This window comes from Schistocerca piceifrons, chromosome 2 (assembly GCF_021461385.2).
Source record: "Schistocerca piceifrons isolate TAMUIC-IGC-003096 chromosome 2, iqSchPice1.1, whole genome shotgun sequence".
Taxonomy (NCBI): Eukaryota; Metazoa; Arthropoda; class Insecta; order Orthoptera; family Acrididae; genus Schistocerca; species Schistocerca piceifrons.
This window is the reverse complement of record NC_060139.1, coordinates 276987105-277059193: the sequence shown is the minus strand read 5'-3', so window position 1 is coordinate 277059193 and position 72089 is coordinate 276987105. Positions and strand designations below refer to the sequence as shown.

At 41.4% G+C, this 72089-nt stretch overlaps 1 protein-coding gene and 1 long non-coding RNA gene across 3 annotated transcripts; one reads left to right on the top strand and one right to left on the bottom strand.

Annotated features, from left to right (window-relative positions):
- Positions 1 to 16653: 16653 nt before the first annotated feature.
- LOC124774934 lies at positions 16654 to 56907 on the bottom strand. Its single transcript, XR_007015576.1, has 3 exons — positions 56732 to 56907; positions 35080 to 35180; positions 16654 to 17007 (listed from the first exon to the last, which is right to left on the bottom strand). It is a non-coding gene; the product is annotated as an uncharacterized LOC124774934 (long non-coding RNA).
- A 70-nt stretch (positions 56908 to 56977) lies between these two features.
- Positions 56978 to 60338, top strand: LOC124774932 (actin, cytoplasmic A3a). Of its 2 annotated transcripts, none has more exons than XM_047249621.1 (5): positions 56978 to 57296; positions 58166 to 58306; positions 58391 to 58630; positions 58860 to 58998; positions 59204 to 60338. In XM_047249621.1, exons 2-5 carry the CDS (start codon positions 58181 to 58183, stop codon positions 59827 to 59829), a joined length of 1131 nt encoding a protein of 376 aa, XP_047105577.1. In that variant the 5' UTR covers positions 56978 to 57296; positions 58166 to 58180; the 3' UTR covers positions 59830 to 60338. The 2 variants fall into 2 exon arrangements, with proteins under 2 accessions (XP_047105577.1, XP_047105576.1); XM_047249620.1 differs by lacking the exon at positions 56978 to 57296 and adding an exon at positions 57865 to 58003.
- Positions 60339 to 72089: the final 11751 nt, after the last annotated feature.

Below are 72089 nucleotides of genomic sequence, written 5' to 3'. Positions count from 1 at the left end.
AGACACATTATTGAACGTAACTGAGATGCCTTGCAACGTGCTGTTCAGAAGAGATCTCCACCCCCTCGTACTCTCACGGATTTATGGACAGCCGTGCATGATTCATGATGTCAGTTCCCTCCATCACTACTTCAGAAATTAGTCGAGTCCATGCCACATCGTGTTGTGGCACTTCTGCGTGCTCGCGGGGGCCCTACACGATATTAGGCAAGTGATCAGTTTCTTTGGCATTTCAATGAATATTCCGTCCACTGCACATGTTTGGTGCCTTTCGTGGCCTAGCTTCAGTGTTTCGCGCCTTCCTGCATAGGGCGCTTTTCTGACTGGTCAGTTTATGCAGCCACTGATTGTCATTCTAATACGAAATTCTAATTAACATGTGATCTTGATTTTGGAGCTACAGAAATCGTGGTCAGGAAGCTGTCAGTGTGGGTAATGTCGATAGTATAAATGGAAACGTATATAAACATTGAAACATATTAATAAAGTTATACGTTCGCCGCTAAACCACGCAGTGTGAATGAACACACACTGTGAAAGTCGTTACTCTCTAGCAGTTCAAAAGTGTTAAGTCTTTCGTGGCCACTTGTTGACAAACTGCCTATTGGCTTCTGTCTCGGGTTCTTCGGCCGACGTTCATCTAAAGATTTTTCTGACGTTTCGCCAGCACGAGTGGCTGGCATTGTCAAAGCTTCACCCTCCATTGCCGGTGGTGAACTGGAGCCGAGCTTTTTTTTTTTTTTTTTTTTTTTTTTAAACTATTCATTTCCGCTCCTAAAGGGAGGCGGATGGGCCGCTGGAGCTCGCGGGCGCAGACTATATGTACCTGGCGCGCCAACGTCCGAGGGCTTCTCCGCGGTCATTTCCGGGGCAGTTCTCCTCTTGCTACCTGCGACGGTCGTTCGCTGCAGTACGGGAAGCCAGGATCCGTTGACCTTAAGGCTTTCCTCTTTCTTGTTCAAACTGTTCGCGTGTTTTTGTATTTCTACAGCTTCTCTGAACAAGCGCGTGTGATAGTGCTTCTCTACAGCCAGAACTTCCGTTGGAAGGACGCTAGTGTCCGTAATGACGAGAAAGCCAGCCGAAGATTAATGTTAGTTTTTTAGTATTTTTCTGCTCAGTTAAGGAAATAGTTCGAGTTTTGCGTTCCAAGTATTCGTAAATTATCAAGAGACATGAATGGACGTGAAATAAAAAGTCTAATCTCACTGATTCAGTGACATGAGTTACAGTTTACTCATGAAGAAGTACTTTCAAATGTGTGCGTAACTGCAGCTTACTGGGGTGAAAGCAAGAAAATGTGCGCACACATTTTATGCACGAGAAGCATACACTGGCGAGCCAAAACATTGTGACCACCACCCACCGCGAGGTAGTGTGCTGCCTGGTGACGCTGCATGATGCGCTAAGAGAATATGAGCGGAGCAGAGAGGAATGCGGAATCATTCTAGCTACGGTAAGTGGAGTAAATGCGGAAATCCGACAACTTGGGGATACAGGGTACTTCTAAACGGTGAAAAATCGAAATTTTTAGAAGATTTTATTAAAAGTCTATAGTCTTTCCTGATTACATTGATATATACATTATATAGGTTCAAATTAAAAAGACCTATACAGGGTGGTCCATTGATAGTGACCGGGCCAAATATCTCACGAAATAAGCATCAAACGAAAAAACTACAAAGAACGAAACTCGTCTAGCTTGAAGGGGGAAACCAGATGGCGTCATGGTTGGCCCGCTAGATGGCACTGCCATAGGTCAAACGGACATCAACTGCGTTTTTTAAAATAGGAACCCCCATTTTTTATTACATATTCGTGTAGTACGTAAATAAATATGAATGTTTTAGTTGGACCACTTTTTTCGCTTTGTGTTAGATGGCGCTGTAATAGTCACAAACGTATAAGTACGTGGTACCACGTAACATTCCGTCAGTGCGGACGGTATTTGCTTCGCGATATATAACCCGTGTTAAAATGGACCGTTTACCAATTGCGGAAAAGGTCGATATCGTATTGATGTATGGCTATTGTGATCAAAATGCCCAACAGGCGTCTGCTATGTATGCTGCTCGGTATCCTGGACGACATCACCCAAGTATCCGGACCGTTCGCCGGATAGTTACATTATTTAAGGAAACGGGAAGTGTTCAGCCACATGTGAAACGTCAACCACGACGTGCAACAAATGATGATGGCCAGTCGTGTGTTTTAGCTGCTGTCGCGGCTAATCCGCACATCAGTAGCAGCCAAACTGCGCGAGAATCGGGAATCTCAAAAACGTCGGTGTTGAGAATGCTACATCAACATCGATTGCACCCGTACCATATTTCTATGCACCAGGAATTGCATGGCGACGACTTTGAACGTCGTGTACACTTCTGCCACTGAGCACAAGAGAAATTACGGGACCATGACAGATTTTCTGCATGCGTTCTATTTAGCGACGAAGTGTCATTCACCAACAGCGGTAGCGTAAACCGGCATAATATGCACTATTGGGCAACGGAAAATCCACGATGGCTGCGACAAGTGGAACATCAGCGACCTTGGCGGCATTATGAGAAGAAGGATAATTGGCCCCCATTTTATCGATGGTAATCTAAATGCTGCAATGTATGCTGATTTCCTACGTAATGTTCTACCGATGTTACTACAAGATGTTTCACTGCATGACAGAATGGCGATGTACTTCCAACATGACGGATGTCCGGCACATAGCTCGCGTGCGGTTGAAGCGGTACTGAATAGCGTATTTCATGACAGGTGGATTGGTCGTCGAAGCACCATGGCCCGCATGTACACAGGATCCGACGTCCCCGGATTTCTTTCTGTGGGGAAAGTTGAAGGATATTTACCATCGTGATCCACCGATAGCGCCTGACAACATGCGTCAATGCATTGTCAATGCATGTGCGAACATAACGGAAGGCGAACTATTCGCTGTTGAGAGGAATGTCGTTACACGTATTGCCAAATGCATTGAGGTTGACGAACATCATTTTGAGCATTTATGGCATTAATGTGGTATTTACAGGTAATGCGTTCTCAGAAATGATAAGTTCACAAAGGCACATGTTCAAATGTACCTACGTTCTGTATTTTAAATTAGAAAACCTACCTGTTACCAACTGTTCGTCTAAAATTGTGAGCCATATGTTTGTGACTATTACAGTGTCATCTATCACAAAGCGAAAAAAATTGGTCCAACTAAAACATTCATATTTATTTACGTAATACACGAACATGTAATTAAAAGTGGGGGTTACTATTTTAAAAAACGCAGTTGATATCCGTTTGACCTATGGCAGCGCCATCTGGCGGGCCAACTATAGCGCCATCTGGTTTCCCCCTCAAGCTACACAAGTTTCGTTCTTTGTAATTTTTTCGTTTGACGTTTATTTCGTGAGATATTTGGCCCGGTCACGATCAATGGACCACCCTGTATATACCAAATTTTAAAGTTACGGTCATGTATGCTCTAAAGGAGCAGATTCTTTGTGTGGTTACCAAAAAGCAAAAGAAAGTGGTCAAATATAACATCATAAGCATTCTCTTCCTGACCCTGTTATGAATGAAAGAAAACCAACTTTAAGAGACCTGAGTGACCCTGATTTGCTTAGTAAATGTCTTCATGGGGGCACTCAGAATGCAAATGAAAGTTTCAGCCATTGCATATGGGAAAGATTACCCAAGAATGTTTCTGTAGGACAAAGTGCATTAAAAGTTGCTTTACTAGATGCAGTGATATGTTTCAATGATGGCGTAATAGGAAGGTTGGAAGTCCTGAGAAATTTAGGCATAAAATGTGGCTGTAATATGGAAGATCAATTGCTTGCGTGAGACAGACAACGGGTGCATGAAGCTGAAAGATTCGCTCTTCAAGTTACCAAAGAAGCAAGAAGTGCTGAAAGGAATGCCAAGAGGAAGCTTGAAGATGAAGAAATGCTGCAGGATGAAGACTATGCTTCAGAAAGTTCTGAGGCACAGTTTAATTGGACTCATATCTTCATTCGCAATTTCCCACGAGTTGTATTTTTCAGAATTCAGGTATAAATATTTCTTAAAGTTTATAAAGCATTGCTCTAATTTTTTCTTTAACTTGCAATAGTCCATACTTATGTAGTAGACCTAAGCTCTATTGCAGAATCAACAAAATTATAAAAATTAAAATGTAAGATATGATTTTTTTATCCTTGTAATATACATAATAGGTGGAATTAAATAGGTCTAGTACCTCAGCCATCATGTTATGCGTATCTGGTAAAAATTTGGTCTTCTTCAAATGTATAACATTGGATTAAATGGTACCTCAATTTGAGGAAGCATTTTGGAAAGAAATTGCATCAATTTCTTTGTAATTTTTTTAATAGCCCTAAGCAGGTTCAAAAATATTTGCAATACTTCTAATTTGTTAAGAAAGTGTGCTGCATTACCTGATATCAACAAAAAAATCAGTAAAACATAGACATTATAAACAGTGCCTGAAAGAAAAAGGTGTTGATTTTTACATAATATTGAGCCGGAAAAGTACCCTGTATCCTTAAGCGACTTTGACAAAAGCCATATTGTTGTTGGCCAGTGCCTGGGAGCGAGCATCTCGCAAACGGCGAAGCTGGTCGGTTGTTCGCGTGCTACTGTCGCGAGCGTTCACGGAAAGTGGTTGAAGAATGCTGAAACCACGAGCAGGCGACAAGGAGGTGGACGTCAGTACCTCGTCACAGAACACAGTGATAGGAGGCTTGCCCGCTCTCTCTGAAGCAGGACAGGCGTCGATCTATGGCAGATCTGACTATGAAGTACAGTGCTGGTGCAGACACTGATGTTTTGGAGCTCACCGTTCAGCGTACATTGTTGAACGTGATGTTCTGCTGGGGAGGTCGCCTGCATGTTCCCATGTTGACCCCAACATCGTCAGTTACGATTGTAGTGGGCACGGGACTATCGAGATTGGACAGCGGATCAATGGAATCGTATAACCTAGTCGGATGAATCCCGTTTATTGTTAAACGAGATCTGTGGCCGAGTTGAAATATGCTGCCATCCAGGCAAACGACTTCTCGAAACATGCAGCACACCACGGAAGCAGGCCGATGGGAGCAGTATTACCTTATGGGGGACCTCCACGTGAGCTTCTGTGGGACCTCTGGTAACAATCGAAGGTACCATGATAGCTGTGGCCGAAGTCAACATTATTTTGGACCACCTGTAACTCCTTATGCTTCATGCATTCCCTGACAGGGATGGCATCTTCCAATAGGATAATTATCCGTATCACAAAGCCAGAATTGTGCTGCAGTTGTTTGAGGAGCACGACAGTGAATTCACGTTGATGTCTTGGCCATCAAATTCAGCTTACATGAATCTGATGAAACCCACCTACTGGGTGCCACCTCCCCACCCACAAACAAATTGCCCGTAAATTACGGGAAGTGTGTGACCTTTGCAGAGGCGAATCAATTATATGAATGCATGGTGTCTCTTTTTCGGATTTGTCTGAAAGAACAGATACCACGCATTCATATAATTGATTCGCTTGGTTGGGCAATGAATCCACCTTCTTGGGTGCGGATGCACAGGTACGTCCGACTTGCGGATAGATGGTGCTCGGTGAGAGTGTGGGTCGGCTGTGAGGCGCGCCAAGGTAGTCTGCGCATATGCGACGACCACTGCATCCCGGCTGTTGCAGTGGCTACTGCAGCTGCCTAGTATACAGGACCAATTATTCATAAAACAGTCTTAATCGCATTTATTATTATTATTATTATTATTATTATTATTATTGTACCGCCAACCGGTTTCAACCTGCGGGGCGTTTACACCATTGGTCGACTGCTGGTGGTGTCACTCGTGTCTACATAACGGCAGAAAACTATGACCAGCAGTCGACCAATGGTGTAAACGCCCAAAAGATGACCCTTACGTCGGGTTGAAACCGGTTGGCGGTATAATAATAATAAATGCGATTAAGACTGTTTTATGAATAATTGATTAATCATACTAATCGCTACTTCATCTCCACAACCATGTTGTCCAAAAATCTAGTATACAGGAGATCCTGGGTTCGATTCCCGGTACGGCACACATTTTCGCACTTCACCGCTGATTCCGCGTTGTGTACCGATGCGGCTGACATCAGTAATTCCTTACCTTTCCTCCTCCCCCCCCCCCCCCCACACACCACACTTCGATGTACATATACTGTACGTAGGCATCTGCTGCCTCAAACCTCTGGAAACCTATAAAGTACTTGTCGAATCCTTGGCAGGCACAATCACTACTGAACTGTGTTCCAGAGGTGAATCAACAGAAGTGGTCATAATGTTTTGACTCATCGGTGTATATTTCTGTTGTCTTTTTATTATGACTGGCACTTTCTTTGACACTTAACAACCGTGATTAGAGTCTAACGATTCACATATTCTTACACTTGACTGGACTTTAGTAAATGTTTTTGCTACAAAAGCGAATCTGTGCAAGATTGTTGCCGTTTGTGCCTCATATGTAGCAACAACTGTGCAACTGGTTTCTTCGGTGTTGGGAAACAGTTTTATTGCTTTTCACATTTCATCACGCCAGTGTAGTTTACCCTTCAGCTACAGTTGTGGTGGCTTATTTGGTGCTTTAAATAGCGTAGGTTTTGCATGCCATACACATTTCCTACGTTCCACATTTACTGATTGATGAAGCGTAGAGAACAGAACTACACGTTGTCTAGTAGATAGCCGACATATTTCTGCAAAAGGACAGGTCTTCTGTTGTTTAATAGCCAGTTTTGGTCTTGAAAGAAAGCGACATTCAGAAATTTTGTGCAGGCTACAAGACTATTGTAAATAAACTGCCCTGTAATCAACAGTTTCGTACTTCCCTGTGTCCTTAGTAAAGTAAAAGAAATGTCTCAGTTATTGCCGATATTTATGGCTCTTCGTATGCTCCCTGTTTTAAAAGCTCCTTTACAGATCACGCAGTTTATAACAATGAGTGTTAGACTGCTGTGGTCATGTAATAGACGCTACCACATCAACAATATGGTATCATGTTGTGTAAAGTCTATACAGGGTGTTCCAAAAAGGTACGGCCAAACTTTCAGGAAACATTCCTCACACACAAATAAAGAAAAGATGTTACATGGGCATGTGTCCGGAAACGCTTAATTTCCATGTTAGAGCTCAATTTAGTTTCGTCAGTATGTACTGTACTTCCTCGATTCACCGCCAGTTGGCCCAATTGAAGGAAGGTAATGTTGACTTCGGTGCTTGTGTTGACATGCGACTCATTGCTCTAGATTTCAGTCGAAGTGTTCGTACGCTTCTCAACAACAGATTTGGTGACCGATGGATTGGTAGAGGCGGACCAATTCCATGGCCTCCACGCTCTTCTGACCTCAACCCTCTTGACTTTCATTTATGGGAGCATTTGAAAGCTCTTGTCTACGCAACCCCGGTACCAAATGTGGAGACTCTTCGTGCTCGTATTGTGGACGGCTGTGATGCAATACGCCATTCTCCAGGGCTGCATAAGCGCATCAGGGATTCCATGCGACGGAGGGTGGACGCATGTATCCCCGCTAACGGAGGACATTTTGAACATTTCCTGTAACAAAGTGTTTGAAGTCACGCTGGTACGTTCTGTTGCTATGTGTTTCCATTCCATGATTAATGTGATTTGAAGAGAAGTAATAAAATAAGCTCTAACATGGAAGGTAAGCGTTTCCGGACACATGTCCACATAACATATTTTCTTTCTTTGTGTGTGAGGAATGTTTCCCGAAAGTTTGGCAGTACCTTTTTGTAACACCCTGTAGATTACGATCCAGCAGGCCGTTTTTGTTATATTACTGGAATTGGAATTTTAGCAGTGGGTTGCTCACGACTTTCGGTATGGTTAGGGTTGCCAACCGTCCCCGTACATCGGGACCGTCACCTTTATGGACCTTCTTGTCCGGACATGACCCAATTTTGTCCCGATTTTGCAAAATGCTGTTACGAGCTTGGCTCAGGTACTGAAGTAATGCCATTGTCAGCGCAGCATGTAAATGCCGTCTCAGTTGTATTTATGTCGTTTGTGTTGACTAGGTTGTCTCACAGATGGCATTGCCATGGACGCACCTTCTAGATCTAGCGCCATCATTCGAGAAAATGCCAGGCTTCTCCAGTAGTACCGGGGTAGTACTACTTGACTAGCGCCACGCCGAAGAACCGAGCAGTTCCCATTTCAATAGCTATCTGATAAGGCGATTCTTTCTAAACTTAATACGAACAACGAGCAGATGTCGATACTGTTTGATATGTTCACTGCGCGTATACAGAGCTTGAAGTGTATAGTAACTAAAGGATGGAAAGAGAAAGTGTCACTTTTTGGATGATTACACAAAAGAGTGATATTTTGTCAAGAAATAACGTACGGATCAGGAAGCGTTGTGTGAGATTTTCTTAGTAACTCGCGGAGGTAAGGCAGATGTGAGGCGTCACATTTCTACAAAGAGTCATACCCTCAGATTAGCGGTGAAATCGACATCATTCATGATTAAAGAAGATACACTGGAAGAATTGCTAGTTGCTGCTGCAGAGCTTATAAAGTTGTCAAGCATCAGCAATACTTCAGTTCTCTTGACTACCGTAAACTGAATGCCGCGATATATCGCGACTCCACAGTCGCTGTAAAGCAGTCTACAGCCATGACCAAAGCTACAGCGATTGTTATAAATATTGTCTCAACACACTGTGTCAGAATGCATTAAACAATTGCAAGAAATTTCATCTTACGGCATAGGTATTGACGCATCGAACCACTAGGCTGAAAAGGTATTTACTTTAGTTGTTCACTACTTTACCAAAACTGACGGGATCCCACATAAGCGGTTGCAGTTTGATTCGCTGAATAACGAAACGTTTGAGACAATTGCGAAGTTTTGGCTATACATTTTAAGACAACAGCAAATTCCATTTGATAAATTAATCGCTTTTTGTGGATACAATACCATTACATACTTCGGAAGGCTTCATCGACGCTGCCAGCGGAATGTTTTTCACTAGATTAAAGAAGAACTAAGAAAAAATGTAGAAGTGATTGGAAGCACCGGCTTTATTCTCCACAAAGCTGTATCAAACGCTGCTGGAGTCGTAACTGTCGACTTTAAAACAACCGCCATGAAAATAATTATTTTTCAATATACACGGTAAGGACAGACACACTGAAAGCTCTGTTTATACGTTGATGTCGATTATCAGACCTTTCTATCTCACTAAAAAAAGAAAAAAAGGTGGCTGTCAATGGCCGCAGTTGAGAGAATTCTTAAACTCTGCTTTCCATTGAAACAATTATTTGGTGACTAAGACAGGCTACCTAAAATGATTTGATTGTTTCCCGTAGACGGATGAGCGAAATTTACTTCATGTTTCTGCAGTCAGATTTGGTTTTATATGAAAAGTATAAAAAACGTTAAGAATAAAGTCTCTATAACTGAAACAAATATATTAATCGACACTCAAAGATGGGTGAATGAAAGGAAGACTGTCCGCTTCATTGGAATGCAAACCAAGATGTATTTGAACGAGTTAAAGAATGAGAACCCTAGCCAAGAAATAATTCGACGTCGAAATTTGAGGAAGAGAAAACGGCTTTCTAAAACCATAGCATTTGATTACCTAGAGTAATGGGCTATTTCTTTAAATACATATCAAGTATTTGACTGGATGACGCTGTATGAAACTACAGATTGGGTGATGATTGAAAACACTATTATATACCTGACTAAAACTGATGTGAAGATTTCAGGCGACAATTGTTTTCAGGAATGTATGTATCTGAAGAGTTTTTCAGAAACTACGTGTGACCAGCAGGAATGGAAGTCTGAACATGCCGTAGAAGAGAGGTGTATTTAGTTTCTTAAGGAAACCGAAAAATCCTGAACGCAAATGTCAACTGCTAAAATTACGCGAGAACTGGTTTTCTATTCCCGCACACAACGCCACTGTGGAGGGAGTATTTTCGCTAATGGCGGCTCAGTAGACTGATGAAAGAACTCCGACTGCTGCCAGGGAGTATGGAATCAGTTTTACAGTGCCAATTTAACTACAAGCTGACTTGATTGAGTTTTATAAATACATAAAAAAAGACTTTCTGAAAAGATGAAATTTTCCGAAAAATATGAACTACTACAGCCGCAAAAAGTTCCACGTAATTTTGTTCTAAATAAAAGTAATAAATTTAATTACTTCTTTTCTTCATCCCCATTTGAGTGTGTCCCGAACAGGTCCCAGTTAGATATGTCGGTACTAACTATGGCCCTTTGTACGTTAACATCTTGAGTGCTTCTCTCTGCCTCAGCTGAAGAGTTAGTAAGTGACGTATTGAAGTACGTATTCCCGTGTGTAGAAGTTAATTTTATTTGTAATTTAGTTTCCTAGCACTTCCGTTATTATCCCACTCTTTCTTTGTAAACGGATGACTCGGTAATATATCATGAAACATTATTTGGCCTCAGTCTGGAATACGTAATATACAAGGTGATGCCGTGATGTAACAAATTTTCACGGGTTCTGGGTGAGGGTACGACCAAGTTGGAAGCGAAAATCGGTCTAATACCTATGATAAGAATACATGTACGTACATACTGTTGTTGCTGACGTTGTAAGGTAGGCAACTATCAGAATTGGTAGCATGAACCGAGAGAAGAATAAAATGTCTTGTGAAACTGTGTTATAAAATGTATACCTTAACAGCTATGAGCATCATCGATACCGTGACACATTTCTACTGGATAAGTTCACGTAATTCTTAAGATACCCGTTTTAGAGCCCATATTTACTGGACATTTTAGTTGTTTTGCTCCTGCAAGCGGCCTTAGCAACCAGTCTTCGGAACAACAGTAACGGTACATGCAGTGGTTTTTCTGGGGGAAAGGTGGGGGATGCGTACACCTAAACTTTTTCGTCGACAAAGTAATATTTTTAAGATGTTGAGAACTTGGAAGAGTGTCAAAGATTTATTTCACGGACGTAAATTTTCTATTTCATTTTTTAGTGTTGGTAATTGCAATACGAACGATACCAGTGCAGTTTTTGATGGAAAAGCGATGTCATTGTTTCAAGCATTTCGAAGCTGCTGAAACCGTTTTCGACAACTGAATCGCTGGCAGGCAGTTCGACAAACATGTAGTACCCTCGCCCGCTATTAGTGGGCGATGGTTGTGTGAAATGAAATGTCGTGTGGCTAAGGCCCCCCGTCGGGTAGACCGTTCGCCTGGTGCAGGTCTTTCGATTTGACGCCACTTCGGCGACCTGCACGTCGATGGGGATGAAATAATGATGATTAGGACAACACAACACCTAGTCTCTGAGCGGAGAAAATCTCCAACCCAGCCGGGAATCGAACCCGGGACCTTTGGATTGACATTCCGTCACGCTGACCACTCAGCTACCGGGGCCGGACGATGGTTGTGTTAAACGGATATGTGTACGATAAACCGCCGAGCTACCGATAGACGTCTCTACGGTCCCGCTACCATGATCCTCCGCGATTGTCATCGTCATCTTTGTTTTGTTGTTCTTTATTCGTTTGAGTTTGCTGTCTTAGCACCCTCAAACATTTTTTTAGAAAAAGCACTGGGTACACGTATCCCGTTGCCAGAGGTATCAGAACTATTTTCGCTTGTAACTTTCGACTGTGTCGTTTCCAGACCAGGGTCCTTAACCTCAAATTGACACATTTACCCATCATCATCCCTGAAACTTTTGAAACATCTTCGCGAAATCATTACATATATAAAACAGGAAAAAGCTGAGCTTCGCATATACCTTCAAGTGCTGAACAGCTGTCGCAGCAAAATATGCATCAAATTATTTCTTCACTTAAGAGTAAATGTTTGCGGGTGGGGATGGGCGAGCCTGTGGAAGTTTGCCAAGTGTCGACACACACACAATTCGCGACCGCCCAACGGCTGCGCACCTGCTGACGTCATCGGGCATAGCCAGTTGCCGCGCTCGCGCGCTACACTGCAATACACAAACCACACGACCACAGGCCGCCGCCACTACAGCAGCGCCGGGCCAGCACCAGTCCCACTGTGGCGTGAGATCAGCTGCGGCGGCGAGCGCGCCGCGCCCGGTGAAGTAAGACGGCGCGAAAAGCACATGACGTCAGCAGGTCGCCAGGCGGGACTAGCCAACGGCCGCGGAGGCGCGACGTGCGCGCGAAATCTGCACAGCTGCCGACGAGGCCCGGCACAGCCGTTAAGGCCAACGGATGCCTGCCGCGGGAACACGACAGGATGCGACTGTGGTCACTGTGTCAAGTCAAATCAGCTCACTAATGAGTAGTAGTTGCCGTACATGCTCCAACTTTTAGTCCGTTACGGACTGTGTAATTAACGCCAGGTGTTTTCGTGAGTAGGTAGTAGATAATTAATCCAAACTTCGAGGTTTAGACTTGCCAACAATAGCTAGTTTTTTTTCTGACACCTAACCTTAGACCACGGAAGGGGGAATGTTCTGTCGTTTCCCAAGCCATCATAACTTTTACTACTCCATGTTTTATTCAAAGGTCGCCATAATTTATAGTTCGTGCACTACTTAATTACAATAAGATATCCAATGATACGCACACAAGTACAGAATGTCCGTTTTTACACGCTGTACAGACGATACCAGATTGGCGGGAATAGATAATTCGTACCAACCACAATCTTAAGTTGTACAAGGAGTTGGTAACCTGGGGTTAACAAAACAGTGTACGGAACAAAGACACAAACTGCATCCTATTATTCCACACAACTCTCCCTTCTCTCTCATAAGTGTTCATGTGAAGCTGCCCATCGTTAGTCAACTACACAACAGACTCGCAGCGTATAAACTGCAAAAACGAGCTAACCGTTTCTATTTTTAACAAAAAAAAAGGAAGGTTGGTTATTGATTTTAACCGACAGAAACTGTACAGTCATTAACTAACTGCAATCTCTCAATGTGGCACCACTAAAATGACACGTTACGAAGATTCCTAGTCTCCTCATTCTAGATTTCCTTCGTCTTGTATGTTTTGTTTCTACGCCTCTGTCACAATACGAATCGATACAATGTGCATTTCCGTATGTTGTTCCTTCAAGTATGTACAATGTGCGTTTACAATATGTAATGTATGGTGCCTCACTCGTTAGTCCTTTTGTGTTTCAGGTAAGTAAATGATTGAGGTTTTAGGAATAGATTTTGTACCACTTTCACCACTTCGTTGCTTAGAGAAGCACTGAAGATGTGTGCCATCCTTTGAGAACTACTCCTGTACTTACCATAATGTTATTTTTAAAACCAACATTCTAGGATGGAGTTATGGTAAAGCCTAAAAAAGATGTCTTTTTATGCTTTGCTTTTTACGACGTACGAACTCTTGTATTCGAGTATAGATTTAAGTGTCAGGAAGTCGTTTCTGAAAGTATTTGTATGGAGTGTAGCCATGTATGGAAGTGAAACATGGACGATAACCAGTTTGGACAAGAAGAGAATAGAAGCTTTCGAAATGTGGTGCTACAGAAGAATGCTGAAGATAAGGTGGGTAGATCACGTAACTAATGAGGAGGTATTGAATAGGATTGGGGAGAAGAGAAGTTTGTGGCACAACTTGACTAGAAGAAGGGATCGGTTGGTAGGACATGTTTTGAGGCATCAAGGGATCACAAATTTAGCATTGGAGGGCAGCGTGGAGGGTAAAAATCGTAGAGGGAGACCAAGAGATGAATACACTAAACAGATTCAGAAGGATGTAGGTTGCAGTAGGTACTGGGAGATGAAGCTTGCACAGGATAGAGTAGCATGGAGAGCTGCATCAAACCAGTCTCAGGACTGAAGACCACAAGAACAACAACGAACTCTTGTATAGCTGATCTTACGCAATGTCGATTTTTCAGAGCGCATAGACTCGTACGGTCACAAGGAACAACGAATCTTGTTATACCAGCAGCCGATACGCGAGAAATTAAGTCTCGACGCTCGACAGACAGGGTCCCGGAGTATAACAAAGCGAAACAAAACGCGGGCATCAGCGACACACGGCATTACGGTTTTCCTGGGTTAAGCATATGGCGAGGATGTACTCAGAGTGGGCTAGAGGAGAGCACTGTCCATTCGTCTGAGTCTCAAACTGTATCTCCAACAGACCAGTGCTAATATTTTTAGTTTCCTGCAGTTCCTTGATAGAATTCCGCAGTGTATCGCGTCTCCCCTCCTATTTGTGCATTTCGTAAACAGGGCGACAAATCAGTCTAACTCAGGTAATTCACAAAGACAGTGAGAAGTACCCCTTGCCGTAGTGAAGAGAGAAAAAAAAAATTATCGTAGGTTAGCTTGCGCCTTTCCGTATCGAAAATCTTACTGCAAATGCCCATCCCCTTCCACGGATTCAGAATCGGTTACTGCCATAAGCAGCTTTTGCTTTCTATCCGACGAGTCCACGCACTGCGGTCTGAGCTCACAGCGACATAAGCAACCACCACCTGGCATCAGCTTCCACGATGTTTGCGAATCACAGATACGCGCCGCAGTGAATGCGGGAGTAATTTCCGCGCTGCGTCACTATCTCAACTCCTCCAGCCGTTACTCGCTGAGGCCAATGACGTCATGCTGCAAAGATGTCGCGTCTGCGCCGACTTCGTGGTTATTCAAACCGCTCTTCTCAGAACCAGTTTCTCTCTCCTCCGTGGAAACCTTTCCACTGCCTGGAACGGCTCGCAACAAGCAGACTTATTACGTCAATCGTAAAATGTTTCGATCCGCATTCCTTGTGAGTAATGGATCTCATCGAATCTTTTGACGTGTTGACCTGAACAAACATCTTGTGTTCGTGACAACTCGTCTGAATGCATCGCAGGGGAACACTTCGTAGCCAGCTGCTATCGTCACGCCAAAGGTCTTTGAAATTTGAAGAACAGAAGTATGTTGTCAACATCATTGTTTATTGCTTGAAGAGAGTGGTTACAGATTTCCACTGTAACAGGTTTTAATTCAACTCTAAGGGATTACCAGCATTGTGTAATGACATTAACACTAGAGACAAAATATTCAGTTTGTGCTACGAGTAACTGTCATTTCATGCATATTCAGACTTAAGCATAAGAACTTTAACCTGGTCTTTTATCCCGTCATAGACTTAACAACGTAACATCTACTTTAGGTGAAATGGTCTTATGTTGTATATGCAAAGATGTAACTTTTAGAAAATTTTTCCTACCTGCACAGATGCAGCTGAAGATGGAATTCTCGAAATCGATCATGCAATAAAAGCTACGAAACTATACTGCCGCCAGAGGCTATTTTATTTATAGCTAGTTGACAAACTTATCATTGGCAAGGTATTCGTTTTTGCCAACTTTGTTAGGAACAGCTACAAAAAAATGAATTGTGTAGTGTAACATTGAAAGAAAATGATTTCAGTGTATTCGGGAGAACGTATCTAAAATTTGAAACAGCCATAAAAAAATTACCATAATATACAAATACTGCTTACAAATTAAGATACAGTACGCAAAATACAAATTCTCTATTATGTTTATTCAACTCAGAACTTCATAATACACAATATTTCTAGTTACATGTCCAGAAGCTACGATTTAAATTAAATTAAAGTTAAAGTTCGTATGCTTAAGTCTGAATATGCATGAAATGACAGTTACTCGTAGCACAAATATTTTGTCTCTAGTGTTAATGTCATTACATAATGCTGGTAATCCCTTAGAGTTGAATTAAATTAAGTTAGTAGCAAAGAAGTAAGAAATTTAAACATCATACACAATGCGGCAGTTTTTCACGCATCCCATTATGGCGTCGTATCTCCTGAACTATGATAGGTGGTTCTTCCCCCAAAGGCGATTGTTGCCCGACGGTAGGTGACTTAGCACAATGAAACCAAAGCAAAAACTAGTTGCATCCAGCTGGTACACGTGTAAAAAGAGATCGCTGAAGATTGGAGTATAAACTCTCAAAACACGTCGTGGGAGAAAATAAAAAGCCTGACAGAACAATATTTCTATTTCTAACTTTTAAGGGATGTGTGTATTAAGTTTGGTTGAAATTGTTCCAGTGGTTTAAGAGGAAATGAACATGAAAACGCACATTTTTGTAGTATGTAAGGATTAATAAATGACTGTCTTTACATTAGTCTGTATTTATGGAAGCCAAATATTACTACACCACTGTCGGGTTCCAGTTATTCTATGACGTAGTGATACGCTATTTCATGCGACTTTAGGCACTTCTAACACTACAAAAGACTGGACACTTCGTCAGGAAATCTAGCAGATCTTAACGCGGAAAGTACCTCGTGACATATCAACAGTAGTTAGATCTGTAGTCTTAACTTCTTGTTGGAAAATTAGAAAACTGAGTGCATATTAAATTCTACACAAAGCACCGAATGAAATATTAAATTTCTAATGTATTAACTGTTTAATAAATTTCTGTACAGCTAATATTTTTTTTGAATTTGTTAGATTTGTACCAGAAGGTAGGGGTGTGTGTGTGATATTAGGCATTTGATATATTTTAATGGAGTAATATCAGTATTACATATGGTGATATGCAAAGTTGTCAGAGTGACGTACTGCATATTTCAATATCAAAGTACATTAACTAGTCGACGGAACGGTTTAGAGGTTAAATGAACCCATAATTGACTGTTTCGTTCTATTTATTCATCACAGAAAATTTACATGCACACAATGATTACGTCCATAAACATGGTATGAAAAGACGCTCCAACAAGTAACCACCGCAGATGCAGCGTTACAGCTGTCTGGACAGCAAATGCTGTTTGAATTTACACTTCCGATCTCTCTCCAGTAGTCACCATTCAGCACCACGAAATGTAAGCGGCTGAATCGCCGCGTGGCGTCCACGCATTCTCCACTGCCCGTGCCGCGACCGCTGACTGCGCGCTGCGACCCCAGAAAACGAGATGTTCCTGACGTCACGAGACGGCGAGGGAGGTCCGTCAGCGCTCAGCGCCTTCCGGCGGTTCTGATACCTGGAAAAAGAAAGGGGACAACGTGTTAACACACAACTGCTGATGACTAGGCGGTTGAACAGGTAGAAGTGTGCGGAGCAGGCAGTCACGCCGAATGGCTGGATGCTGAACTTTAGACCACGGAATTTTCACGAGGTGGACGAATTTTGCCGTCTGGGAAGTAGACCAGATGTCGGGAAATGCAAGAAGTGGTAAAAAGGATCGCACGAAGAAGTGGTGCTTTCTAACAAAAGCAGCTGCAGACAAAGTACACTGAAGCGCCAAAGAAACTGGTATAGACGTACATATTCAAATACAAGAGATATGTAAACAGGCAGAATAATGCGCTGCGGTCGGCAGCGCCTATATACGGTAAGTGTCTGGCGCAGTAGTTAGATCGGTCACTGCTGCTACAATGACAGATTGTCGAGATTTAAGCGAGTTTGAACGTGGTGTTATAGTCTGCGCACGAGCGATGGGACACACAGCATCTCCGAAGTAGCGATGAAGTGGAGATTTTCCCGTACAACCATTTCACGAGTGTAACGTGAATATGAGCAATCCGGTAAAACATCAAATCTCCGACGTCGCTGCGGCCGGAAAAAGATCCTGCCAGAACGGGGCCAGCGACGACTAAAGAGAATCGTTCGTATTTTCAACGAAAATAGTCACTAATTCACTAAGTCGCAGAAAATGAAAGTGGTGAAGATGTTTATGTTTTAATCGCCTACAATGTCAATGGCCGTGGATCTGTTGCGGATGGTGATCGTTACAACTGAATCTAATGGCGTTATGCTCATAAATTTTAAAAATCCACTGACCACAGCTGGTACGATCTGGTAAAAACTGTTGGATTTTAAGAATGCATTTCCATTATGGTAGACCGTTTAAGTAACCCAAATAAAGGAGGGAAAATCTAACGTCAGAATAATTGCGAAATTTCTGCATGATTTAAAATTAAAGTTTCCAGTCCGATGATCTTTCATCCTCTTAAGTACCGCGTAAGCCTTAGAGGATTGCGTCGAACTCTTATATCTGCAAAAACACGAATCGACCGAGGAGGCATAGCAATATGTGCCTACGAAGTAGTGTGGAATGTCTTGTGAAGGAATATCTATGCTTGGCAGTTGCACAGCGCGAGACTTCACGTTATACTCTCAACACGATTAGCAACACAGATGAAACACACGCTACGTTTACATGTGTCATCTTCCGGAAGGCGAAAACAGAATTTTGGAAACCGCTTTTCGCCGTCGTGTTTACATGTTAAGGTCTGAAGCGGATTTGCTAGCCCAGTTAAATATGGCTCCTGGAAAACAACTGATAGGCCTACAGTTTATGATTTAGTGAGCACAATCGCTGTTTCTCTTCAGTTAGATGAGGTGTAAAGAGCTTCAGTCTAATATTTCTACTGATCCTTCACAGTACAAAGAGTCACTCTGTCCATATAATTGGAAATGTTTTACAAACAAACAAAACCTGACAGCCAAAGGGCGTTTCAAAACCGGTTGCGTTTACATGGGGGTGAAAATCGATTCCTGAATTGGAAAACCGGCAACCACAAGCGGGTTTCAAGAACCGATTTTTAAGTGTTTACAAGACCACGCAGAAGCTTAATTGGGAAATCAGTCTACGAAATCCCGCTTTGGGAGCCACACGTAAACGGAGTGATGGGAACTTCTGGTAATACGACCTTGGCTCGCTACCAGGCCACTGGGTGTGCTGCAGGTTTAAGAGTCCAACTCGCTTTCTTATTGGCTGATTTTTAGTCGTCCGTGTTTGTTTTCATTTTGTAGTTAAAAGCTGGCTTCACCGCATTGTGCTTCTAATTACGACTTCTCGTGTGTATTGCACCCTGAATTGCATGGTAAATATGTTGCTCGTATTCAGAGAGCCGCTCGCATCCGTAATACCGTGTAGGGTAAAGGATTCCATATTTGGTTTTGTTTTGTACAAAACTGAAGTTGGTTTGCCATTTGATGTTCTGTGGACTTGTGTATTTGTTACTGTTTAGACTCTATGTGTGAACTGTTAGATTTAAAAATTCATGTTAAATATACTGCTGTTTTCTACTTTTGTTTGCATCTGTTTCCTGCAGTTTCTCTCATTTAATGAAGGACTCCATGTTACCAGGTTCTGACGGTACTGGTATTCAACTTTATTACACGTTGTCACGGAGTGAATTCGTAATTCTACTTTGAATGGTATTGCTTCTTGCCACTGACTGGTGAGTGCCATGCATTTCACAATGGCTTTCAGAGTAGGGATGTACGTGAGTATACAATGTAATCTCTGTGACCGCATTCTTCATTGCAAATGCTAAAACTGTGACAGCAGTTACGCGAATTTTCACACGTTATTAACAAGTACTACAAACAGTACATTTTAGCAGAATTCTATGAAAATTTCAGTGGGCCCCATTAAATGCTGGAGTACGGAAAACGGACGGCGACAAACATAACGTAGAAAACGAGCAATATACTTACAATGCATTGAAATCGAGCAGTTCGCACACGGATTCTGAAGCGGCAACAGACACGAGTTCACATAATACTCTCCGATGAAACCAGCTTCTGTTCCGGGTGCAACAAAAATAAATATGGATTTTCACCCCACACTAAGAATGAGAGCAAAAATTAGAGTACGAGCAACACATTTACAGTGGAATTCAAAGAGTGCAATACACACCAGAAGACCGTAATTAGAACATAATATCCACTTGATAACAGCCATACAGTCGAAATTGCAGTAGTGGGTTTTACAAATAAATACACTTTACCAACAGACCCACGCACAATAGGGATGGAAGGGGTAAGTGTAAATGCAGTGCGCCGTTTTCGGTATTGTGGTGTTATGTGACTTGCAGTTCCCGCGACTTGCAGACAGTGGAGAGACGTATATCGGGAGCTGCCAAGCTGACAAACGTGACAAATTAGCGCACTATCGACATGGGCACAGCCTTGTCGCGCCTATAAACACAGCCTTCTCATGCAAAGGGCTAATAATTATGACATATGCCGTTCTCGACACATACCGACGTCTGTCGTTAAACCGTTATAATTGTGAAAATAAGAACTACGTGTTCCAGTTCTTTAGTACAACACGTATTTAAATGCTGTGTTTTTACAGTACTATATGGAGCACAAACATTTACAAGGCCATAAAAGAGCCTTTCAGAGGAGGATGCATAAATAAACTGCGAAGCACTGAAAAGAACTAGGAAAGTGTTAATAAAGACAAAAAATAAAAGGAAACTAATTGTCCTAGGTTAGGGGTATTTTTACTAGTATGCACCGTGTTCAGTCAGTTTTTATCTTTAGGTTTAAAGACTTTAGGAGCAATTTAGGCACAAAACGAGGCACAAAACTAAAGTCTTTTGAACATATTTTAAACTTTGTTTGCACTTGCCTCTCAATCTCAAATAACATAACATGTTTATGACTGCACTGCAGGACTCGTGTGGTGAAAGAGTGAGTACGGGTTAATGCATTACTGGGACCCGGCCACTTTCCTGTAAGACCTTGGCGAGGGACCGTTCGTCTGGGCTAACTGATGGGAGCGCAGAGGGGTGGGCCGATGTTCAAACCAGTCTGCCAGGTTGCGAGGCCACGGGAGCTCCATTACTGTGATCTATGGAAGAGCATTAACATAATTGTACTAGCCAAGTAAACGACTGAGAGCCAACCATCGTCTCTACGTGTTGACAGCATTCCAAACTCCCCACACAATACCTCACATATGCGAGATCAGCTCCTAATTATGACCAGAGGCAGAATGAGATGTCTTCGAACGAGCCTCAACTGACGATGCATTTGCAACCTCAAAACCTAGTAAGACTCAGCAATAGGAGAGCGTCAGTTACCGAGTTCGACATGCGTTGACAAATGAAATTTAATGACTATGATCATATTGTTACAATAGTTTTTTTCGTCGCAATGTATTTGTATGTCTAACATCGACTAACAGTTTTGTTTTCTAACTTTATCTGTTCACTCGCCCATCCAGTTTAACCCGGAGAGATGACGTTTGAGTATTCTTCGACCGTGAATTCTTATTATTGTTATTGTATTTAAGAACAAAAAAAAAATGGTTCTTGCTGATCGGCTGTCCACTTATAACTGAGAAGAACATAATGCAACTGTGAGTTCCCAGATTAAGAGTAATCGTAGGTATTGCAACCATGACGGCAGTTCTCAGTTATGTTTTCTGTCGTTTATCGTATATTTATAACTTCTTGTGTTGGTTTTTCTAACAGAATTTATTACCTGCTGCGTTTTAAAGGAAGAAGCTGTACTACACAAACACGCGTTACAGATTTTCACACCAGTTTCAGTACTGACGCCGTGGAAGTCAATTGTCAGCTATGTCATAGTCATAATAGCAACATTAATTACTATATCCCATCACCACCAAGACGATCAACATACGATCTTTGTTTTAGGGGAGATGACCAACATCCGACGATTTTAAGAGATTTAAGGGAGATTCGTTCGCAATAAATTTCAATTGCTCAACTATACTGCATTCTCTTGGAATGGGTGACAATGGAGGTATATATATATATATATATATATATATATATATATATATATATATATATATATATATCACACTTTTACATGAAGAGATACCTGAACGCTCGGCTGTGTAGTAGGTACCATTACAGATGACTAAATAAATCTAAACCTTTCGTGTTGACTGTACTCTGTTTTCGATTGCTCCCAAGCTAGGCGATGTATCTGTGCTAGCTCGTTCGAAGCGTCGCGAAATCTTGTTCTGTTGTTAGAGTTAAATGAGAAATAATGTAAGGAGTGTATTTAAACATGAACGTCTCTAATCAGATTTCGCGAGTGCTTGGTGCTTTCGTGTGTTATTTATACCATTGCCAGCGATCGGTACGACGCGAGCGCATCCGTGGGTTGCCAGTAGCGAGAAACACGTAAACACCCCCCCACCCCCTCACACAACCCCACTACACGCGTAGGCCATCATTGCTTCTCCGCTACTCGCATTCCCTTGAACTAAACTGTCTTCGCTCCGTAGAAGCACCAACAGAAGGAGACTGTCGACAACAGTCGGAAAAAGAAGACTGTCGACAGCAGTATCTACTGTTGTACTTTATCTTTCGGGATATGTCAGTCAGGGAATTTTAACGATTCCCAATGTTTCGGAGGGTTGATATTTACAAGTGATCATTGACGAAATATGTGAGAACAGGCGGTCAATAAGGGAGCTTGAAGGATTGGAAAGAAATTCTAAGATATTGGAGATCCCAGTACATAGGAGAGCTCGTCGCCACCACCACCACCACCACCACCACCACCGCCGCCGCTTTACTTCATGCGACACACAACGGAGGTATTTTATGATAGGAATGTTAACTGTATCTACATTTGAGATTTCATTTTTCCTTCCTCGACGGTACACCTGTAGAAAGGTTGAATGATTTTGGACAGAGCAGTCAGAATACGGACGTTTACTTTCTCCTTATCTCAATGAGACTCTTAGTTTTTCTCTATTTTTCTAGTCCTTCACAGGCAACTAATACAGTAACTGATTTAGTTACTACGGCAATTTCTCGTGTTTCCCTCGTGAGATGGAATCTTACACCAAAAACTGTAGAATTTCTTTACGAAATTTAGTGCAAATTATAAATGTTAGGAGTAAACTGAACTTTCATCTTGACAAACTATTTGAAGGGCTCATATGAAAGAATCCAAGATTTCACTTTTGAATGAAGATATTTTAACATACCACATCTTGATACATTGTAAAGTTTATAAGCAAACGCCAATTGAATGGCTACACAGCAGGACTTAAAACGCTTTCGAAAGCCAAAGAATCGTTGGCAAAAATATCCAGATACAGTGTTTTATTGCACTCCGCGAAGATACAAACACAGAGGAACTAAATTCTGAGAAAGTTGTCACGAACTAATTGAGAGTTTTAGCTCAGCTTTGTGAAAGCTTTTGCCATCTTGACACCGCGAATTAAAAAAAACCTTGATCAGTACATCAGTCAGTCCTAAGAAGTCAGTGTAGTCAGTGCAAATGCACCGAGAAGTATCCCTTCCTGCAATACATTAACTTCATAATCTAGCTTAAAATAAGAAAGAATTCAGAATTTTCACAGTGGTTTTGCTTAACATAATCAGGATCTGTTCAGGAAAAATTTCTGGAAGTAATTTATGATACCAATGACAACCCTTAGTATCCTTTCTCGTGAGTGCTATGGCTCTACAGCGACTATTAGCCCTGGAAGTCTATCAGCACAGACATCATACGGAGCGTCTTACACAACTGTCACAAATCCTCTAAAATTTCGCAGAGTAGGATAGAGTTCTCAAACAAATATGCAGCGAATCGAAGTGTATTTACATACAGCACTTCGTATTTTTAACAGTTTCATGTCAATTATTTGCAAAAGCCGTTAGTGTTCCAGTGAAACACTAGCAAATATTTTATAAAAGGTATTATCCTCCCTCCTCCTATTACTCAACCTACTTTTTCTGGTAATCTTGTCAAAGTCGCCAGTTTAAAATACAATTTCTGAATATGTTTGTCTATATTTAATGTATTTTTTCGAGTGTAAAAATGGGGAATATTACGATTAAAATAACAGTGAACGGATAATTCTTAATCTCTTAATTGGACCAGTTATGTGGTGCAGGCTCTTTAAACCAAATAAATAAAAATTTAGTTTCTGGAAAAACTTTAAAGCAGGTATTAGTGGCAGTGTAGAATAACTCTGAGGTCGAATAGAAATAGGCTACAAAATTATTTCTTGAATTAAGGCGATACAATATGGGGGCAGTATGACTACACATACATTGATCACAGCGTCCGTGCTATTTCGATTACAAGACAAGAGCCGTCTGAGTAATGGCGGATAATACCTTTAATATTTTAGGCTAAAGCCGCAAGAGAGACGACGGTTGACGGCGATTCTTTAACTCGTCCGTGTTACTCTTTGGAAATTATCGACCCCAGCCATTCCTAATCAACAAGTTCCCTATTTATTACTTACTTCTTACCTTAATTTAGGTATGTGGCAGACTAGGCAATAATTTGGCTACTTTATCTTGTGTATGGATCATGAAAGTAAGGGAACACTTTCAGGCGCGTACCGAGACACGGAGACGAAGTTTTCCCTTGCTCCTTATGCAAAATGGGGCAGCTAGTGGCTAACATTGGCTCAAAGAACCCTCCGCCACGCACTGCACAGTGGGCTGCGTAGCATTTAATGCCGACGTGAAGTCATCACTCACGACTGCATCGCACGCGTGGAATACATATTTGCATAATTGAAACCCATGTCTACACGGCCGTGGTTCACCTTGGGAGTTGCCAATTATACACGCTTATGCCCATGTGCCAGGCGAGAGCTAATGAGGTTAGCCTTTAAGTTCTAATCTAATCTCTTCCTGCTCCTCCCCGATAGTTTATATTGGTCGCTCACGATTCACGAACCTGCTGCAGCGAGGAAAGGCGCCTGGAAACACCTGGTGTCCTAGACGAAGCGAGGGCGTCTGTGTGCTTGAGGTCTAGATTGTTTGGGACGGCAAGAAGTAGGTCACGGGCCGACCAGAGATACAACCAAAGATACCGAATATGGCCACACCGCGGCGCCGCAGTGCACAGTGTTCAAGGTGAGCGACGGTCTTGCCTTGAGGGCGGAGGTTCGAAGCACCACAAGGCATCCGCCGGGTGAGCAACGAACCCCGATATCTTACTAGCGGCAGTCGCTGAAGGCTAGTCGACATCTGACAGTCTATGCTGCTTTATCACAAACGCACTTCATGGGACTGGTCAGCTATACGTTTACATAATATAATCAAGACTCATGCAAAGAAACGCTTTATCGGTCGGTTGTCTTTGGCTACTTCTACATCGGATCGGGAGAATTACACTTGCAATGTGGGGCGACCATCAGACCACATAGAAAACATCAAGACCATAAAGTAAGTGCCTACAACGGACGCCAGATACAACAACCGATCAACAGGGTGTCCTAGGAGAATGTCAGTTTCCCGGGATGTGACAGGAACGATCATTCGAAGTAAAGAAAGTCTAATAAACAGTGATTCAAACATATACTGTGAGTGTTATGAGCTCATTTTCACCTTCGCTACTGTGAAACATCCCTACTGAAGTGCTCACAGCTCTTAAGGTATGCAGTTCAGAGCCCCTGCTTACTAGCCTTTTTGCTTAGAATGGTCGTTCCTGTTAGAGCCATGAATATTGATCATTGCTCCTGGGACACATTCTGTTAATTTGCTTATAAATGTTGGTTGGCTATATGTCAGACTATTACTACTATTTGGCAAATGACCAAAGATTTTTGTGGCAGCATACATCACCCCTTTCTGTGCCAAAGTGAGATTTAATCCAGAATAGTGAAGATCATCCTTTCTTCTAGAGTTGTAGCTATGCACTCCGCTGTTTTTTTTTTAATTGCGATGGGTTATTAATGACAAATTTCCTAAGTGAATATGTATTGCGAAGGTACTGTGGATATCCCGAGTTCCTCAAATGTCTGCAGGGTGATCTTGGGTGGGCTCCAGCTATTATTTTGATTACAAGTTTTAGTGCAATGAATACTTTCCCTCTTAATGACGAAGTGCTCTAAAAGCAGTGGATGAAAATAGACATAGTAGGCTAATTTATTATATGTTTATCACCAAAATTTGCTCTGAAAGCAGTGGATGAAAATAAGACATAGTAGGCTAATTTATGATATGTTTATCACCAAAATTTGCAATAATTCTAATAGCATAAGTAGCCGAACCTAACAGTTTCAGCAAATCATCGATGTGTTTCTTCTAATTATTTCTCGTCAATGCACACAACCAGAAATTTTGAATGTTCTGCCTTAGAAACAAACTTAGTCTATATTTATCAATGCTGTTATGTCACTTACTGTACAGAGTTGTATAAATTGTTTTCTCAAAATTTAGTGAAAGTCAATTTGCAGACAGCCACTTAACTTTCTGAAAGACATTTACAATTTCCTCACTGATTCCTGCTTGTTGGGTGCGATTACTATACTCTTATCAGCAAAAAGAGCTAGCTTTGCATCTTCATGAATACAGAGTACTTTGACACAAAAGCCCAAAGCTTCATAGCTACAAGCTTTATAAATTACCAAGAATAAGTAAATTTATTGCTCTTTCACAATACCGATGAGCCCCTATTGCTCTCCGTCCTACAGATGGGCGCGAAAATACTCCCGAAGGTCTCAACTGCCAAAGAAGTAGTCTTCATAGGCTTCACAGCAGCTCGCGAAACCAAAAAATAATTGAATAATGAATCGCTTTTTAAAATTAGGGCAAGGTGGATTGACGAGTTTCATGCATTGATAGCAAGACCATTTTCAACATCCTACCTAGCTGCTAAAACGAATTTTCTGCGTTGGCTGCTTTGGAAACGAAATATAAATCTCTGTTATGAACATAGAAAAAGAATTCCAAGTGTATTTCTAAGATTAAAACCTCCTTCGACAAGCTTTGCTCTGCAAGCCAGAGCCAAAGGAATCACTAAAGTACAAAACTAATTTCTTAGACTTTCCGGGCGATTCGAAGTCATTTCGTGGAATCGGGTGCGGACGGCCTAGGGACAACCTGATCGCGTCATACACATTTATGTCTGCGCAAATCAAATTTTAATCTCTGAGCTGTTAACTACACAAAATGTCAACATTGGCACAAAAAATAAAATCCATGGCATCTTTTGTGAAAACATAGTAAAGACAAAAAATTAGAACAAGATTATAGATCACGTACATACATTTAAATTTTTAGGGACCACTATAACGCACAGAGGGGACAAAAACACAACGCCGAGAAGTTCAATACCTAAACGGTACCGTTAGAAGATCTCTCCAAAATACAGTAAGAATAGAAACTTACCTTACATTTTATAAAGTTACGTCGGTACCAACATTGCTGTATGGGAGCGAATCTCGGGTAGTGGATCAAAGAACTAAGATTTCAGGCCATTTAAATGAAATTCCACAAGAACATAACAGGATTCCGAAGGTGATAAGATACAGACATTAAGATGGAATTTAAAATATTTGGTATAAATGAGAAAGTTGGAAAAAATGGAATGATCGTAAGACCGGGGTTGCTCGGCCGCCGCGTACAGGTCTTTATTTGGCGCAGCTTCGGCGACTTGCGGGTCGATGAAGATGAGATGATATGAACTGAAATGATGAGGACAATACGAATATCCGTAGTGGGTTGATCATTTATCAGCTGTTTTGAATAAAGAATTTAAAAAACACCCAGTACCCGAGTGAACATAATCTCCGACACTTTCTGGAATCGAACCGAAGAGAATAAGCGAAGATGGATATCCCTTCTGTTGCGAATGGAGATGCAAGATATACACCCGTAATCTAAATCTCAATTATTACACCTTTTTGTAAAGAATCTTCCTACGATCGAGCGGTCCTTACTTTTCGAATACACGTTATTTCACATCCACGTAGCTATCCTCGGCTCAGGAGCGAGCAGAGTCTGTCGCTAAGCGACAGGGGCCCCGCAGAGTCGTACTGGACAGCGGCCGCACGTATTGGAGAGCAACGTCTCTGACTGTTTAAGGACCACGTGAAGAATGGAAAGCAAGGTGACTAGAAACTGGTGGCTCGTTCACAGAACTGCCGCGGCGACTGCAACGGATGCAGGAGGGACAGAGAGAAAGAGAGGAAGATCAAGTTGAGGGCCGCTGTAAGTGGGTCAGTGACAGAGGCCGGCCACAGCCTACTTGGCGCGCGCCGAGCCACACTTCCCCCCCCTCCCTCTCTCTCTCTCTCTCTCTCTCTCTCGGCACCACGATTCCACATCACATTCCAGGGCTTACGCACGTGGACCAGCCTTGCACTACGCACCAGCAGCTATTCATCTGCTGCTCTTACATTCGCTCTAGCACCAGCCCCGGATCTACGATATTTCCGAACCGGGGCAAAAACCTAGATAGTGGCGCCCCCACTTCCCCTTCGAGCGTTTGAGATAGAACGTCAAAAATTTTAAAAGATACATTTTCCAAAAATACGTTCAATTCGCTGCGCACATCTTTGCGAAGAGCTTAACATATAAAACGTGTGTCGAGGAAATGTAACACGTTATTTGGTCTCAAGTGTGCCCTCATGGAAGCCATCTAACCTACAGTCAGAACAGTGGAAATTAAATTTTTTGTGGAGCATCTCTTGCTCCCAATCGGCCGATTTGACTTCCTACCCTCCCCCGCCCCCTTAAAATAAACCCAACTGTGGGTGGGATTATTTGCCGCTAAACCTTGTCAAAAATTATTCCCTGGTTAACTCCACAAATCCTGCCAGAATCACCGGTTCAATTATACCGCGTTTATTCTCCGGTTACGCGTTGTTACGCGGCCGTACAATGCGATTTCCGCGCTGTTCCTGAAATACAACTTAACGCGGCTGCTACCCGGGACTGTACAATTGGCCCTTAGTAGTGTAGCGATGTGGCAAAAGTTTCCTGTCAAAATATTTTCTTGGATACACCGAGAAGATAATATGTAATCTATCTTACCTGGTATTCCTGTTAGTCGTTTGCTTCCACTCTGGTAATCTGAATCTATGGATTTCGCTAATAATTATAATAGCTTATCATTCGCATAGCCGATAAACCACAGAAACAGCGATTAGCGTTCACCCTATCGGGTTTATTCGCCTCAGCTCGTATAACCCCGTTCCCTTTTGTCTGTGGGAAAGGTTTCTATTTCTAGATGCGACGGGGATTCCCGTGACAGACATAACGTGCACTATCCACCCATTCAAAAGTCAACCTATGATTCGTTCAGAAATCAACTTAGAATGTGTTCAAAAACTTCAAAAACCAAGAGGGATGCATTTCAAAATCACATTAACAATCGATAAGACCAACGTGCGCTGGATGCTAGGCGCTACGTGGAACAGTTTTTCCTTCAGGAATACGAATTTGGCGCCCCCTGAAATTTTCGCCCGGGTAGACACCTCGGTTTGCCGCCGCCCCCCCCCCCCCCGCCCCCCTAGATCTGGACCTGTGTAGCACCACCCAGAATATAATCACACCACCTTATTAATCCAGTTGGCAGAAAAAATCCTATGGCATATTATTCTAGAAAACTTATACCGAAAACACTGTTACGAACAATTTTAACTATTATAAAACGCTACAAATGCGCTGGATGCTAGGCGGAAATGCCATCCACGACTTCTATAGAAATTAGACTATAGTTAGAAGAGTCTAAGGACATGAAGGGGAAGTTTCAGTTGAGAAGAAAGTTAAAAGGGGTTGTAGAAAATCCCTTGCTATTCAAATCACTTCAGTAAGCAAGCGGTAACTGACAAAGAAATATGGGATGGGAATTAACCTTGCGTCGGGCGTGGTATTATCTACAACAATATACTAGTGCGATGTATCAAACTGATTATATCGCTTTTATATCGCTTATTCAAATTTTTGTTCAGTTTCACAGATTAACCACGTTATAAACGGCCAATATATTTATAGAACACAGGGATGAGATAAGTACACAACAATAAAAATAATTTTCTCAATTGTCTCACCACTGCTACGCGTTGGGCCTTGTAGCAAAGAGCGTGGATGTCAATTTAGAGCTCGCATGATCTAATCAGGGTTGAATCATGGATATTCTTCCGTCAGGCTTTAACCCAGCCTTCGTATTTCAGTTATGTGAAGATCAGACAGAAACGTTAAGTGATTTGGGCTTTACGTTCATCTGTGGGTCCCCTTTGCCAAGTAGCCTTAAGTTTCAATGTGCTTCAGACAGACAATCTTGAAACATTATACAATAATATTTCGTCAGTCTTTATAGGTGCTACACCGGTTCTTTTCGACCCCAGTTCTTTATTGTCTGCTTCACTCGTTCTCATCAGTTTTTCCGTTTCGTAGTCGTTCACGAGATATAGTTTTTGGCTGTCGTCCGGTGAACAAAAGAAAAGCTTCCGAGTATTAGTCTAGCATTGTGACTGGTGTCACGATAGCCTAGCAGACTGATCAACAATTTCGGATGTACCCAACGGGCGTGTCATATGACTTACCATTCACGATCTTTATATAAATTACAGCAAAATGGCTGCGGTCCCACCGCAGCCTGCTGCTCCAGCCTTGGAGGCCGCCCCAGAGGCCCCCACGGCTCCTGATGCAGCTGAGCTCCGCACGCTTTTGCGTTCGTTGAGCCAGCTGCTCGAGCAGCTGCCGGTGCTAGTCACCGCCGTCACGTCCGCCCTCCAGGCCGGCGTTATTCCTGCGGACCGCCATGGAAAATGAGCATGTACATGGGCTCACCGTGTGCGGCTTTAACGCACGCGGCTTAGTTCCCCAACAAGGGGAATTCCATCAATTCCTCCGAGATGAGGCGATAGACATCTGTCTCGTCTGCGAGACGTTTCTGAAACCTGGCGTGGCCGTCGGTGTGGCGAACTATCGCTGCTACCGCACCGACCGGCCCACCCATGGTGGAGGCACCGCCATATATGTGAAAAACTCACTGAAGCACCATGCTGTCCTGCTGCCGCCTCTAGCTGCGGTGGAGGCCACTGGGGTGGCTGTCACCACCACAGCTGGTGTCATTACCTTCATCGCCGTCTACAGGCCACCTCCTGGAGGCCGACCTTGATGCCCTCCTAACGCTGCGTGGGAAACTGTTCATTGCGGGTGACTTGAATGCCAAGAGCCCGCAATGGAATTCTCGAGTCACCAACGTCAGCGGGCGACGCCTTCTCCGCGTCACTCAACGTCACGGCGCTCTCGTTCTGGGTCCATTTGACCATACATTCTACCCCAACAGAGGCCAGCCCGACGTGCTCGACGTCGCAGTCCTGAAAGGCGTCGGGCACTTTACGTCGGCTACCGTCCGCTGCGCCCTGTCCTCTGACCACCTTCCGGTGGTCTACGATATGGACGTCGTCGGCGCCTCCCTGCCGCCTGCTCGCCGCACCTTCCGCGGAATTGACGAGGCCAGATTCCAAGCCGAACTGCTCGGACGCCAAGGCCAACGCCCTCGCAGACGTGTTCGCCGACAACTTCCGACCGGTCGCGGATGTTTTCGACGCCGAACACGTCCAACTCGTGGAAGACCACCCTACCAGTTTTCCTCGGCGCAAGGGCCGCTGATGATGTGATCACGCCCATCACAGCTGAAGAGGTTGGACTCCAGCTCCGCCGCCTCAACCCGAGGAAGGCAGGTGGCTCTGATGGAGTCACAAACCACCTCCTGCGGTTACTGCCGCCGGCACTCTATCAGCCACTAGCGGACACTTTCAACTGTGTCCTCAGCTCCGGGATCTACCCTTCCGCGTGGAAACACGCGGAAGTGGTGGCTATCCCGAAGGCTGGCAAGGATCCGCGTCAGGTGGAGCATTACCGGCCGATCAGCCTGCTCCCGTCTCTCTCCAAGATTTTTGAGAGATTGTACGTGGAGCGGCTGTGGCGCCACGTCACCGCTGGAGGGCTCCTTCCAGCGGAGCAGTTCGGATTCCGGCGGGGCCACTCGACCACGCACCAGCTCCTACGCCTGGTGGAACAGGCGATGAGGGCGCTGGAGTCGCGGGAGTACCTTGGGGCGGTACTCCTCGACGTCTCCAAGGCGTTCGACAGCGTGTGGCACGAGGGCCTCGTGTACAAGCTCCTTGTACATGGGGTCCCGACGTCGCACGCACTTCTACTGCGGTCCTACCTCGAGGGCCGCACCTTCCACGTCCGGGCCGCCGGCGGCACATCCACCGACCGGCCGATTCGTGCAGGGGTACCGCAGGGGTCGGTTCTCGGCCCCCTGTTGTACTCCTTGTACACTGCTGACGCACCGCGGGTGGCGCGCGTGGAGTTGGCTCTTTACGCCGACGACACTGCGCTGTTCACCCGGAGCATGAACGTGGTCGCGATGTGCCGCCGACTCCAACTAGCGTGCGACGTCCTGGGGGCGTGGTCCACCAAGTGGCGTCTCAAATTTAACGCCGCCAAGAGCCAGGCGGTCGTCTTCACTCGGAGACGACTGCCTCCTGCCCTGCCGCCTGTCTCGATCTCGGGAGGCCCCATCCCGTGGTCACCAACAGGCCAATACCTCGGTGTGCGGCTGGACCGGCATCTCACCTGGCTACCGCACATCCGCGACATCAGGGGGCGGGCGATTGGGCGTCTCCGGGCGCTCTACCCGCTGCTGAACCCCTCGTCCACTCTCCCCCCTCGGCACGGCCTGACCGTGTACTTGGCCCTCGTCCGGCCGGTACTCGAGTACGCCGCCGTGGTGTGAGGGAATGCCGCTCCGTCGCACGTTGCGATGCTCCAGCGTGTCCAAAATCGGGCGCTGCGACTCGCACTTCACAAGCCGCCTCGGTACCCCACGAGACTGCTTCATGAGGAAGCTGGCGTCCCGTTGCTACGGGATCGCATCAGGCAGTCCGCCAGAGTGTTCTATGCCTCTGCAGAACACTCTGGCAGTCATCTTATACGTGGACTGGGACACCAAGTCCACCGCAGGCCAACCACGCGCTGGCCTGATCTGCTGCGGGAGTAGCTTCTTCCGCAGCAGCTATGACGCATTTAACGCAGCGTCCGCCCTCACGCCGGCGCTCACATAGGCCAAACCAACAGTGAGGCCACACAACAGCTCTAGAGGTCCAAACAGGAACAGCTGCTTAGCCTGTCCCTCCTCCTGGTAGATGAAACCAGTGATTTGCAGTGCAGTGCAGTGCAGTGGGACAGCGACTGACAGTTGGCAAACGTAAATAGACGCTTTATAGCGCGTAAATAGATGTTACTTTTCTACTAACCGACTGCTGATGCATTACTGGACGCAGCACCACCTTAAAATGTATGGGACTGTCCATCTGAAGCGACCTAAAAACGGCCACAACAACTGGTTGTGGCAGAAGTAGGTGCCAAGTAGAGACTCATTCGGAGAACCCTAACGAAATTTAATTCATCTACAAAACATGTAGCACCTAAAATTCTCGCTCTGTTCACGAATATTCCTCCATAATCTCTTTACCACATGGGATTAATTGTAGAGAGATACAAAATCCACAGAACAGCGACACATTAACGTAGTGGATATGTTCGTTGAATACCAATAGCAGAAGCTACAAGATAAGCTCTGTGCATGACAAATGTTTACTCTAGCAGTTACCAGAGCACACGTGCCAATAAGTCCGGCAACAGATTTCTTATTCCATGGGCAACTCGCGAAAATCGAGTTCCTACGGAGGCTAACGCTTTTAGGTCAGATGAAGGTCTCAAATTCTTTAGTGGTTAGAACGGTTTCGACTGACCTATCATTTTCTTTGCCGTCAATTCTACAATTGAACCAAATAACAGCACCAGTTCAACTTATTTTCTATCAGTCCACTGATTACGAGTCTATCGTCGTGGCCTTTTATTACTGCCGTTGCTGCGACAGACTCTTGGAAAAAGTCTTAATTGCCTTGTTCGATATTCTCAGCTTCCGTCTGTTTTTGAACACACAGAAAATGAACTAGTTTAGTGGATAATGTGGTCCATACCAACTTATTAGATTCACCGTTAATTTTAAGGAAAAACTGTGGAAAAACATGAGCACACCACTTTGCGTCAGCTCAATTCCATACTACCAACAGTCGACAAATTAAGTTTGACACGCTTCATTTATTTCGAGACAGCTGAAAACGAGACGGAGGCAGAGAGAAAATCTCAACTGAGCGCCTAATCGGTAATAAAGAATATTTTACGAGGGAAAGATGTAAACGATACCTAAAACTAGAATACTAAACGCAAGCAGTTATATCAGCATGGGGAGGCGTGATATATTACAGTGATAGTACAGACAGTATACTCCATCACCGATAGACTCACAATCAGTGGCAAATGGCCTTAGTGTACAAAACCGGTCGTGGTGATCGAAACTGAAAGTGTAACTGGTGGTATTATATTTCAAGCAATTACTGCAGCTGCAAGATCTGCATATGTGCATCATACTGTACAAGGAATTTCCATTATGCAACGACGAGCGTTTAAGCCCATATGGCCAATAAACAACTAACGTGAGCATTCACTGAAAAAACTCGAGTTAATAATGTGCTCACTGATGCTCTGCCAATACCATGGCGACAATATCTTCGTGTAGGAGTGTACGTTTTTTATTGACGTATATGTCACGTGGCGAGACTTTGCGTCAGCAATAAGACTCGCGCCTCAAAACATCGAATGTCTGACGTCCGCTTCCAAAATAAGCCTGTACGGTGCATTTGTCTGAACAGCCTTGATGTTTGCTGAAGCCCCACATTCAAACTGGCGCCGATTCGACTCAACAGAAGACAGTCGACGCCCATGAGCCAATGCAACGGCGACGTTACCTGTGGTGGCTGTGCGGCGATTCACGCGCATCGAAAGTTTCTGCGATATTCATCATCCACTCCAGACAAGTCAGCAACACTACACCTTCGTCCAATATGGGACCAGTACATCCTCCTCAGTTCAATTATTATTACATTATTCACTAATTAAAATTTTTCATATATAACTAGTATTTTTTAAACACGCGTTACCATAAATCTCCACTCAGAACTCGTACATTTTCTGCATTATTGTACAGTCTTCCCACTGTCACTGACCAGATTCACGATATATGCTGTGATATTTAACGGGTCTATTGTATGACATCCTACGACGATTTTCATGTGGTTACCTGTTGGCCACATATAGTTCACTGCCTTTTTCCGTTCAAAAACTATTCCTTGGAACGTATGGTGATGGTACAAAGAAGCAACTGCAGTAGACTTTAAAATCCATTCCGCTATCAATTGTTTTCCCCTCTAGGTGCTTCTTTAGAATTTTATAGCATTGGGCCACCTTTCCGACAAAGTTTATGTCATAAAGGAGATACCTAATCCTTTTTTCGGTCTCATTTATGAGTGATGTTTTGACACTGGGTTGGATTATAAATGCAGCAGCACTATCGGACTACTACCACTGATATATTGAATGTCAGGACGGTCTAAATGTAAATACCACATAAGGTCCGCAATAGAGGAAAGAACCCTTCTGTATCCTATTACAACTTCTGTAGTAGCCACCTAACTCATTTTACTCACCACATCACAAAATGGCAGGTACTCCTCGTCATTTAGTATCGGCCCAATGCTGCCCAGGCCAAACACACCCGCACATGTGTACGGGCATACTGCTGCTCAACCTGTCGAGGAAAAAAAAATGATAGTTATGTGCAGACAGAACTTTCACAGACGCACAAAATATTAACTTTATATTCCAGTGTTTATCAACGGTTGACAGTGTGAATCTCGAGTTGTATCCTATCATAGACGGGAATCTGTTTATTCCTTGAGTGAGGGATTAGTGAAAGACTTTCCCTGTGAAACCATAGTGCGCCTGGCGAAGAATCGGATGTGAAGACAACTTTTACTAATGTCTACATCAATGATATTTGCATCCTGGACTAGGATGCTAACTATTGCAGGTGTGCTGGAGTATCGGTTAACTTGTTCGCTGTCTCGGATATAAGAATTTCTATTACGGGCAGACGGCACACCACTCTGAGCGAACTACCAAATTTTACAAAACGATTCCGTCTTCACATTATTGACAACTCTGTCTCGATTTGGGAATCGATCTGATTGGGAACTTTCGTTTATTAAAATTTAAGTAGTAGTACTAAAATACCAAGCTAGGAATATCCACGCAGTGTGGTTTGGAAACAGGTTTAAGTTTATGAATAATTTTGAAGAACTGCATTGTTGTTTTCTTCTTCTTCTTCTTCTTCTTCTTCTTCTTCTTCTTCTTCTTCTTCTTCAGTCCAGAGACTGGTTTGATACAGCTCTCCATGCTACTCTATCTGTTCCTTCTTTAGAAACATTTCTTATCACTTCGTCAACGTCCTTGGAATATCTCCAGCCAGCTGCTGTGGCCGAGCTATTCTAGGCGCTTCAGTCTGGAACCGCGCTGCTGCTACGGACGCAGGTTTGAATCCTGCCTCGAGCATGGATGTGTGTAATGTCCTTAGGTTAATTAGGTTTAAGTAGTTCTAAGTTCTAGGCGACTGATGACCTTAGATGTTAAGTCCCATAGTGCTCAGAGCCATTTGGAATATCTCCCTTCCTCCATGCCGTCTTGCCGCCTCGCCCCCCCCCCCCCCCCCCCCCCCACACACACACATTTATCACCATCTACCTAACGTCTGTAAAATATTGTTGCAAGAACAGATACCAAAGAAACACCTTCCAGCCGAAAGTAAGTCAGATTTAGAAGACTTGTCGACCACACTTTGCGCCAAAATATATTAAAGATACACAAATCTAAGGTGAGCAGTAGAAAGAACAACAATTTACTTGATCTAAAAACTGAGTGCTAAACAGTGGCAGGAATGGCAGAAGAAGGTATCTAGGCGGTATCATTAGACATGAAGGCCAGAATAGATGGCCGACGTGCATTGATGCAAACGGAAATTATCACAGTTCTAATGGTGTGGAACCATCAGGTATCTGGAGGAAAAAACAGCGTGTGAATGGGGCGCTGTTGAAGAATGCTGAAACCGGATTTGAGAGGTAATATAAAAAATGAAGCTTTGCTGAAGACAACAGGTAAGTAAAGCAGACTCACGAGAGGAGGTAGGTTAACGGGATATTTGGTACTGCAACGTGGGTTATTTAACTTTGTGCTAGAAGCAGCAGCAGAGGGGAGAAACAACAGGGGAATGCAAAAAACAAATTCGAAACAATAGAAAAACGCCACGGATAAAACATTTTTTTCAGGCTAAGGACCATGCCGGTTTTGTAAGCAGATATAGCACAACGGAATATTTACAAGTTGAAATTATGAACTGGAGAAATATCAGTCTGTAACAGACTAACTTAGAAAAATTCAATTTTGACAAAATCTATACTTACAGTCCCCAAAACAAAGTACAGATTAACATTATTATGATCAACACGCTGTATGATATATTATGTCTGTGCTGTTTAATGTCCAAGTTTTGTTCCACATATGGCTACACTCCAACACAATATTTCAGAAAATTCTTCGAAACAAAGTCATATTCACTGTCTATACGTTTCTGTACCAGGAAGATGCTACTGATCTACATTTTATACCTCCCTTACTTCTGCTGTCGTCAGTTATCACTCTGTCCAAACAGCAAAACGAGCTTCAGCGTCTCATTTCCAGGTTTATTCTTTCAGCATCACCTGCCTGCATTACTGCAGCGATAATGGGCACCAACAGTGCAGTTCTCAGCAGTATAGACCGAAGTAAAAGTGCCTCCGAACGGAAGCATTTAAAACGTTTCAGCCGTAAAACTTGCATAGGATATTGCCAGTGACGTAACGGCTTAGTCACTGGACGAGACGATGGAGCGATGAAGCTAGAAGAGCTCGTTTCCTGACCGTAGGGCACATTCATTTGCGCCCGTACTCCGGAAGCGCTGGCACGCCGAGTGTTAACAACTCGTGCCAAACACCCTTCGGCTAACAGCCGTCTACTGTCGCTCCGGTGACTGGATCCAAAGACGCCAATGATAAATCCATTTCAGTAAACGCGATTCATGTCATCCCTAAGTGGTAGCAATAACACGTAACTAGTTTTTAATATTAAATCACCTGTTTAGCTGTCTGTTCCCTGTGTTCGGAGGAGATAAATGCCTTCCATTATGTGTACGAGTCCCTGACCTCACACATAACCCCCTCCTCACACACACAGGAGAACTTTTACAAGCACTTCCAATTATTGGTTACAGCGAGGTATTTCTCAGAAAAGCTCACGGCGCCTGGAACTTGTTATGAATGCCTGAGTTCGTTATATGTGTGATGTTAGAGTCTTTGATCATACATCATACGCACAGCTATCCTGGCTGAGTGGAGACAAGCGCAGAGATGTCAATGCTCTGTGTCTTCTATTGTCTTAAAAACGCACACTGTCCATCATATTTGTCCGCGACCTCAAAGCTCTTGTATGAACAACATGGCAGAAACACCTGTTCCCATCAGAGCAGAATCCTTTGTCACACATCATCATAGTTCACCCACTTCTTGGAAGTTCTCAGCAGCAGGATCTTCAGATGACAGTTAATGACATATCTACTGAGGCAATAATAATCACTAACTTTGTCCCTGTACGCACTCGTTACTCCTGTTCATATTCTTTTTCAATAAAATCCTTATTTCCCAGTAGTCTTAGCTGATACATTCTACTTAAGTTTCCTTTCCCCAGTACTCGCTATACCATGTAACATCAATTTTTTACACGTACAACTAAATTCTTGTATCTGACCACCACCACCACCACCACCACCACCACCACCACTTTATTAGTTCACAATCAGTATTGTTTATTCACGTTGTGTCTGGCACACTAACCATTTTAATGCTATTCTTCATACTGAAACTTATTTCTTAGGTAACTGACGTAAAATATGTGTGTATGTGTGATACCCAGGTTCGATGTAAGAGAGCCTGCCGACCCTAAAAATAATCTAAAAAAGAAAATGGAAAGAGGGGCAACGATGCTAGCTACTACCTTTTTTGTCCGTTTAGTAGAGTTTTATCTCCATTGTTTTAGCTTCTTTACATGGAGTTTCGTACTTTTCCAGTAACATGTTTTCGCCAAGTTTATTACTAGATATTTTGTGATTCAACTTTAATTCTTTCTGTAGCTCTTACGACATCCTGTTCTGGAAATACGGTATCATTTTTTTGACACTACTGTAGTTCCTCGGCAGAATTTGTTTCTTGGAAACTTTTTCTCGACTAGTTTAAAATTTTCTGTTCTTTAATGGAATCAGCATTTTCACTAAACTCAAGAACCTTGATAATGTTTTGCAGTTGGGAGACGGGGGTTGAGCCTTTGGCGCTGTTCGGGAATTCTTCGGTATCAGGTAATTTATGAGACAGGAAAATTGGTAGCTAACCTATTCCACTACAACTGAAAAAACCATTGCTCCTAGTATGGGTACATCTCTTACTTGCAGGCGAAATTATTTATGACCACTGGAGAAGATAAGCAACGTACCTAGCTACTGCTCGCGCAATCTAGAGTGTCTACTGAAAGATGACGAAGGGGGCAATATTTTACGAACCCACGGCACCAAGTGTCGAAATGAATGCACAGTCAAAGCACGTTGGTTCGGAACTAGGTACAGGACAAAATTACGCAACAAAGAATGATCAAAGGAAACTATGCGCGTGCAGGGTAGAGGAGGAGGCGGCGACCGCGATTTGTACTGCTGCGCGACTTTGAAAAGGAGGGAAGTTAACGGCATATCAAGACAAGCACAGAGTAAATAAGAGCATTCAGTCGATACCTGTCGTAAAACTGTTACCAAGGAAGTAAAGTTTGCTCAGTGCGACGCAAGTAACTGTTCAGCAATCTACATTGGGCGCTGCGGGACATACTGTGCAATACGTTAAGAATTGGTGACAAATTTCTGAAATAGAATATTTCAATACGAGTCACGAAACATTTCTTTCAACGTAAAGGAGATTGGTAAAAATATGGAAACACCAAAAACACAGCATATTAACCTATCCAATCCGCTGCAGCAAAACTGTTGGCATTCAAAACATCACCCAATCTCGGAACGAATAAATACAGGTCCAATATTTTTTCAAGAGAATCTTATATCAATCTTCCTACGAAAATAGTGGCAAGTTAATGATCTGGAAATGGATAGAGATCACCCCCCCCCCTCTCTCTCTCTCTCCTCCAAACTAGACCGCAAAGGATCAATAACACAGTTCCGACGAATGGTGGGCAGGGAAGATGTGAAGACTCATCCTCGTGCTCAAAAAACAAGTCCTGGACGATGCGAGCTAGTCATCATGGTACACAGCATCACAATTCGGAAACAGACTTTGTACCATGGGATGAATCTGATCAGTCAAAATTGTCACATAATCCTTTGCGTTAGGGCGACCTTGAGAGCAGCCATGGGGCCCATGGACTAAAGAGAGATGGCTGACCCAAACACCACTGAGGCCCCTCTGTTTCACTCTTAGGATGTAAACGCGACCATAAGCTGGAAACGGTGTGAAACAAGACTCATCCGTCCAAATGAATTTCTTCCATTGCTCCATACTCTAGGTTTTATGGTTCGGTACCAAGTTTTCCTCCTACTAGCGCTTCCACCGCTGATGAATGGTTTTGAAATTCCAATTCGCCCAGCAGTTCCCTGTACGCGGTATAAATCGTTCATACGGTGTCTTGAAATATCGAACACTTCGGCTACCTTGCTTACGAAAGCAGCACGATGGTAGCTTGCCTACGTTATGTCACTTAGCTCGGCCCCCCTTGATGCGCCAACTGACCATGACAAACTTACTGAGGACGCTGCATAGTTACCGTTAGTGGTCAAATACAACAGTGCAGCCTTGGCTAACATCTGCACTTACGTTCAAGCACGGATTTCCTGCTATGTTACCGAATTTTTGCTCACCCCACCCTTTTAGTTTACTGTTATGCCACTGATTACGCACAGACAGTAACCAGTAGAGGGAGTCCCACAAGTTATACCAAAGTCTTAACACAACACACACACTGTATGTCATACCAACACGTCAGGCCATCTGCTCTAGGTTTAAACCTTCGAAACGCGTTGTTGATATAAATATATAAGTGACTGGCAACAGTAAAGCTGATGTTTCATTGGATATCAACAATAGTCACAGTAAAGTCTAATCTAAAACGCTCGCGTTTTAAATAAGATATTACTGAAATTCAGTTTTACTTTGAGTATTCGGACAGTGTTTCTTCCCGCGCACCACCCACAAGTGAAATAACCGTATGACGCCTTGCCGTGTGTAGGTCTACGCACCATGCTTCTGTTGGGTACGACGTACGCAGTATTCCTTTCAGGAAAACATGGAGTAATTAAACCTTCGTGGAACTTTCCGCTGTATGTGTGTTCGATGGTAGGTCACGAAACTGCTACGCATTTCGTCGATAGTGTACAGCAAGATTGCTAAATGGCTTCCGGACAAAACAGCATCACAGTGTGTCGTTAGCCAACTATGGGAAAGAATCATCTGATATTTAACGGACATTTTCCCATCTAATCTTTACGGTCCGCGCCTAAACCAGCAAATAAGCTTACATCAGACCACTTTCATCGAATTTCACTGCCGCATCGAAATACCCAAAGCAATAACATGCGCCATAAATCCCTTCGCGTCAACGCTCAAGTTCCAGTCTCAGATCATTTGTCACTCAGCAACACCGCCTCGATAGAACAATGGCAGCGGAGTTTGCAGCACTCTGTGACGCAGAACATTCGTTTGCGGTCAGTGAGGGTTCCCGGGTTCGATTCCCGGCGGGGTCAGGGATTTTCTCTGCCTCGTGATGACGGTGTTGTGTGCTGTCCTTAGGTTAGTTAGGTTTAAGTAGTTCTAAGTTCTAGGGGACTGATGACCATAGCTGTTGAGTCCCATAGTGCTCAGAGCCATTTGAACCATTTTTGCGGTCAGTGAGTTGTGAGAGAAGCGCGACGGTGAAAAGAGTGTCATCACTTCACACAAAATGTTCTCTGACCCCTCTGCTTCAGAGGCAACGAAACATTTTGTGACTGCTACCTCAGGCGGCTGCATAGCGCACAACAATGGTCAGTCCTCGCTGTCAAGAATGTTAACTATCGTATTTCTGACGGATTATCTGAATTGTGCTGCTTCCAATGCCGTGTCCGATTCGAATAGTTATGGAATGGTAGTGTAGCGGTGTGCCCGAAGCCATCAGGCATGGGATAAATGGTATGGGTTGGGTAAGACCCTACACATTTTTTCCTATGGTCGTACGTCAAACAATTGAGTGAGTTTAATTCTTTGCACTGAATGTTGTTGAAACAACTTCGTGGTGCGTCTCCTCCATCCCCCACCCCTCCCGATCTGATTTGGTGTAAACAATGATTATTCTGGGCTAAGACTAATCATTTCGAATATGACGGCACTTTTTACCGTGGTATGTTCTGCAAAAAAACGAGTTTGCACCAAATATTGCTGCCTGTTCATAAAGGCGAATGTGCTCCTCTTTAGAAGACTGAGGAAAGTGAGGAGCCAGCAGCCTCAGCCACCATACCGCCTTCCTCACAAATTTTGACATGCGAACGTATTCGCGCTCTTTTAAGGCAAATGTTTTACCCAGTCTCTCTCTGCAGTGAAGCTTTCATACTCAGGATCTCCCTCTCTGCAATTGTCTATACATCTCACTCGCACTGTCTCCATTTTCTTCCACTGATTTACAGTATAGCTCAGCCACTTTATCCTCTCTCACACTTTTCTTTCTTTCCCACTGCCACTGGCTCCACTATACCTCAGCAGTTCAAAAAATCTGAGTATTTTTTTCCTTTATGTGGACATGTTCAAAATTTCCACCCGTCGTTCTGGCAGCTTCCAGAGCCACCCAGCCTATGATGCACAGTCCCCTATCGTCTGTATTTTCCATTCCCATTGTCTGCTCTCGCCACCCCTCCCCCCCCTTTTCTCTCTCTCTCTCTCTCTCTCTCTCTCTCTCTCTCTCTCTCTCACACACACACACACACACACACACACACACACACACACACACACCTTCCTCTCCCATTGGCACTGTCAAATCTCTTCCAACTTCACTGGCTCTGTGCGCCACTCTTTCAGCACAAGAAAGCGCGAATACGTTCACACGTCCAAATTTTTGGTGTTCAAAGCGTAATGAGGAATAAAGGAGCTGGTTCCCCACTTTTCTACCAGAGTCTTCGTTTGTTTTACATTTTTATGGGCATTTTGTACGTCGATCGCAATTCATCGAAAACGCCCGGCTTATGATTTGTATCTTAAAAGTGTAAAAATGTTGTTACAAATACTTCACTGAATATGCAATCTTCCCGGCCTTACTTAATTTTTGGTAGTCATTTTAAGTTCTTTTCAGGCATGTTAAGACCCTTTTCAGCTCATTTTCTGTCACTGTAGTATCACTTTGAGCATATTTGTATTGGCATGAAGTGCCCATTATACACAAAGCGGGTCATAGTCCTAGTGGTGAAAAAAATGCCGACTGAAAACGGTTTGGTGACCTCAGAACACCTGGGATGGCCCTAGAACGCTTGCCAGTCAGAACTTCATTTACGCCTCAGACAGGACATTAAGTACATACTTCATACGCATAAGTACAGTAACAACCTCTGGATCTCCGCAATGGATACTGATATCGGAAAAAGATTTTCCGAGAACATGTTCAGAATATATTTTAAAAATTCCTACAATCTCCCATGAACAGAAATTATACAAGTTGCCATCCCCAAAATTGGTACTTTTCTTACCCAAAAAAATCATGATTTTTCGGGGCTTTCTCATTAACAGCCCAGAAACAATTGGTCCTTTAAACAGCTAAGTCGCGTAATGTCCACCCTAGACTACACTTACTGCAAAAGAACCGACCATTTTGCTCAGTTTGCCTGGGCTGAAGGAAGTGCGTAATGTTTAAATTTTGACCCTGCACGGTATGATAGCTACAGTATGCCCGTTCTCCCGATAGGTATACAAATGGTCCCTAGGCCAAGGGCTACCCAAAACACGAGCACTTTACCACTTATCTCTGAGCAATAGAACCCGAGATATAAACTCCTGCAAAATCGCATATTCGTGCACGGCGTTTTGGAACATGTCTGTATCATGCACTATGTGCACACATCGCTAAGGTTTCTAAAATAAAGACGATTTATTTCAAACTCTTCAACACCATTTCATTCCCGCGTATATTCTGGTTCCCCTCTAAAAACGGAAAAAAATATTTAAAATTAATTTTACTCCTCCACAGAACCATACTGCTTTATACGTAATACCAATTCATAGGAACAAAGGAAGCTAAAAGGCACCACGAGTGAAAAGATTTGTAATTACTGATGTTTCACAGGAAACTTTCATTTTGAAATTTTAAAACACGTGTTTAAGTAACTGAGCACATTCCCAAATACTACTAAAAATTGACACCAAACATTTGATGTGTTCCACAATCTTAAATTTGAGTAATATGGAAGTGTAATATCGCATGACCCTCAGTTTCACGTGTGTTTACAGGTGGTGAGAAACAGTTCTAAAAGCTTGTAAAGATGTTGCAGGGTAGTTTGTGCTGAGAGAGAGTATTGTTAAGAAAAAGATTCTGGACATTGCGCAGCTTCCGAGTTAATTAGCACTGAAGTTGGCCAATCAAGGCGTTGCGCGGAAATTCAAGCGGCCCGCCTGATACAGTTAACTGTCCATTGTTATAGAGTCGAGCCTTTGGGTGAGGTTCGATCTTTCCAACCGTCCCATGTCCAAGTTTTGTATCGCTCTTGTTCGGTTTTGGAAAACCAAACGAAGGGCATGTTTACACCATGGAGTATTTCAGTGTGCTCCTAATCTAGCTTTCACCTGTCAGTGATTCGGTCCCCTTTTCCCGCTAGTGTAAATGGGGTAAACGACCTGTTATTCAATTTAAATACTTTTGCAAGCCACACGGAATTATCTATGATATATTTGGCTGTAAATTGTTACAAGGAACGAGACAAGGTTCATCGTATTTGCCTGTAGTGTAATTAAACTAGCTGTCTTGATGTCAGTACATTCAGTTTCTACATATGCAGTAGTGTGTGCAAATTAATTTGGACAAGGCGATTAAACTAAGTGTGCATATGTATTACTATATGTATATACAGTTAGTAGCTTACTTCGTAACTGATGTGTACTTTTGCTCTAATCTGGTCGAATGCCACAATGTATTCAGAATTTTTACACATTTACCACATATCTGACATGTGTTCTTTTGTTGAACAGTCTATTTTTCCAAGACGCCTTTGCGCGTCTCGATGGGATTTAAATCTGGTGAATTACAAGGCTACTGAAACAATGTTTTCTTCCATGCATGTCTTGACTGCTTTAAAAGTGTGGCGTGGTACCAGATCACATTGGAATGTTCTTTTACCATCTGCAGAAGTCTGTAAGAATCGCACAATCCAGCGCCTACGGATTTCCATGTATTTTCTTGAATTCAACATGGCATCAATTGCTCTAACTTTTAAGAATAAAATGTAACTCATCACTGGGAACAATGTCCAATCACTGGAGGACCAAGGTTTTTAAATGTTTTGCCCATGACAATCTGTTTTCTTTACGGAGGTACCGTATTAACAACCGCTTCGTTATTGCCTTCTACTAGCAATCATTAAGCCTACGCCGTATCGTTGAAGAGTCAGTTTCAATCGCTGAAAGTCCTTACTTGTCATGTGAGGAAGTCTAATGTTGCTAGGTAGAGTTTTGTCAGTACTGGGGGTTGTTTTTCGTGTCCGTCCACATCTGCCTTTTCTCTTTCGATACGAAATGAAATGGGTATGACATTGTTGACCAGGAGGCTCCATCCGGGGAAGTTCGGCCGCCGAGTGCAAGTCTTATTGCAGTCGATGCAACATTGGGCGACTTCCGTGGGTGATGAGGATGAAATGATAAGAACACAACACCCAGTCAACGAGCGGAGAAAATCGCCAACCCGGCCGGGAATCGAACCCGGGCCCGCTGCACGGGAGGCAAGCACAATGAGGCAGTATCACTATATTCCATAAGAAGTCTTGAAACTAAATTTTACCCTCCAACATCATCAGAGGCAATGTCTGACATTCATAGGTGTGTATGTTCATGAATAGCAACTGTTTGTACCCACTTCTTAGATGAAATATCCATTTTTAAACGAAGTTTCCCTAGCGAGTACACAAACATATGTTGTTGTTACACATGAAAGCACTCAATTGAACAGGAGCGGGCCTACAATTTTTGTCCATAGTCAAGGCATCAATTGCTCGCCAGAGACCAACAATTGAGTGGATAAAACTAATTACGGCGAACCAATTTCAGTTACTTGTAAAATTTGCATACTATACTTCGTTTACCACTTCCAGCTTTGGGGTACTCTGAAAATTATTCTCCGTATGCCCATTTATAAAGCGCCAGTATTGGCGAGATACAACATATGTAGATTTTGTAAATAATTTGTGTAGCTCGAAGCCACTGGTTTTCATTGTATGTAGTTAAACGAGGAAAAACTGCAAGTTTCCTGTTTTAACGAGCACCATGATAGGTCAAATGGGAGAAAAAGTCTGGTGCCTTTTTGTAACTTTACTACCAAGTGCTTCTAAAATGCACAGTTTAATATAATGTTAAATATTACATAACAATAACCAACTTACGAACATCGGTAAAGTTGCTTTTTTTCTGCAGAAGCCTGAAGTCAAATCCTGTAAATTATTTTTGAAAGAGTAAACATCCATTGCAAACAGTACAGAAGTACTAAACCTTGGCGAGGTGCCTATTCGGAGTAGCTGAATTAAAAAAGTCATTCCTCTTTAAGGATGCTGTCAACTTAAACCGGCAGTGGGTTCAATATGTCAATAAATCGACCCACCTCTGCTTTCACATATAAACGCACTAGACACTTGAGTTCCGGCCGAAGTTCGCAGCGACCAGAAAACGGTTCTCTGATCTTTGCCATTGATTTCTTTCTCTTCCGGAAATCACACCAGCCACATCGTCTATAGTCAGAGTGCGTATCCGTACGCATCTGCACTCAGACTTTTAGAAGACAGTGTGTATAGCGGATGTCGCGAAAATACGCACCTCAAGGTCATTTCATCGTCCTATACGATTGTGTTAGTGAATTTCAAATGTTAGTAAAAATTAGGAAAAAATATTCTACATCTCTATTTTTAGTCTAGAAAGTGACAACGTCCTTTTCAAAAGAAAATGTATGCCAGCTGCCACGCAAAAAAACTAACGTTACAATAAATTTTGAAGAAAAAACTTAGACTGAAAATATATGAACATTATCAAAGTTCATAGATGTATTAGATAAGTATTTTATAGTGAAAACACAAAAGTATTCCGAGATTAAAAATAAAATACCGTGAGGTGTGAAATTGTACCGTCTGCGTAACGAAAAATGTCGTCGTTGCTGAATTTGTGTTCTCTTGGACCTTTTAGAAACTTCCAGCAAGAAAGTTGCTACGAAACATAATTTTGGTAGCATCTGAGACCTCATTATTGTATCGTATTATGTATGAACGCATTTCATTTACGAGAGACTGTGCGCGACAGCGTGTGTGTACTTGTATGCCGCCACCAGGGTTTTAGTTCCGACGACACGCCTTAATACGACCGAGAAATTCCCTACCTTCCGGAACGTTTTTATTTGCAGCTCTTACTGACTCCGTCACTGCATCCATAACCCAAATCGCCGATATGTTGTTGTTGTTGTTGTTGTTGTGGTGGTCTTCAGTCCTGAGACTGGTTTGATGCAGCTCTCCATGCTACTCTATCCTGTGCAAGCTTCTTCATCTCCCAGTACCTACTGCAACCTACATCCTTCTGAATCTGCTTAGTGTATTCATCTCTTGGTCTCCCCCTATGATTTTTACCCTCCACGCTGCCCTCCAATACTAAATTTGTGATCCCTTGATGCCTCAGAACATGTCCTACCAACCGATCCCTTCTTCTGGTCAAGTTGTGCCACAAACTTCTCTTCTCCCCAATCCTATTCAATACTTCCTCATTAGTTATGTGATCTACCCATCTAATCTTCAGCATTCTTCTGTAGCACCACATTTCGAAAGCTTCTATTCTCTTCTTGTCCAAACTATTTATCGTCCATGTTTCACTTCCATACATGGCTACACTCCATACGAATACTTTCAGAAATGACTTCCTGACACTTAATACTGGATGTTAACAAATTTCTCTTCTTCAGAAACGCTTTCCTTGCCATTGCCAGCCTACATTTTATATCCTCTCTACTTCGACCATCATCAGTTATTTTGCTCCCCAAATAGCAAAACTCCTTTACTACTTTAAGTGCCTCATTTCCTAATCTAATACCCTCAACATCACCCGACTTAACTCGACTACATTCCATTATCCTCGTTTTGCTTTTGTTGATGTTCATCTTATATCCTCCCTTCAAGACACCATCCATTCCGTTCAACTGCTCTTCCAAGTCCGATATACGTTACACAAAAGTTACCATAGGTACATTCAGGCCAATATTTCCGTTCCAGCAAAATATATTTTTGCGTGTGGTTTTGTGAAACCACAGTTTTATCTAAGTACGCTACAAGACTTGTCCTCAGCACGCCCTAAGTTCATTTTACACAAAACTTCGTTCTAGTTGCTGCAATAATGTTTCCAATTTTTGTTAATTACACTTTCTAAATCAAAAGCCAAGTGAACGAAGAATACAAAGAACGGAGGTCTCTAATCCAGAATTTTTTTTAGTACGCAATGCAGTCGTTTCGCAAATACAAGGTTTTGTTATTTTATGAACATGCGGAAGATTTATATTATTCCTGGCTGCTTCGCTGTTTACCAGATCAGTAGAAAATCTTCAGTACGTTCGATACGACAGTTTAACATTGTTGGTGAATGTCTTCACCATTTACACCCACCGACCGGAGTAGCTCTTGCACTTCGCTCACCTCCAAACTTACATCAACGCACCGTTCCACGGAAGAGTCAAATCACACGTGAACAATGAACGGTGAACGTGAACGGTGCACATGCAGCAACAAAGCTATGAGGCGGGCGAATCAAAGCTCTTGGCGCCAGCGAATTGCATGGAACTCGTGCGACCTTGAGGTGTCGAATTTCGTGACGGCAGCTGTAATAAATTTAGCGTCCTGCAAGCACACTGAAAACCAACAATTCCGTTTTCTTCCTGTAGAGACGATAGCAACACTGACTGTAGGCGTTTATACTTTGGTACGTGAAACGATATGTTTCATTTCAACATGGCTCAGCGCCGCCTGTTTTCTCTTGATCGGGATATAAAGGGCAATCTAAAAGGACGTCGATAAGAATTACAGTTAATATAAAAGAAAACTCACAAGTGCAGTGAATCTGAAGGCGACAAATTTTTTTATCAACATGTCCTAAACCGTTAGATCGTTCGTACCGAATACGGCGCCGTGTTGTTCTGTTAGCCTCCTGAATCTTCGAATCGGACACTATTTCTTTTTCTGGTGATATGTGCGCCACCTTTGACGAAAACAATTCCAGAATTCAAAATCAATTACTTCTAATGCGCTCGGCGACTCAACGTGTGCCTCGGAATGTGCGGCGTGAAATGAAATAAGGACGATTAGGGTTTGAGGTCCCGTCGACATCGATGTCCTTAGGGACTGAGCACAAGCTCTGATCGTTAGGACGAGGACGGGAATCAGTTGCGTCTTTCGATGGAATCATCACAGCATTTGCCTGGAGTGATTTAGAGAAATTACGGAAAACCTAAACCTGGATGGCCGGAAGCTGATTTGAATCATCGTCCTCCCGAATGTGAGTCCAGTGTGCTAACCACTGCGCCAGCACGCTCGGTGCGTGAAATTTACTATCGCGCACATGTCATAAGTAGAACCTATCACAGCCGTGGTTCATGAGGACACATTTGGACCGATCCATGCTTTCTACCATCAAGACTCCGCTTCAATCATGCCTCTTTCCCACAACATCTACATCGGATCAACGTTTACAGTTCACCAGCATGTGAGTGTGATCCTGAGTCGGAAGCTGATGTCAACCACATCTTATGTGCCCCAAATTTGACCGTGAACGGTTGGTCTTTCTGAAAACATTGCTGAGTATGGGCTACCATCTCCCTCAATCACCTTCTCTTTTGTGTACTAAAGACGTTCGTCTATATAAAGTGATAGTTAACTTCAAGAGTACTGGTTACAATCTGTAGGTTTTAATGGTGTACGTAAATTATAAATATGTCTTGCTGATGATACTTCAGAATTGGTGTGAATTGTAAGCCAATACAATTATTTTCCAATTCAATTCAATTTTTAAAACACTATGTACAAAACTGTAACAGTTAAGCTTTTTATTCTTGTAAATATGCATTTCTGTATTTGTTTATTCAATTATGTGTACATGTCACTATGTGTTGCCGATGGCTAAATTGAGTACACACTCAAAGGCCAAATAAAAAAATAAAGCAGCCCCTATAAGGTACTTGTAGAAAACTAAACTTTTCAGTACCTCTAGTTCTTATCGAAGGATCTTTATACATTTATAGTTGCGTTGGTAATAGCTATATTCACTTTAAATTACCTGTACATAGCCTAGGTGTTATTTATTACAAAACTAGCTTAATCACAGTCACTTGCGTGACTGATTTTTCTCAGACTTTTCGCGAACTGAATAAATTGGCTGAGTAGCCTGGAAGAGATACCGAAGTCCGCCGCTGTGTTTCTCAACGACTTTTCAGGTTGTTTCGTCTCCCCTGTGCTCCGCTGTGGAGTAGACGGATATTCCAGTGTACGCACAATGACGTAACACTGCGTACTTAAATAACTATCCCGCTGTGACAAAAGGAGAGGAGAGGGACTGATGCCAGGAAGTGCGGCGGTGACACCCACTGCGTATACGCACGATACACGCCCTCCGCAGTGCCGGAATACTCAACTGCAGCGCGAGAAATGAAGTTCTCTCCGACAACGAGCAAATCTCTCTCCCAAGATCGTGTCAGCCGACTGAGGCGAGTACATGCAACACCGGTGATACTACACGTTCGATAATATCTTTGTACCTAAAGAAAGAGTACAAGTTTCGGAAGATTTTGTTATGGAATATCTTTCACTACCACTAAATGCGAAAAAGTATGCATTATCTACGTGGTAGACAGGAAACGAGTGCGGTAACCGGTAGTAAAAATTACAATGTGCAGCGTATAATAAACACTTGGCAACATGTTTCCACTACTTTGGAAAAGTGAATTGGAGTACTGGTTTTATTCTCGAGTTGGCTCATGAAAATTTAGATTAATTCCGACATTTTGCCTGCTATTCAAAATGAACAGTTCGGTTTGACAAACCTGTTGTAAACGAGAGCTTTTGTCTTGGAAGCTTGTAACGATGCGCTGAAATAATTGCTGGTATGAGCAACATAAAATTTATGTCAAGATCAAATTTTGTCTGTGCCTTACTATTTAAGTTTCCATTTGGTGTTTCATTACAGTTTGTTCACTAAAACTGCGCACAGTTTTCCTGTTTCGTTTTCTGTTCTAAATAAGATACCGTCTGTATCGAAATTTTTGTTGCGATACTATCGAGGTATCAATACAACCACAGTCTAACTTAAGATGTAGATATCGATCCCACGTGTACCGAATCTGATATTTAAACATGCCTAGCCACTTCTTACCGTATGCCGTGCGCCTATATTTTTACAATCGCTGTGGGAAATTAACCATGGATGCAGAATAGTGCGTCAAACAATCATGTATCTATTTTCTAGGAGTTTCGTGCAGTGTTTCGTGAGAGCAGTCTCTCTTCTGACAGTTATCTCAAATTTACTGAACATCTGTACACTTTCGTATGGGCTATACCAGCAAGTGCCTAAGCCCGTATCTGAGTCTCTAGTCTTCCGCTGTTATTGCTCGATAACGACCCAAATACTGAAGTACTTTCATTACGCTCGGCGTGAAGTCTACACGTTTTTTAATACATGCACTGAATTTCCCGGGCTCATTCTGTTAATCACCATGTCGCTTCACACTGCCCCCTAACTAATTGTTGAGAAATTAGTTTACGATCATGAACACCTGTGCTATATATATCAACTAAACAACCTAGCTTACTTTTTGGGTAAACATCGTGAAAAATGTAATATAACACTAAGTGTTCTGGACACTTGGGTAAAAAAAAAGACAAAGTAGGACCTAAAAAAAGACTAAGTACGACCTAAAAAAAAGAAAGTACGACCTCCTAAGCAGAAGTTTATTATCCATCTAAGAACTGTGCTACAAGTCAATTTTACCAGGTATGTTATTGATAGTGCAGTTGGCCAAATATTTTTATACTTCCCTTGTCATTGAACGTTTTCACTCTTATCACGTTACATATCTCCGTGAAGGAATCTACGAAAGTCGATATGTATTGAATCAATTAAGCACAAAGTACAATTTATCCTAAAGATCCTTTACGAATCCCACAGTGTGAGTTGTCGCCTACTAATCAAGTGGACTATGTATTACAGGAAAGTTGCCCTATATTGAGTATGAAAAATATCACCTCTAAATGCCATATTCAAACTATCACTTTTCTCCTTTTAAAGAAAAAATGGTTACAACAATTTCCCTCTTCTAGTAGTTCGGAAAGCGAGACACGTATGAACCAATGACCATTTCAGGAATTCATTTGTACGGATTTTAACCACCCTCTTAGTACCATATGCAACTATTCTAATTTCTAACACTGAATACCGCATAAACTCTAAAAGGGTTACGGTAACAAACCAACGCTCCCAATCACTTCTTACCGACCCAAAACAGCATTACAAAGGAATATGCTCGTGTGGAACATGGTAACAGATGCTAACAAGAACAGTTGTACAAGTTACATATCACTAGCTAAAAAAACCCGTGGAAGGTACATTAGCTTATTTGTTTTAATTGTAAATATTTCTCATGTATTATTGTTTTTCTGACATGTTCTACACCCTGGAGGGCAAATTCACTACCGATCAATTGGAATGAAAGTAAATCTAATCTAGGGATACCAAATGAAATTGAAAACCGGTGTGTTGAGCGCATTTTTTCCTGATAAATCAACATATTTGGTCTTTGCACTGCTTTGCCTTGTTTATGATTTACAAGCTGTTTAGCGCCAGCTATGTTTACCGGCAATTTCTGGTGGGCGCGGAATTGGTAGGAGGCAAGCAAGGGCTGCGTGTTAGCTGACATTTCTACCTTTATGGATATTTACAGGGATGTAAAATTAGAGAGATTCGAGCGCGCACGGAAGCATTCCGGCAGTCGTTCTTCCCGCGAACCATACATGACAAACAGGAAAGGGAGGTAATGACAATGGCATGTAAAGTGCCCTCCGCCACACCGTTGCGTGGCTTGCGGAGTATAACTGTAGATGTAGATGGACGGAAAAGAATGTTGTGACGCTGGAAGTGCGCAAATGTGGTAGGAAGCATTCCTAGTTTTATTCATTTGACGTACACGCTGTAGTAGCACAATGTCATTTACTTAATACATACTATCAATGTCTCAGCTAACTAAAGATTTATGGGAAATCAGGCTAAATCTAACACGAACCACGGACGAGAACGTTTTGGTCGGGCACCCCATCTATGTTAAATGCTAAGAAATTTGGATTTATTTGCATTAGACAAACAAAAAAGGACTGCACTCCATTACGGCTTACAATGAGCCAAGGGCAACGAGTTTTTGTTTCGCTGGGCGGAAGGTAGAACAAACACGTCGAGTTTTCGGAATAAATCCCCTTCTCGGAAATCAATGAACTCTTAACTCGATCTTCAGAAAATGTTACTACTACTACGGCGAATCAAAGTACAGGGTGTTACTGGAAAAGTCAATCTTAATATTTCATAATTTATTCAAGATTTCGAAACATCGTAAAGTTTTACACAAGGGGGAGGATTCTGCAGTGCTAATCCTAAATTACTGAACTAACAATGATATATCGAAGGGGTTATTCCTTTCGCAGGAGAATTCTACCTCTAAAGAATATACCCACACAGTGAACGTTTACATGAGCATTTAAGAACTATTGAAATATGTTAAATGTCAGACGGAAGGATGCTAGTATTTTACAGTTTCAGCACGTTGTCAGATATTTACGCGCCTGCATCCTTCCTGTACTTTGGAGGCAGTCTTAACTGGTTTCATCACCTCGGTAAGCTATTTTAGGAAACGTTTCGAACCACACATTAACAACAATTATGTCTCCGAGAATTCTAATGTCATTCGATTTCGAAAATCACGACTGAAATATCTATGGATAAAAATGTTACGAATATTAGCCACAAAACACTTTTCACTTTACGTATTTACCAATCTGTCCTAACTGTTTCGTTAAACCTTAGTAGTCTCGCCATGTTAGTGTGGCCCGCTAGAATTAATTTTTTTTTAGAACTGTTTACAAAATTCTTTTAGTTACTTTGCGCAGCTCGCAGTAATTGATTACAAAGCGAGCGAAATCCGTAATATGCTAACCGAACAGCCCAATTGTTTTTTGTATTATGTAACGTGTATTGTCTTCCTTTCAGCTCAAAGGGATTTTTAAAGTGAGGTCGTTTGATCATTATATATCTAGAAAAGTAAAAAATAATTTGAGGCTTGAACTATCCAATTACACGTAGCGTACGAACTTTAATGTTATGCAGAAATTAAGTGGTGGCACCAATGAGGTGATTAGTGATATTCCTACCAGAAGGGTCAACCGTGTCGTCCTTCAGCCCCAGTCACAAGCTCTCAAAACTACATCACAGTGTTATGAGAAGCTCAATCCTATGCACAATAAGCAATTGCCACTGTACTTCATTCACTAATGATCGACGAGATCAGCATTTAATGATCATTCTGCTTGCTTAGAAAGTCTAATTAGCTTTTATTTGAAGCTCAGACTGATCTCTCGGACTCACGGAAGAACTATTTTCCAGGGAAATCATTTAAAGTAATCCAAGTACAATATGTGTAAAGGGGGTACAATAATCAAAGCAATGCCGCCTCTTCACTTTGCTGGTTCCGGCAAAAACTGCCAGCAACAAAATTTCTAGTGTAGGTTAATGTAATTATATTTCGTCATTTATGACCCATCATAAATTGCGCAGCTTTAACTGTTAAACATGTGGAGATCTACTCACGATATAAATTAACGGCCTCCATCTTTATGTAACTGCCATCAAGATAGTGGGAAATATTACGCTGTTATTTTAAAGTGACACTTTGAATTTTAATTTAGTCAAAAAATCACAGCTTTCCACTCCACACACCCCTTTAATGATTACGCATAGCTTTGAGTACACGCCCAACACGGAATTTCCGTGCCCGACAAACGATGTCAAATGTTGGCGGTAACTCCCACAGGAAATAACCTCTGTTTCGGTGCATTTTCTACATTGGGACGGCACTAGTTTGGGTAGACAGTATGCTACAATTGCGCGATAAGAAAATATCTTTCCTTGGATTCTTTCGCGGCAAGTATCTAAACAATAAATAGTAGTATTTTATAATGTTTATAGGCATTTGTTCCAGTACTCATGGTAACGGGATTAAAGTAAACTGCAAAAAAGAATTTAAGCCGCGCCTTTTTTCTTGCCGGTGATTACTGATTTTAGGATGCTGAAAGAAGATTTTAGACACCCATTTGATTCACCGGCGCAATGCACGGATTACTGTCATGCCGATGCAGGCTCAGTCCGCCTCATGCTTTGAACAAACTTACTCAGCAACGTGTGCATATGCTACTGTACCTTTGCCTTTACATCGCATGCGCGGGAAACTTTAGTGTCTTAGCTTTGTTTTCTCTGCAAAACGTATTTTCCTAGGGCTAATGCGAGTATTCTATCTACAGTACAGAATCACTATCAAATTGGTTAGGTTACTGTACGAGATCTGAAAGCTTAGTACTTTGATACTTCACTCTATCTTTCACGCAGGTTGTACTTGTGACATTTTCGCAACAAACTGGCAGAAGTTTTATTAAGATTAGCAAATTTATAAAAGCAACGAACGCTTGCACAAAATATTGGGTAATATCTGATTGAAGTGAATTTCATATCCTTCATAAGTTGCACTCCAAGATAACGCTATGTACGACTTACGAATACTCACAGGGCAATAAAGCCATACAATGAGTATAATTTTCCGAAAGCGAGGAAAACTAATTCTGGTTTACAGCCTCGATATTTACAAATTTTTAATACGGAATGTCATCCACAGTGAAATTAAATTACTTTTCTGAAACTACGTTAAATATAGGTCCAACAAGTTTTTTATTGCGGAAAGTCACGACAATAGTGATTCCAAATGCATGGAAAATGCTACCAGAAGTGTCAAAACAGCGCACAGAAACTTAATTAAACAAAACAGTATCGCAAAGACAAATTTCAGTGTTAAGTTGCAATCATTTTTGTAACCGTTCTTGTAACTACGAAAGCTGTTTAACTACAGGGTGAGTACAGTTCATCACAAGATTTAATTTGCTCATAGAATTATCTGTATTAAGGGATGATTTTAAAGCTTTACGAAACGTACTGCAAAATATCAGCGCTACTTATTCCTGCCCGACTGGCCACTTTGGGATAGGCAAACTTTTACAGTTTTCGAAGAAAACTGCTCATTTGGTCTGCAAAGTACACATTTGTGGACGGAGTAATCATTAAGGAGGTACTAACGTAGTTTCAATGAATAAAGCGAGCTTTCTGTCAAGCTGACAACTTCAATGTTTAACTGTTTAACATCACTGACTGGACAGTATACATAAGAAAGTCCTTTCCGTTAGAACCACAGATACATTTCGGTGGAGATGCTACAGGGTTATATTTTGTATAACACGCTGACAGTTCCAAGAAAATGACTTCGAAAGGCATTCGTGAATTTAAAGACTGTTATAAGTAACGACTAAGAACAATTACTCTGCTGTAGCTTTCAAGTGACTGTTTACGTACAATTAGTAGACGAATACGCATGTTACTGTCTCAGTTTTATACTGAAATCCTATCCACACTGTTTTGCTTTGTTCCGTGCTCATGCTTCGAAAATTCTCTTTTTCTAGAATTCTTAACTGTGCCACACATTTTGACGTTAAAGGATCAATTTATTTGTTTGTGCAGGTAGAGTGACAGGTTTTAATGTGTTGAGGAATGTCAATTCTATTTATTTTCCTTCACCAACGCTAAAAACAATATATACAGGTACTGTTAAAATGAACTTAGTTTTACGTACCCAATTCAGTAAGTGATGTCAAATTACAGGGTACATTCTGAATTTCTATATAGCTTTACAAACGAAATATTCACATTTCACGCTCTTCCGTAATTATGACACGCAGAAATTTCAAAGAAAACGGGAACCGCATACTTTGAACCTTTCCAACTGTGTCTCGCGTTTAGTTGAATCAAACCGCACCGTCCAGCCGTCAGCCAATCAGAAATCTCTATTCGTTTTATGCCCATATGTGGCAGAGAAGCTGGCGGCGTGGAGGGAGAAGTTGGAAGAGTCCAAGCGCGCGAGGGGAGTCCGCTACGCTCGGCACTATACATTCTCAAATCTAATAAGTTTATCACAAATATACCGGACAAAATAGCAAGCACTCACAATTTCATAGAAAGTAACAATTTTCTAAGCGTTTACAATACATTATCATCAAACTAAAACGTGAATTAAAAGTGAGAACATACCCGTGGAAGAGTCCATTATTCCGCCGAGACTTTCCCCTAACGGTTAGATCGCTCACTTGCAGCGTGTTTGTTGTGGAGTACGGAAGGAGTGTGCAGTGGTCTCCGTCAAGGTAAGTTCTTCTGTTGAATGCAGCAATTGTACTTGAGTTCAGGTCTTATCGAATGTATTCCAGCACGATTCATGTATAAATTTTGTTCCGTGATCATCAAGAGCGTGATATAAGCGTTTTAATTCATTACTTGTGAAGTGCCGGTTTGGTGTCTTGTCCGTATCAAACACTTGCTTGTCGTGTGGATTCTTAAAGCGCAGAAGAAAGTTCTTCCCCGTAGCAGGTGGTTTGTAGCGTTTAAATATAGAACACATTTTCACTGGTGCGCCGCGGCTCTGAAAACGCGGTAAGTTTAAAACCGAAATCAGAAATCGTAGAAAATAAGCTGTCGCGTGAACATTTTGCGGTGAGGTTTATTCTCTGCGTGTGTTAACGATCGCCCGGGTACTAGCGTACTAGTCGCTGCATTTTACTAAATTCCGTTGACCGTGTTTCCTCATTTTTCCCTCTCGCCGGGCGTGTTCCGGTAGGCTACGTATAGCAGCACGCCGCCGACTCAATACCATATATGGTAAAGAAAGCAGCCATTGGTCGAGGTTGCCATGCCCTTATTAGTTTGGCGGTGGTGGGGGGGCGTTAGGGGAAGGGGGGTCGGCTGTCTATATTACTGGGCAGCAGCTGGGTGGCATCCGTTCAGTCTTGTGGTTCAGCTGGTGCAGTGTGCTTGCTGTGTAGTGTATTAGGATTTTTGTGCATATTTATTTCAAGTAAGTTGTGGGCAGTTGAAGTTTAGGTGTTTAGTTTTTTCGGTATTCAATTTAGTGCTTTTTCGAAGTGATTCAACAGAAATATAAAAACTTTTGCTATTCGTGAATCGTAAATATAAAGTGAATTAGAATTTTTTGTAACTTATATCTTCGCGGTTACAGTTCCAATAATTCAACATGTGTGACGAAGAAGTTGCTGCTCTCGTTGTGGACAATGGATCCGGAATGTGCAAGGCTGGCTTCGCCGGCGATGATGCACCAAGGGCCGTATTCCCTTCAATTGTTGGTCGTCCAAGGCATCAGGTAAGGCGGAACTTATGATTCTGTTCTGAAGTTTGTAACCGGTAGTGTGAATATAGTACTAACTTCGTACTTCATTCTTCGCAGGGAGTGATGGTGGGCATGGGACAGAAAGATAGCTATGTTGGTGACGAAGCCCAGTCTAAGAGAGGTATCCTTACTCTGAAGTATCCAATTGAGCACGGAATTGTCACAAACTGGGACGACATGGAAAAAATTTGGCACCACACCTTCTACAACGAGCTTAGAGTGGCGCCCGAGGAACATCCCGTTCTTCTGACTGAAGCCCCATTGAACCCCAAGGCAAACAGGGAGAAGATGACTCAGGTAATTATCAAATTCTACGTCTACTTTTCGTTAAAAAAGTGGTAGTGTTAAATTCTGCGACGTTTGAAAGTCTTCTCTTCCGATCACAGGAGCATGACATTTAAGTCGCAGTATTCTAACACTGCCACCCGGCAGTGAACAACTTTTAATAGTGTACGACGGGAGTGTATTAAAAACTAAATTTTATAGTGACTACAAACATTTTGCTAACGTTAATGTTTGCTTGCAGATCATGTTCGAAACTTTCAACACCCCAGCCATGTACGTAGCTATTCAGGCTGTGCTCTCCCTGTACGCCTCTGGTAGGACAACTGGTATTGTGTTGGATTCTGGTGATGGCGTTTCGCACACCGTGCCAATTTATGAAGGTAAGCTTCCTTTGAGTACTATATACCCCTTGTCATTTACATTTAATCGTAATGTGGGAGTAAACTTTACAAATTTAAAATAAATACGGGTATATGCTTAGTTTATTCGAACAGTTTCCCTGAAAGACTTCTTACTGAAATTTAGAAGTAGATATTCTATAAAGTTGTTGCATTCGTTGTATCAAACAATGTAAATTCATTACAGGTTATGCCCTGCCCCATGCCATCCTCAGATTGGACTTGGCTGGCCGTGATTTAACAGACTACCTGATGAAGATTCTTACTGAGAGGGGCTACAGCTTTACCACCACAGCTGAACGAGAAATTGTAAGAGACATTAAGGAGAAGTTGTGCTATGTCGCACTAGACTTTGAACAGGAGATGGCTACTGCTGCATCCTCCAGTTCTCTAGAGAAATCCTATGAATTGCCTGATGGCCAGGTAATTACCATTGGTAACGAGCGATTCAGGTGCCCTGAGGCACTGTTCCAGCCTTCATTCCTGGGTATGGAAGCAAATGGTATCCACGAAACTACCTACAACTCTATCATGAAGTGTGATGTAGACATCAGGAAAGATCTGTATGCCAACACAGTACTTTCTGGTGGTACTACCATGTACCCTGGCATTGCTGACAGGATGCAGAAGGAAATCACTGCCCTTGCACCTTCCACCATGAAGATAAAGATCATTGCTCCACCTGAGAGGAAGTACTCAGTCTGGATTGGAGGTTCTATCTTGGCATCTCTTTCCACCTTCCAGCAGATGTGGATCTCTAAGCAAGAATATGATGAATCTGGTCCATCAATTGTTCACAGGAAATGCTTCTAAGCAGTTGCCTAATTATTTTGTTGAGGTGAAGTATTTATACTTCTATTGCCAGACCATTTCAGGCACCACCAGGTGTGGCCAAAAGACTTTCTTTATTGTATTATGTTGAACAATTTAAACTCCTTGTATTATAAGATTCGAAGTGTTTTCGTTACAATTTACAATTGAGGAAGGTAGGCTGCATTTTTCTATTTAAGAATCACCTCATTATATCCTGGTGTTTCTGTGACTGAGTAACTGAAATGTGATGTATAACTTGTGTTAAAATTGAAGAAAGTGGATAAGCTTCCTGTACCAGAATGTAAATTTCTTAATGTTTTGTATTTGAAATGACTTTTGTATTGCATTTATTAAGCAATTCACAAGTTGTGCAAGTTTCCTTTCTAAGCAACTTGGCATTGTCTTGAGATTAAAGATGTGCTGAGTAAATGTCAATAGCCAAAGTATTAACTTATTCCCATGTGCAGACAAGAAATTAGTGGGAAAATAAAACTTATTTAAAACATGAATGTTTTATTTCATGTACCTTTCTCATTTTTGTCCTGTGAAAGTGGTAGATTGCTTTTGTAATTGAATTCTTCCAATCAGTTTGATGTTAACAAGTGTCAACTACAACTTTTATGACTTGGGTAAATCAAACTTTGAAACAAGTTTGCATTGAATGTGTCAGAGTAGTGGAAATTAGTTATGAAGGTCAATTGAAAAAAAAAAATTAGTGCTTTCATGAAATGTGTAAAATAATTGGGTGGTGTGCATGTGATACATGATTACCTTAATGTGTTAATCTATTATAAACTGGGAATGGAAAGAGGTATTTGAGGTAATAAAATGTTGGCTTCAAAGTTTTAAGTAGGGGAAATAACATTTGTTACTTACAATTTACTAATGTATTGCACTAGTAATGGAAATGTAGCTAACCCAAAGTGACTGGTTTTTGTGAGAAGACAATTACACTGCAGTGGGGTGTGCCAAATTTTTAATCTTGGTATGACTGATTCATCTGTTTGAACCTGATTAAGACTGTCTTTTAAGAAGTACACACCACCTCATTAGCCCAATTCTTTTATGCCAAGGTACAAAAAGTTAATAGCAAAATGCAGGTGTCAGTTGGAAATGTGGGTGGTACATGTAGGTAGATAACAATTGTAAGTAATTTTCTTTGTGCCACAAAGCATTCAGTAGTGTAGAAAGAAAAAGTTAAAATTGCTACAGATGCCATGCTTCTGAGTTAAATTTGAAATACAGCCACACTTAAAAAAAAATTTGCTCGTGTTTAATGCGATACTAAAACTACGGTAGTGCTGTGGTATTTAATAACCAGATTTTAAATTGTTAAATGTTTGTGCAGTGCCCAGTTTATAGCTGTGTGAAACTAAAAATGCTGATGCTGATGGTAGTGTGCTATTATAGAAAAGCAAAATTGTAGGCATGGTGAAGCAGCCCATGTGCACAAATGGTTTGTTGTGTAGGATAGCTGTATTGGTGTCAGATGCCATAATATATATATCTGCATCCATGGAAATGCTGAAGCTGTTTGAGGCAGTTGGATTTAGGGTAAATTTGAGCACATTCATTTTACCTACATTCATCAATTGCCTGTCAGTGCTTGCATTTCTGAGATGGAATGAATTGCTGTATATCTGCTGTTGCTATCACACCATGGCAAGAATGAAAACTTTAAACATCTTAAGTTTGTCACTTTGAAAAACGTGTGAAATATGCTAATGTGCTAAAAATAATGCAATTTACTGCTGACAATACTTATTTCAAACTGAAAAGGAAGCTTGTAATATTTCAATGTTTTATACAATTCTTTTGAGTAGTAGTAGCACTGCATTTTTGAGTCATCTGTTCTTGCTGGGGTACAATATGCACTAGTCTTTCATATCACCCATTGAATGGATGAACCACAATAGTTTCTGAATTCAGTGTGATCACAGCACCCCTCCCGCCCAATGTTCTGTATTACTTGTGTGTGATGCATTGTTACTTATCTTCACATTTGTTATAAGGACATTTGTAAAACACCATGGTCAGGTAAAGATGCCATAATTACAAATTTTTTCACTTTTACACTTGATCTCACAGTAATTCATTCTCTCTTCAGTGAAAGACATATTTAGTGGTTCATAGTATTTTGTGGACATCAGTGTGATTAATCGCCAGGGATGTGTGACAGTCAGTTGGCTTTAGCAAGAAGAATTTGAACACTATTTTACAGTTTCCTGCACAGTGGAATGTGCATATTGCTAAATCTAATTTCAGCATTAGGTTTGTATGTGACAAGTGAATATATTCCTGTAGAGGGTACATATTTTCAGGTACAGTAACATACTTGTTACTTTGGTCTATTACAGTATTATCACCACAAAGCAGCAACATGTAAAGTGAAGTTCAGTGTATCTGGCTATCTGAGGACAGCTTTAAATTTATACATTTTGTTGGAGGTGAGTTGCAGATAAATGCAACTCTGTATTCTTGCAATTTGTATAGCAATTTTCAGCTTTGTGTGCAAAACAAGTGAAAATTTATTACACAATACATAAGTGTTCAGTTTATTATCCATATGTAACTACATGGATATCTTCATTGTAGGCCAATACCTCATCTCTGTGGTCTGTGAACCTTTGTTTTTGACTGAGAATTAAATATTGGTGAACTGTGTATGGGCTTGTTTGGCAACATAATTATCTGCTATCTCACCAGGCTAAAGAGGCAGATAATTTTAGTTTGGTTGGTTTATTAAGTTAAAATTGATCTTACTGCTTGAATCAGGCCTTTCAGTTCAGTATAGTACCTATGGAGCTTTATGTTATGAGGTTCCTTTATCTGTGTAGCCCTCTCCCATCAGGCTCGCATTACCTGTCAAACTGGGTATGAAAACAATCAATTAGTGATAAAATTATTTAATTGGATGGATAAAATCTACTCACGAAGTGGTGGCAGAACACACATAAAAGACGTGATTGGCAAGCTTTTGGAGCCAGTGGCTCCTTCTGGCAGGAGGGTTAAAGGGGAAGGAAGAAGGGTGAAGAGAAAGTACTGGAGAGGTCTAGGAGAAGGGGTAGATTTTGGGAAAGTTACCCAGAATTGTGGGTCAGGAGAGACTTACAGATTAGTTAATTGATGATATCCCCTGAGTTGGGATTTAAGGGAATTTAGCACAATTTTTGTGGGTCACAAGGATTAATAGAAAGCTGGAAGTAAAAAAAGAACATTACATTTATTGAAACTTGTAACCCTTACTGTGGAGCCGGCTGGTGTGGCCGTGCGGTTCTGGCGCTTCAGTCTGGAACCGCGTGACCGCTACGGTCGCAGGTTCGAATCCTGCCTCAGGCATGGATGTGTGTGCTGCCCTTAGGTTAGTTAGGTTTAAGTAGTGTAAGTTCTAGGGGACCGATGACCACAGATGTTACGTCCCATAGTGCTCAGAGCCTGCCAGCCTTACTGTGGAGGATAACATGTGACCAAGGGACAATGGAAGAAACCTAACTTTTCGTAGTTCTTTTCCCGTAGAATTCAAAGGCTAGTTCAAAGTGCTGGAGGTGAAATCCATCACATCACAATAGGTCTTTAACTGCTGTCAAATTTGCTACCAGTTACACCACAGTGAACTAAAAGGGAGAATATTAAAAATGACTTGGTGACAACTGATAACGATCAGCAAATAAGCTGAGTCCTGATTTGTATGCATGACCTGTGCTGTCTATTACTAGTAAGAAGATGCTGAATCAATAACTCTGATGTTACCAGACTTGCACTTAAAGCAGGTGTACAGAGAGGGTGACCCAGGTAAAATTTCAAACTAAGGCCAATCTCAGTACCCTTGTTTTAATCAAGGCAATGGTGTCTTCTATAAAAAAATATCAACTGTTTCATTATTTGTCTGAAGATGACCTGTCTCAAAATGAACACCAAAACTTTCACAAATGTCCACAACAGTTGCCAATTCATAGAAGTAATACTTTGTAGTCTTCATAATTTATTGCACATTATTGTACCATACCAAATGAGATCTTTCTTACTGATGAGAGGAAATTTCCATGTTTCATGAATCCTATGTAAGTAATAGCAAATTGGATATTTATAGTGAGTAATCTCATTTTAAAACAAGTTGCAATGTAGGCTGTCGGAATGTGCTGCTACTCCAGAAACACCAGTGATGATTGTAGCTTAAAAAGTGAGTTGTCAGACTTATTTACACAGTTTCAGCTACTACAATTTCAGCTATCATATTCATATGACGTTAATACAAGAAGCTCACTGTAATGCTAAGTGTGAGTACAACATTGACAGGGTAAATGCCCCTGAAAATGAAAATGTGGTGCACCACCTAAGAGTATTCATAAATTACTGTTCAGAGCAAGCCTGTTGTGTGGCCATAGGCAGTGATCACAGTGTGTGTGCCTGCTGATTTTTTTGTCCTTGAAAAACAGAAACCTGAACCTTAGCTCAGTGCAAGAAAATGCAGCACCTGCTGTTTACAAACTCTCAAATGTCAACTGTGTTATTCATTTTATAATTTGACATTTGTTATATTTTCCTTATTGCGTTTTAATTGTAAATTTGTGCATTTCAAGCAGACTTTTACTGGTGAATAAAATAAATTAGTGGTTAATTCATTCATCAAGTTCTGTTGATCGATTCAAGAAGGGAACTTCCGGTGGTATGGTATGAGTCAAGGTATACCTTAAAGAGATGCAAATTATAAAAACTTAATTTCTACACTGTATTTACAATGAAATGCATACTGCTGCTTCTTCGTTTTCTTTCGTTAGGTTTCAGGTGTTTGCCTGTTTCGTCCGCTTGTTCTGTGCCTCTGTTGTCTGTGGTTAGTTTCTATTTGATCTCTTGACTTCTTTCATGGTCTATCTGTTGATCTTTGTGCCTTTTGGTTGATGATTGATTATTATAGTAGAATTCTATTTTCATTCATTCTAGTGACATTCTCTCTCCATTTATTTCTGTGCTCCTTGCTATGTTCATTTATGCTTTTAAATCTTAGCTGTTGTCTGATTGTTTTATTTCTTATCATATCAGACAGTTTATAGCCAGCTGCTCTTATCTCATTTCTGCAACTTATATTTGTTCATTTCGAACAGTTGTCCAAGTCTGACTGTTGTGAAGTATAGAGGTATTGCCATTGTTTTGTAGAACTTTGTAAGGGTTTCTTTCTTCACCTTTTATTCAATGTTCTATATATTGTTCCATAAATATAATTCATTCTTTTTTTCGTTATGTCTTTGTAGTTTGTGAAGGAGATGATGTTCCCCAAGAAGTCAAACTCATTCACTCTATCTATTTTCTGGTCTTTTTACCATGTGTCATGTTCTTGAGTATTAAAAGCCATGAATTTTGTTTTTTGGGTCGAGATTTTTATGTTATATTTCTTGGCATAATATTTAGTTTATAAATGACTTTCTAAAGGGCCTCTTCACTGTCAGCTTAAGAAGTTAGTCACCTGCAGAGAGGACTGTTATATAATTTTGCTAGCTAAAATTATTGTTGGCCATTTCTCTGAGCATTTGTCTCAACATATCATCAGCACCGATGTTAAAAAGTGCTGGCAACAAGCTGCATTCTCGTTGTTAGCCTAAATTTGTTGTTACTTTGACATTTTCTTTTCTGGCAATGGCGATTCTTGAGTCTAGATGCTTTTGTTAGATTACTCTTCTGTCTAGTATTTCACACAAAATTCTCCTATCCGCATTGTCAGTGGTCTCATGTAGTCAATAAACAGCGGCCTTTCTTTCTGTTAAATTCTACATGCTTTTCAATCATTTGGCTGATGACAAATGTGTTGGAATACTCTATATCCAGTGTTGAGTAAAGAAATGCACCAATAATTTTAACAGTGTTTCCTAGCTCATTTCTTAAATATAGGTGCTACCGTGCCTGATTTCCAGCTTTTGGGAATTTATTTCCTTGTCCAGCGAAAAGTAAGATGTCATAAGGGGTGATGGATACGTGACCATTTTGGCGTTATTGTCGCTTTCTCATGTCTTCCTGTTTCTTATGTTTCATTGCACATCCTATGATTCTGTCATTCCTATTCTGTCTACACTTACTTCATTCTCTTCAAGTATCACAAATTGTTCCTCGAAGTTTTGGCCGAGCGGTTCTGGCGCTACAGTCTGGAACCGCGCAACCGCTACGGTTGCAGGTTCGAATCCTGCCTTGGGCATGGTTGTGTGTGTTGTCCTTAGGTTAGTTAGGTTTAAGAAGTTCTAGGGGACTTATGACCTCAGCAGTTGAGTCCCATAGTGCTCAGAGCCATTTTAAACATTTTTTTCCTCTAAGTTTCCGTTTGTTTTATACTCTCTTTGTCCGAAGCCACTTGTAATAATCTAACCACTGCAACTTGCTTATAACTTCAATGTTCATGTTTTCTTTTGTATCCCTATTAAGCTGGTCTCGGTAGTCTAATGGTAAAGTGGAAACCTGGAGATTGTAAGGTCATAGGGTTGAATCCAGGTCAGACACTGTAATTTTTCAGTCAGCCTTTACACTAGCCATCCCTTCTCAGTGGTACAAAGATGTACCAGGAATGACACATTTGTTGGATTTCAGTTTAAACTGAAGTCCTTAGGGTAGGTTAAAGGCACATAAGCTGCTGAAGTGGCATCCAATTGAAAGAACTTGCAATTAGCAGCTGAACATCCTTTTGAGGGACTCAAACAAGTATTGTCATTCAAGTAACTAATTATATGCAAATTCCTATCTTACATGAATATTGTTTTCTACTTCTGGAATGGATCTGTCCCTGAACTACCGTTTAATTAACCTGCAGAGATGTTTCACTTCTATTGTTAGTGTCTTGTATTCATCTTCTCTTTCTGTTGTCTTGTTTTGCAGCCATTGAAAATACACAACTTTTTCTTATTGCTATCATCTCTCTCATTATTCCAGTATGATATTATTATTATTATTATTATTATTATTATTTCTTTCCTTTCTCAGACGTTATGTCTGGTTAAAAATGGAAAGTGACGCGGACCTTGTTCAAGCGTGACTTCCTTTTAACTGTACAGTATATGTTACATTGCATTTAGGAACTTTCAGGTAATTGAACATGTATCAATAATTACAGATTTCTGTAGTTGTATGTATACGTTTGGATGTAGCTGTATTGCGTTGATGTACTGGTGGATATTGTGTGGTATGACTCCTGTAGTTGATAGTATAATTGGTATAATGTCAACTTTATCCTGATGCCACATGTCCTTGACTTCCTCAGCCAGTTGTATGTATGTTTCAATTTTTTCTCCTGTTTTCCTCTGTATATTTGTTGTATTGGGTATGGATATTTCGATTAGTTGTGTTAATTTCTTCTTTTTATTGGTGAGTATGATGTCAGGTTTGTTATGTAGTGTTGTTTTATCTGTTATAATGGTTCTGTTCCAGTATAATTTGTATTCATCATTCTCCAGTACATTTTGTGGTGCATACTTGTATGCGGGAACGTGTTGTTTTATTAGTTTATGTTGTATGGCAAGTTGTTGACATATTATTTTTGCTACATTGTCATGTCTTCTGGTGTATTCTGTATTTGCTAGTATTGTACATCCGTTTGTGATGTGATCTACTGTTTCTATTTGTTGTTTGCAAAGTCTGCATTTATCGGTTGTGGTATTGGGATCTTTAATAATATGCTTGCTGTAATATCTGGTGTTTATTGTTTGATCCTGTATTGCAATCATGAATTCTTCCGTCTCACTGTATATATTGCCTTTTCTTAGCCATGTGTTGGATGCGTCTTGATCGATGTGTGGCTGTGTTAGATGATACGGATGCTTGCCATGTAGTGTTTTCTTCTTCCAATTTACTTTTTTTGTATCTGTTGGTGTTATGTGATCTAAAGGGTTGTAGAAGTGGTTATGAAATTGCAATGGCGTAGCCGATGTATTTATATGAGTGATTGCTTTGTGTATTTTGCTAGTTTCTGCTCGTTCTATAAAGAATTTTCATAAATTGTCTACCTGTCCATAATGTAGGTTTTTTATGTCGATAAATCCCCTTCCTCCTTCCTTTCTGCTTAATGTGAATATTTCTGTTGCTGAATGTATGTGATGTATTCTATATTTGTGACATTGTGATCGTGTAAGTGTATTGAGTGCTTCTAGTTCTGTGTTACTCCATTTCACTACTCCAAATCTTTTGTCTTGTTTCTTGCTGTCAATTCTGTTTTCAGTATTTTTGTTAGTCTTTGTCTATATTTTTCTTTTAGTTATTCTTTAATATTTGTATTATCTACTCCTCTTTTTGTCTGTATCCTAGATATTTATAGGCATCTGTTTTTTCCATCGCTTCTATGCAGTCACTGTGGTTATCCAATATGTAATCTTCTTGTTTAGTGTTGTGTTTTCCTTTGACTGTGCTATTTTTCTTACATTTGTCTGTTCCAAAAGCCATATTTATATCATTGCTGAATACTTCTGTTATCTTTAGTAATTGGTTGAGTTGTTGATTTGTTGTTGCCAGTAGTTTTAGATCATCCATGTATAGCAAATGGGTGATTTTGTGTTGGTATGGTCCAGTAATATTGTATCCATAATTTGTATTATTTAGGATGTTGGATAGTGGGTTCAGAGCAAGGCAGAACCAGAAAGGGCTTAATGAGTCTCCTTGGTATATTCCACACTTAATCTGTATTGGCTGTGATGTGATATTATTTGAATTTGTTTGGATATTAAGTGTGGTTTTCCAATTTTTCATTACTATGTTTAGGAACTTTATCAATTTAGGATCTACTTTGTATATTTCCAATATTTGTAGTAACCATGAGTGGGGTACACTATCAAAAGCTTTTTGGTAACCAATGTATGCATAGTGTAGCGGCCTTTGTTTAGTTTTAGCTTGATATGTCACCTCTGCATCTATTATCAGTTGCTCTTTACATCCTCGTGCTCCTTTGCAACAGCCCTTTTGTTCTTCATTTATAATTTTGTTCTGTGTTGTATGTGTCATTAATTTCTGTGTAATGACTGAAGTTAATATTTTGTATATTGTTGGTAGGCATGTAATGGGGCGATATTTAGCTGAGTTTGCTGTGTCTGCTTGATCTTTAGGTTTCAGATAAGTTATGCCATGTGTAAGTGTATCAGGGAAAGTGTATGGGTCTGCAATGTAACTGTTAAATAATTTAGTTAGATGTGAATGTGTTGAGGTGAATTTCTTTAGCCAGAAATTTGCTATTTTATCTTTTCCAGGGGCTTTCCAATTGTGAGTAGAATTAATCGCTCGGGTGACTTCATGTTGCAAAATTATCACTTCAGGCATTTGTGGTATCATCTTGTATGTGTCTGTTTCTGCTTGTATCCACCGTGCATGCCTGTTATGTTGTACCGGGTTTGACCATATGTTGCTCCAGAAGTTTTCCATGTCTGTTATGTTTGGTGGATTGTCTATTTTAATGTGTGTGTTATCTATTGTCTGGTAAAATTTCTTTTGGTTTGTGTTGAATGTTTGGTTTTGTTTCCTTCTATTTTCACTTTTTTTGTATCTTCTAAGTCGTTTGGCCGTTGCTTGTAATTTCTGCTTCTTTTCATTTAATTGCTCTATCGCTTCTTGTTGTGATATTTTACCTAACCTTTTTTTGTTTTTTGTCTGATATTTCATTTCTTATAAATTGTGTTAGCTGTCTGATGTCTTTTCTCAGTTTTCTATTCTGATTTGTAGCCTGTGTTGCCATGCTGGTTTTGTGGGTTTCTTCTGTGTATTGGTTGGTTCTGATCTCTGCCTAGTGTGTATATTTAGTGTAGTCAGTGCTCCTATATAAACCAGCAGTTGTAACTCTTCCATAGTTGTATTTTCATTTATTTTGTTGTGTATGATTGTGTTGATAGTTGTTATTGTTGTTTCGACTTGTGGGTTATTTGGTGGTCTATGCAAGAATGGTCTAATGTCTGTATTTGTGTCTTTGTATTCTATATGTCAGCTGAAATTTTTCTTCTATATCTAACATGTGTGTCACTTCGTGTTCTATTTGTGCTTGTTCTGGTGGCTGTCTTAAGATTTTGTTTTCCTCTGATTGTTTAATTGATGCGTGGTGTTCTTGATTTGTTTGCTCTGGGATGTTTGAGTCCATTACTGTATTTTCTTCATCTTTTGACTGTACATTATTTTGTTCCAGTATTTGTTGTACTTGTTGTTTGATGTTTTCTAATTCTTGATCAGCTAGTCGTTGTTCTGTTAAAAATTTTAATTCTGGGTATCTGGTAATAAATGTTGTGTATACTTGTGATCTGTATCCAATTGTGATGATTCCTAAGTTTGTTGCTTGGTAATAACAGAACATGAGGTGTCAGTTAACTTCATCTGACCATCTCATCCTCTGTCTTTGTTTTCCTTCTAGAGTGGCTGCAGGAAGCATATCCTGTAAAACACCTCTATTTGGATTTAAATCATTTTCCGTGTGGCTAGCAGTGTTGTTACCATTGTGGACGGGCATAGGGATAGGGTTCAAGCATCGTCCCCGACCGTGACAGCGCTTGTCCGAGGCTTCATTAGTTCTGTCCTGAACCAACTAATCACACTAAAAGCGGGGTTAGCCCTATTAGTGGTTTGTTCTTTTCATCGCCTTTTACGACTGGCAGAACATACCGGAGGCCTATTCTTTTCCTGGGCCTCCATGGGAAAATTTTTATTATTATTATTATTATCACCACCATTTGATTTTGGGCAACTCAGGTTAGAGTCGAACATCTGATTGACGCCATCATTTTCGTTTCCATTTTTTGGTTTCATTCTTGCTCTCTGATGTTCTCTTTTTCCTTCTGGCCATGTTACTCCTCTCTTCTTACGTGTTTTCTTCTCAAAACCTTTGATTTTTTGTACCTTTTCCCTGAATTCATGTCTGTTTCCTGTGTTTATAAAAAGACATCATCTAGCCACCAAGAGCTGCACTAGAAATTTCTAGTGCAGGTCATTGTGTATAGATGATATCCTTTAGTAAATACCTGAAAGTTGCAGAGCACCAAGCTTTTATGATTTTTATGTTTCCCCTGTCTTTGTCTATAGAATGTAATCAGATAGATTGTTAGTCCCAATGCCTGTAGATCTATCTTCACTTCCATAAGCGATGAAATTTGGGTTTTTATATTTTTATCAAACAAGTTGAACATTTTTTTTTGCTAGCCTGTTATCCACTGTTTTTAAGTGACCATTGACCATAAAATGTAATCCTATGCTTTCACTGTATCTGTTACGTTACCAGTTTTTCTGTACACCTCCTTGTTGCTTGTCAGTTCCCAAACCCCATTTTCATATGCTGGACCCAAAGTTTTGCAAATTAGTCTACTTTCTTTCTTATCCAAATTATTTCACTGTTAGAGTGTGTTTATTTTAATTTATTTGTTTTCATTCTTTGACTTCTCTATCCAGTGAGGTCAATTAATAACAACATTTTTTTGTATTCCTGTTATCCTCTGCCAAGCCTTTTATTCAGCGCCTCCTGCTTATGTGTAGTGCGATACTCCATTATTCCATTGCTGTCATCATTCGAAGAATGTCATGGTCTCCTACATTCGCGCCAGGTGGTTTCAATTCGAATATTTTGTTTGGGCATCGATGATCTTGCATTCTCAACAGATCTCAATACCACTTAACAGATTTTCTTTCAATTCTGTCTATCAGTGTTTCATCTGCTTTCATTTGAGCTCTACATCGTCATTAGTTTTCTTTTTGATTCTTGATATTCTGCCACTTCTTCCTAAATAATCAATGTCCGCAGTTATTATTCTTTTGTTCAAGTCAGCATTTAAAATCCATAGTTCTGTCTCAGGACATAGAACAGATTCAACCATTAGCCTACCCACTCTTTTCTTATTGTTGTTTGAGATATTCTTGTCCCACCAGAAAGAATTCATACATCCTATTACTTTTCTTCCTTGTTGTATTCTGAATTTTACTGCTGTAGTAGTAGTAGTTGTTGTTGTTGTGGTCTTCAATCCTGAGACTGGGTTGATGCAGCTCTCCATGCTACTCTATCCTGTGCAAGCTTCATCTCCCAGTACTTACTGCAACCTACATCCTTCTGAATCTGCTTAGTGTATTCATCTCTTGGTCTCCCTCTACAATTTTTACCCTCCACGCTCCCTCCAATACTAAACTGGTGATCCCTTGATGCCTCAGAACATGTCCTACCAACCGGTCCCTTCCTCTTGTCAAGTTGTGCCACAAACTCCTCTTCTCCCCAATCCTATACAATACCTCCTCATTAGTTATTTGATCTACCCATCTAATCTTCAGCATTCTTCTGT

Excerpts from the sequence above, each read along its gene's own strand:
- LOC124774932 (XM_047249621.1), top strand. The coding sequence starts at position 58,181 with ATGTGTGACGAAGAAGTTGCTGCTCTCGTTGTGGACAATGGATCCGGA. Across the intron at positions 58,631-58,859 it reads ACAGGGAGAAGATGACTCAG|ATCATGTTCGAAACTTTCAA; the intron begins GTAATTATCAAA and ends GTTTGCTTGCAG. Across the intron at positions 58,999-59,203 it reads CACCGTGCCAATTTATGAAG|GTTATGCCCTGCCCCATGCC; the intron begins GTAAGCTTCCTT and ends AATTCATTACAG.